At 37.1% G+C, this 72,089-nt stretch overlaps 2 protein-coding genes and 1 long non-coding RNA gene across 4 annotated transcripts; all 3 read right to left on the reverse strand.

Annotated features, from left to right (window-relative positions):
- Positions 1–475: 475 nt before the first annotated feature.
- On the reverse strand, positions 476–10,313 carry LOC145252735 (uncharacterized). The gene is made up of 2 exons (XR_013863663.1): positions 2,422–10,313; positions 476–2,375 (listed from the first exon to the last, which is right to left on the reverse strand). It is a non-coding gene; the product is annotated as an uncharacterized LOC145252735 (long non-coding RNA).
- Positions 10,314–17,225: 6,912 nt separating this feature from the next.
- Positions 17,226–32,046, reverse strand: LOC145252706 (uncharacterized). 2 transcript variants are annotated; one of them, XM_080112537.1, is made up of 2 exons: positions 31,851–32,046; positions 17,226–21,118 (listed from the first exon to the last, which is right to left on the reverse strand). In XM_080112537.1, exon 2 carries the CDS (start codon positions 20,487–20,489, stop codon positions 18,708–18,710), a length of 1,782 nt encoding a protein of 593 aa, XP_079968663.1. In that variant the 5' UTR covers positions 20,490–21,118; positions 31,851–32,046; the 3' UTR covers positions 17,226–18,707. The 2 variants fall into 2 exon arrangements, with proteins under 2 accessions (XP_079968663.1, XP_079968672.1); XM_080112546.1 differs by lacking the exon at positions 31,851–32,046 and adding an exon at positions 31,482–31,617.
- A 3,780-nt stretch (positions 32,047–35,826) lies between these two features.
- Positions 35,827–36,831, reverse strand: LOC145252557 (uncharacterized). Its single transcript, XM_080112117.1, has one exon. It carries the CDS (start codon positions 36,829–36,831, stop codon positions 35,827–35,829), a length of 1,005 nt encoding a protein of 334 aa, XP_079968243.1.
- Between the last annotated feature and the right edge of the window lie 35,258 nt (positions 36,832–72,089).

Raw genomic sequence — 72,089 nt, forward strand, 5'->3', positions numbered from 1 at the left:
GACTTCCACCGCTGCCGGAGGAGCCCTGAAAAAGGGATGAAAGTCAAAAATTGGAAGAACCCCAGATAACCGAATATGAACAACCTGTTCAGTAAATAAAAAAAAAAGAAACTTGTAGGTTACAAAAGCCAGAAAGACATACTGCTCCCACATTATGGCCCGAACACCTTAAATGACTAAACGCTACCTAATTCACACATAAATCAGAAGAAGACACAAAAGAGAATTGAATCCAACTTGGTGTACACCTAAACCGATAAGTACAACCTAATGAACATTCTCTTTTGTTGATTTCTCTTCACGCTGACTTTTCTCTCACACATTCACGAACTTTCTCTTCTGACACTAAACCGAACTCTCTCTACATACCTCCCACCAATAAATAAAGTGTAGGGGACTAGGATATATAAATACCCCAATCCCGTTACAAAATAATAATGAAACGAATGGAAATTGAAGGAAACAAAGACACAACTAATGGATAAGATAAATGTCGTTTATTTGCTGTTAAAAGAAATGAACATTTTAGTTATAACATGTCCGCGCGTGGGAAGAGAAATAAATGTTGTAGGAAAATTGAGAATGGCAGTCCAGCGTGTAGGCAAAGGAGAGGATATCAGAGTTGTCATCAGTTAGTAGTCAGCGACGCGAAGGTGTTCTTAGTGGCCAGTAGTAGGTGGAAAGAGAAAGGGTGAGAAAGCCTTTAGCTCGTGCTCCATACATAGTAGGAAGTGGGCGTGAGGTGCGCGTGCGCGCGCCGAAACGGCGCGCGGCTTGTTCGCCCAACCTCTCTAGTTGAGAGTTGGTTCCAAAGAGAAAGAAACAGCTTATCACCTTGTTTTTATACTCGTTTCCAGAGTGTATTTTGCGCATGTGTATTTCCTTAGAAAGCGGAAGTGACGTCGTCCATGTGCGTGATCGTGTTCGCGTGTGTGAGTACATGTGTGTACGTAAGTGTGTGTGTATATATACGTGAATGTGAGTGTATGTACGCGAACGTGAATAAGTGTACATGTGTGGACGTGGGCGCGTATGTTTGTGTGCGCGTATGTATATGACAGCTTGAAATATGAATGTGTTTTGTGTGAGACTTGAAAAAGGCTCGTACAAATACTCCCCTTCCTAGGAAAAAAAAAAATACATGCAGTGTATATATTTATGTATATATATATATATTTTTTTTTTTTTTGTGAGTAATGTTTTCGGCAGTTGATTTTTTTGTTCTGTTTTTTTTTTTTTTTTTTTTTTGCTGTTGGTGTGGTTGTTTGAAAAAAACGTCACAAAGGAACGGAATGTCAAAAACGGAGTTTGTTCGTAAAAAAAAAAGTATTTACTTACGCGTGGAAAATGCGTTTACTCTTTTTTTTTGCTGACATTTGTTGGTTTGGTTTCTGTTGTGTGTTGACATGTGCAAAGAGTTGCTTGGACAGAGAAGTGAATTGTTCCGTTTGGAAGGAAAATTTTTTTTTTGTGTTGACGGTGTCGTGTGTGTGTCCAGTTGACGGTAGCTTCGCATGGTTCTGCGGTAATGTGTGCATCGTTTGGACGGGCGCTAGTCGCGCGTTTGTTCTTGTTGAACGGGGTCTGGTTACTGTTGTCTTCGCAAGTGCGTTTGCGGTAATGTGTGTACATTGTCTGTACGGGCGTTTGTGTAGTCGTTCGGGGTTGCCGGTTGTCAACGAAACTTCCAAGTTTTGAGTTTATCCGCGTGCGTCGTGCATCTCAACTCGTATTGTTGATTCAACTTCTTCCTATGTGTTGATAGGGATGTCCTGTTTCTTTGTTGCTGCGTCTGCTGTGCGGGAGGGAATTGCATAGGCCTATGTGATTTTGCTCCTCGCGTTTGTTGCAGGGTAATGTCAGGAAACCGTGAAAATGTTTGTCAAGCTCGAATTTGTTTTGAAATTCGATATGAAAGTCGACAGCTCCGTGTTCGGTTTTTTTTTTTTTTTTTTTTTTTTTTTTGCAGAGTCTGACGAGGGTTCGTCATTGTAGTTGGTAGTAGCTATTCCTGTGGGTAGTGGTTTGGTTCGCTTGGTTTTCTTTGTTGAGAAGTTCGCTTTTTTCTTTATCAAATAAAACGCGCGTCTCCCTCAAAACAATTAATCTCAAAACGGTAGGGTCGCCATGCTTGTTCGTTCCCAGTCAGTCGGGCGCCAGTTTGTTGTGGACTTGTGGCATAGGAGGAAATGCGTGCTCCTCTCGCGTTCCGAGGGAAAATGAATTGTCTCGAGGAAGAAACGAACGACGTGTTAAATTGAATTAAACGAACAGGAATGTCTTTGGTGAAAGAAACAAGTAAAAGAAAGGGTACCACACGTGGTTAGTTTTGCGTGCGTCTTTCGCTGTAAGCTGGTGAGAAAGAAAGTTTATAGCTTGGCGTGCGTCTCTCGTTAAGTGGTGAAGAGGAAAAGTTTATACCTTGGCGTGCGTCTCTCGTTAAGTGGTGAAGAGGGAAAGTTTATCTTTGTAGAGAAAGAGTCTGTGTGTGTATGAGTGCTTCATTCAACCTCATCCATTTCATTTAAATAACGGGGTCACCAAATTTGTAGGGGACTAGGATATATAAATACCCCAATCCCGTTACAAAATAATAATGAAACGAATGGAAATTGAAGGAAACAAAGACACAACTAATGGATAAGATAAATGTCGTTTATTTGCTGTTAAAAGAAATGAACATTTTAGTTATAACATGTCCGCGCGTGGGAAGAGAAATAAATGTTGTAGGAAAATTGAGAATGGCAGTCCAGCGTGTAGGCAAAGGAGAGGATATCAGAGTTGTCATCAGTTAGTAGTCAGCGACGCGAAGGTGTTCTTAGTGGCCAGTAGTAGGTGGAAAGAGAAAGGGTGAGAAAGCCTTTAGCTCGTGCTCCATACATAGTAGGAAGTGGGCGTGAGGTGCGCGTGCGCGCGCCGAAACGGCGCGCGGCTTGTTTGCCCAACCTCTCTAGTTGAGAGTTGGTTCCAAAGAGAAAGAAACAGCTTATCACCTTGTTTTTATACTCGTTTCCAGAGTGTATTTTGCGCATGTGTATTTCCTTAGAAAGCGGAAGTGACGTCGTCCATGTGCGTGATCGTGTTCGCGTGTGTGAGTACATGTGTGTACGTAAGTGTGTGTGTATATATACGTGAATGTGAGTGTATGTACGCGAACGTGAATAAGTGTACATGTGTGGACGTGGGCGCGTATGTTTGTGTGCGCGTATGTATATGACAGCTTGAAATATGAATGTGTTTTGTGTGAGACTTGAAAAAGGCTCGTACAAAAGTTGCTTTTCTTACCCTTAAAATATAATGTCTGTTTTATTTATTTCTATGAAATCAGATAGTTACACGTTAAAAACACAAACCTGATAAACCCACTTTGATACCCATAGGTCCGTAATTTAGCTCACTTTTTCCAAAGAAAAATGTCCACGGAAAAGCCTAAATTTTGGCACTTAAAATTCTCATAATTTTTTAACTACTGGTGGTATTTGCACTATTCAAACGGTTTTAAGGATCTTTTACATATCTCTTTTCATGCAAGTTGATAAAATAACAATTATCTAAAAAGAAAAAAATCAATTTGTAATGCTATATATATTTTGTTTCAATTTTGGCAATCTATCCTCCATTTATGAAGCTAAGCTAACCTAATTAAAAAACAAAAATACAAAAAAATCTTTATGATGTACAACATGTTCCTGTCACAGAACAAAGATGTCATATTCCCAAAATCACATGATTAATTTATGTGATTTTTGGAATATGAAATCTTTGTTCTTATCTTTAACTAAGAAAAAATTTTGTTTTGTTTTTGTTTTTTTACATAGGCATCAGCACTTATCAAGGCCCAGAGACTACTTGAGGATAAAGGTTAAAGAGTGTACTGTAGTCAATTGGAAAATATAATAATCGTTAGTAGTGGAAATTCGGTAAATTTGTTAACTTAAGTGGAACCACTCATCAAGAACTTGTTTACGTTGGACTTGAAGACAACCATATTGTAGTCAGCTGGAAAGCAAGAAAATGGAAGACAGTTCCACAGGCGTGCAGTTCTAAGAAAGAAGCTTTGTTCATGATATCTACATTTAGATTTAGGCACAGATAAAGAGTGATGAGAATTACTGATAGTGTTTTCAGCTAGACAAGTGTTTCTTGTGAAAGTTTGGCGAGAGAGGACCATAGATTGGAGCTCAGTCGAGCACTTGTCATGAAAATAACGATAAAGTACAGACAAACTCGCAACATCTCTTCTGTGAGAAAGAGGTTGCAGAGAAGAGAAAAGGACATCTACTAGGCTACGGAATCTATTTTGAACTCTATCAAGGCAGGATAAGTATTTTCTAGCAGCATCTGCCCATATGTGACAACAGTACTCCATCCTTGGACATACCTGATTCTTATATAGATAGAGAATTGCATCATCAGTGAGATATCTACTGGATCGATAGAAGGATCCCACCATTTTTCCAGCGGCCTTGGCAACAGATTTGATGTATGTGTTCCATTTCAGATCAGGAGTAAAGGCCAGACCCAGAAGCTTGCCAAAACATGGAGCCTCCCCAAGAAAAGTCCATTCATTTCAATTGATGCCAGACAGGGATCAGAGTGTTGATGATGCAAAGATAGAAGCTTGGTTTTAGATGCATTAAAATTAACCAACCACCTCTTTCTCCATTGCACTAGGTGATCAAGATAAGAGGAGAGAGCATCAGAGAGAACTTGGTCGTTTATGACTTTTGAAGTGTTGCCATAGATGGTAGTGTCATCAGCATAAATGTCTACGAATGATGTAAGGATGTGATTTGGGAGATCGTTGATGCAGATCAGGAAGAGAGTTGGGCCCAGGATTCACTCCTGAGGGATTCCAGCATTAATACTGCGAGCTTCTGATTTCTGCTCATCAACCACTACTCTTATGAAACTATCAAAGAGAATAATAAAAAAGACATTTCCCGCTATACCATAGCTGGAGATTTTATTGAGTAGACCTTTATGCCATATCCTCTCAAAGGCCTTTGATATGTCAAGGGCAATGTTGAGAGATTTGCTAATCCTATGAGATGTAACTGAACACATCTGCTGTAGATCTAGCAGAACAGAAACCATATTGTATGTCACTGAGAAGGTTATTTTTGCTGAGGTGGTTGACTACTTCTCTATTTAACACAGATTCCACCAACTTGCTCATGACGCACAGGAAACTGATTGGTCTGTATTGAGAGACAGGTGACCGACCACCTTAATTGTTAAATAGAAGTCAAACTGATGAGGTATTCCAGGGTGTAGGAAGCAATTTTTCTTAAGATAACACTTATACAGCTTTGTAAGTAAAGGAGCTAGCTCTGGTTGAAGCTTTTTGAGCACTAAAATAGGGCTGGTTGCTTTACTAGAATAAAGGGTTTTGTGTCAGCACCAGTTGCTTTAATGGAATCAAGGTTTTTGATTAGCTTTCCAACATCAAGCACATATATTTGTATGTCGCATGGCGTGTTTTCAGACACAAGAGAAAATCTGGGTGGTTGATGGCTCTAATCGCATAGGGTAGAATTAGCTACAAAGTTTTAGGCAAAGAGTTTGGTTTTGTCTGATGCTGACGAGATTACCTCAGGTCCCTGGATGATGGTTGAGATAAAGCACACACTTCTATTCAGGACCCTGGTTGGTATTTGCCAAATTTTATGGGATCTAAGCCACTGCTCAGCTACTTTGGACTTTATGGACTGAGCATACAATTCTCTTGCATTCTTTATCACTCTTTTACAGTGGTTGCTGGAGTTTCTGAAGGCAGCTTTAGTCTTAGTGCATCTATTAAGTTGGAAGCAATGGAAATAGTGATGTCTGTGCGCAATGGCAACTGCAGGTTTTTCTGGAATGTTTTTGAGAATATGAAACGGTTTATACCGACAATTAACCATTCTTTACTCGTACAAAGACGCATCTGCTAGCATAACACATAGCTTCTCAATATCTTATTCCCTATTACAGACGGTTACATTACTGACATGTTTCCCAGATCAGCAAAATTAACATGCCTCTAGATCTATTTCTGACCACATTTCTCGATGATTGTATAACGAATACCTATAGCCCACTCAAGAATGCTGATCACGTGATAATGGAAGAAATCGCCCTAAAGGTAGAATAAGAAAGCTGACTGGCAAACCATCAGGGATCTCATCAGAGATGCTCCATGAGAAAATATCTTTTCTCTTTCTGTTGAAAAGTGCGCAAATGAGACCACTGAATGGTTCAAAACAGCTATTGAAGCACATGTTCCAACATGGAAATTCTATAGCAAACCCCACTCTGCCCAATGGTTTACTTCTACTTGTGCAGCTGCCATTGCTGCAGAATGCATACCGCAGATTTAACCAACATAAGTCCAGTACAAATAGACAAAGGTTTACAGAAGTGAGAATTGCAAGAAAGAAATAGCGACTACTAAGAAAGAATATACCAAAACCACCAGAAAACGCATCGAATCACAAAAATTAGGAACACGTGATTTCTGAAAAATTTACAAGTGTAGTAAATAATGGGCAATCAATAATTTTCCCACTATCCAACTATCATAAGGTTGTGTGCATGGCAACCGAGAAGGCTAACATGCTTGCCAGTCCGTTTGCCTCAAACTCTACATTGGACCCTACAAACCACTCCCTTCCTGACTTTCCTTTGCAAACAGCCACCACACGAGATGATCTGAAAATCACCTCTTTTCAGCTGCATCATATCATAAAATACTAGACACCTCAAAAGCATGTGTACTCAATGTCATCCTAGCTGTGTTATTAAAAAAATGCTACGCTGAGGTTGCTTCACTCCTCTTCAAATTTTACAACAAATGCCTTAACGAATCTTGTTTTCCTGGCTGCTGGAAAACTGCTTTTGTAGTACCAGTTCACAAGAATTCTGGCGTAAAAACTGACTCATTAAAGTATTGCTCCATTAGCCTTTTCCTGCTTTTCGCCAAAATATTCGAGTCCATAATTAATCAAGCTCTAGTCCACCATCTTACAGCTTCTAAACTTCTGACCAACCAACAATATGGATTAAGGCAAGCTTGTTCCACAGCAGATATCCTAACTGTAATCTCTAAACGTATCTACCATACACTGGACAAAGCAGGGGAGTGTAGAGCGGTTGCCCTAGATATATCTAAGGTCTTTGACAGGGTTTGTCACGATGGTCTTCTCAGGAAAATCAGATCATAGGGTATCACGAATACTTAACATTAAATCCTTCTTAAACAGGAAAAGAATCGAGGGTCGTACATGCAAACAATATGATATAAATGCGGGGGTACCTCAGGGGTTTATCCTTTGACCTTTATTATTTCTAATATTCATAAATGACCTCCATGATAAAATTGTCTCTGAGATGGATATATTTGCAGATGACACCAAGCTCTATAACAGGCATGAGAGGAAAACGAATGAACACATATCTAAGGCAATGGCAAAACATTAGGGGAAAACCTCAAATCTGATGTGGAATGAGGACAAAAATGGATGGTCACATTCAATGCTGGCAAGACTAAGCTTGTTTACTTCAATAATTACAAGAAACCTTCTCAACCATCAATAGCTATGGTTAAAGATACATTACCTAAAATTATTTCTTTCAAACTCCTCGGCTTAACGTTCACAGTGAATATTAGTTGGAACAGATACATTGAGAGCATTGCCAGGGCCGCTGCGAGGAAGGTGGGCTCTCTCTACCAAAAAGTTCCCCCTGAAAGTATCCTGTAGTTCTGCAAGGCTACCATTCGCCTATGTATGGAGTATTGTTGTCACATTTGGGCTGGTGCATCTGCTACAAGTCTTTCGCTGCTGAACAGGGTTCAAAAGATAGTCGCCAACTTGATAAGTCCTGAATAGCTCTCTAAGCTTTAGCCTCTGTCCCATCCACGAAATGTTGCATCCCTCTATCTTTCTACAAGTATTTTAATGGTTGATGCTCTGATGCACTACAACCCCTTGTACCCCCCCCGATGTAAATACCCCGGACAAACTTAATAAGCAGCAAAATCCAACACACATTAGAGATCCCTAAATGTAAGAAAACCTCCTGCTCTAATAGTTTCTTCGTAAGAACTGCTAGACTTTGGAATTCCCTTCCGGGTTCCTGCTTTCCCAACTGTACTGACATGCAAATGTTCAAGAGTAATGTGAAAAGACATCTTGCTGCTCAACTCCCTACATAGTTCCCCTGCAACTTATGACCTCGATAGTAGCCCCTACATCAAAGTAGCACTGTACCTTGTTTGGAGTGAAAATTGAATAAAAAAAAAACTTCCCTCAGGTCTGATACTATAGAGGACACATTCTTTTTAAACATGGAACGCGGAGGTAGCTCTGATATAAATGTAAGAAAGCTATCCTAGTCAGCCATAGATTATCGATATACGGTATGACGGACAGGTATGTCGGAGAACTTATATTTTGTTTTTATCTTAACTTTAACAATCGAGTGGTCGGAAGATCCTAGTGGGGACAGAACAGAAGATGAACATAGCTCATGACAAGTTGTGAGAAAAAGGTCTAGGAGACTTGCATACTGACCATCAGTGTCGAGCACACGGGTGAGTTTGTGAACAATCCAAGTTAGGTCATTAGCAATGGAGAAATCGTAAAAGAACCTCCCCTCATCATCTGTCTTGTTTGAGTGGGCTAACCATTCCACATTGTGAACATTGAAGTCTCCACAGATGTGAATGTTAGCCAAAAGATGAACTGACAGGATGTAGTCAATTTTTTCATTAGTTCATCTGGTGACAAACCAGCATTTGTGTTTGGGTTAGGAGTGATCCTGTATACAGACAAAAATTTTTCAAGACTCTTCTCATTAGTTTCCATGCCTTGGTGTTTCCTTAAAGCTCTTTTGAACGTATCAACAAATCTCTCTGCGAGGCCATTTGACCTTGGATGGTATATGTTAAATGTTCAATGGATAGGACCGTGCAGAATTCTTCAAACTCTTTACTGGTAAATTGGGTGCCGTTGTCACTGACAATAGTTTTAGTACTCCAAAACGACTGAAGAGATGTCTTAATGCATCTATAGTACTAGTCGATGTCGTATATTTACACTTAAGCACTTCCGGCCATTTTGTAAAGCTGTCGACAACCACTAAGAAGTAATGTCCATTCAGCGGAGCTGCATAGTCAATGTATAACCGCATTCATGATGCATCCGTCTTCGACCACGGTTGTATCTGTACAGGTGGTGCCGTTGCTGCTAGTTGACACTCTCAACACTTTCTTACTATTTTTTCGATGTCCCAGTCCATATTAGGCCAATATGTATATCCACACATCAAGGTCTTCATTCTGGACATGCCTGGATGACCGCTATGAAATTCTTTTAGCAGTCTCTTTTGCAGTGTGGTCGGTATGACGCCTCTGTCTGCATACAATAAAGTCTGTGAGCAAATCGAAAATGGTGAAATTTTTTAGTCTTTCTTTGACTTGTCATTTAGCTGCACCTGGTTTTTCGTTCTTACAATGAATTCATCTGTTTCTGCTGCCTTATTGATGTCGTCCAGAGTCACTGGTAACTCTTGAATCATGTTGCAGCAGTTCGGAGAGTTCTTTTTCCTCTCTTAATGCAGCTATCACTGTATCCTCTAAAGGTTCTGCACACTTTTGAATCAATCTGGATAGTCCATCCGCATGTCCGATATTTTTGGATGAAATGTACTGCATTATAAAATTAAATTACACAGAATTATGCTCCATCGTTGAAGTCTGTTTGCAGTGTGAGTGGGTATGCCTTTTTTAGATCCAAAAATACTCAACAAGGGCTTGTGATCAGTCTGCAATGTAAAAATCCTGCCATGAATAAATCTATGGAATTTTCTAATTGCGTAAATTATTGCTAGACTTTCTTTTTCAATTTGAGAATAGTTTCTCTCTGCAGGCAAAAGTGATCTGGAAGCTTTGTTGATCCGTCTTCCAGTCTATGGAGAAGTACTGCTCTTATACCATTACCACTCGCATCTGACGTCACAATTAATTCCTTCTGTGGATTGAAGTGTGCCAGTCCTAAATCAGATAGCAGGCATTTTTTAATCTCTTCAAATGCACTTTGGCACTCCTTTAACCAAATCCACTTTCGTCCTTTTTTTAATAATTCGTTCAGTGGTGCTCTCAACATGCATTTTGGGGATATAGATAGCATAATATTGTGCAAAACCCAAAATAGATTTAACTGGGCAACATTGCTAGGTGCTGACATCCTCTCTATGGCTTCTGTTCTCTGAGGATCCAGACTTCTGCCTTGGCTGTCAATGATTTGACCCAGATATTTTATCTGTGTTTAAAAAAGATCATATTTTTCAGCACTCAGTTTGAAACCAAATTCCTCAATTCTTTGGAAAACTGCTGATATGCTCCTTATGTTCCTGCACATTTCTATTCTTTATAAAAATGTTATCCACATCTCGTCTCCGTCGCCAATTTGATATGTCCTAAGGTAGCCTATTTTTCGGACATATCCAAGATAAAGTATTCCGTGAAAGGAATAAATAAATACACACTGTGGTTTGAATACTGAAAGAGAAGTTTATTTACGTATTTCTATAGAGACAAATATAGCATGTTAACATTCAGGGAGAACGTCTGTTTTTCTGCAAAGGTCCGGTGAAATGTGCGGACTCAGTTCCTTATGTAGAATGTTCCGGGTTGGTTACCTATCTCCACATAACAATTAAATACAAAAACAAACAAATAAACCTAATTAGAAATTACATTGTGTTCGGATACATAACAATAGACAAGTAAATATCTGAATCAATTTCCTTCTCTGCCACACAAATCCCAGCAATTGGAAATTGATCCTTTCTTCTGTAGTTTCTACAAAACTACACATTTTCCTTTTTCCGTGTGAGCACAAACGTATGGTTTGTGTGTGGGCAGTTTCATGATGGGGATCAGTAAAGTTATCCTCGTGAATAACTTTATGGTGTTCAAAACACCATGATCAAATTGTTCAAAGCTTTTGTATGCAGCCCAGCCACCGGAAATCATTCATATACCCGGGATATTCACTCCCTAATTACTGGGAACAACGTTTCCCGATTTTGACAGTGTACTACTTTTCTCGTCTATCTCACCTAGCATTATGGAATGGTTAATTAGATCTTATTCGCAGACCTCTAAAGAATTGTCAGAAATTTATCCGTTTTTAGATAAATTCGGTGAGAAATGAATAGCCTGCACAAAAATAAAAGGCTAAAATAAAAGGGGGAGTAAGCGAAGAAAGTTGAAAGTGGACGTATTTTATAATGAATAAAAGATTTTATTTCCAAAAGTTGCAAATTATTTACTTTACAGGTATCCCAAAACAAAAGATGCCAAGTAACAAAAAGAGCACAAAAAGAACAAATAACTACTATTAATATGAAAATTAAGAACGAGTACTTGTGACGTCACCGTCTTGAAGGAGCGATGTTTCTCCCTATTGGGGAGGTTGAAGAAACCCCCCTAAACTCTGAGGGAGGCCAGGTAAATATGCTGAGATTGTCTGTTGAACATTAATCGAATCCCGGACAGCGGCAGTGACCTATCAAAAGGTATGAGCGTTGTAGTTAAAAAGAAAACAGACATAAATTTTATTGTTTAAAAAACCCAATAACAGGAAACGTCAGAATAATGTAGAAACGAGATTTGTACTTGTTGGCTCGGAGAACACCTGTTCAGACTATGGCTTTCTGAATGACAGGATTTGATCCCTTTCGTGTGAAAAGATTTTATTTTTGGGCCCAGATTTTCAAACTATGGACGATTTGCTGAATGTCGCACACGCAAAATAGCTGGGGATTCCCCTTTTGACGTGTTGAATTTTGGTTGGTCTGGCAGATTACCCAACCCAACCCAACCCAACCCAATCCTGTTACCCTAATATTTAAGTAAACGCCCAAAATAGACTTCGTGGCTTAGTGGGGGATGCCCTTTTCTCTACCCTGCAACCTGTTTCCCACAGAAGAGACGTTGCGAGCCTATCCTTGTTTTATCGTTATTTTCATGGCAGGTGCTCGTCTGAACTCCAATCTCTGCCCTCCTCGCCAATCCTTCACGAAAAACACCCGTGGAGCTGAATCCACTGTGAAAAATTTCCCCCACTCTTTATCTGTGCCTAAATCAAAACGCAGATTCCATGAACAAAGCTTTTCTTAGAACTGCACGCCTGTGGAACTCTGTTCCGTCTGCCTGCTTCCCACCAGACTACAACTTGGATGTCTTCAAGTCCAACGTTAACAAATTCCTGATGAAGCGCCCTCTTAAGTAAACACTTCATTAAATCTCCACAATAACGTAATGTACTTGTAATAACCCTTATTCCTGAGTGGCTTCCGGGCCTTGATAAGTGGTGACCACCATGTAAAAAATAAAAAAGGTTGTTTTGAGGAGATTGAAGCCAATTCTCGAGAAAGAAAAACCGTTCCCAGAACGGCCGAGACCCCCCTCTTCTATCCTGACCACCATCCAGTGGACGAAGAATAAGATTTTTGTGAGACTTAAAGTGTTTTGGTGACCTGACGATGTACATATGTAAAAACCCTGTAACTTTTGTGAAATTAACTTTTTGTAACTAGAACCCTGAGTGTCTGTCTTTCCTTTCCGGCGTGCATGCAAAGCTTGTATTTTTTGCTTTTTAGCAGAAACCAACACAGACACGTAGAGAATTTTGTGAAGCCCTCCGAGTTGAAAAAAAAAAGCGATCACGAGCCACAGTTTCTGATGAAGTTAGAGGTCAGTTGCTGACTGGACCCTGGAGCATGGGAGGCTGGTACATACTTCCAAAAAATGCTCACACTAAATTTAATAAATTCTATGCCATGTACTCACAAATTCGAAGATAGACTGTACAGTCATTTGCCTTTTTTTATTGTCAGTTTGAAATTTTTCACATTACTCCAAATTTCTTTCCCTCAAAACCACGTGTATTTTTGCTGCACATATAAAAGTTGTAAGAAGCGTTTGCCTCATTGTAACCTGTGTTTCCTTCTTGACGTGTTCTTTCAGAAGGAAATGACTCAGGTATCCTAGTTCAAGACAAGCAATGAAGCACGCATACACTCTCCTTATTGGCAGAATTCGAAAAGAAATAGTTTTGCGCTAGATTCCCTGATGTCATTCCAAAGGAGCTAGCTTAGCTTTTTATTAAAAATTAATGGTAGTTTAGTACGAATATCGAAGGGTACGAAACAAAACTCAATAAAGGTACAAAATGCAGCAGATATGATGTTTGAACCAAAATAAAAACAATGCAAAAATATAAATGGAGTTACTGTCACAAGAAAACAGGGCATAATGCAGAAGTGTCCACCCCCTCCCCTTTAATTTTATTTTGAACATCTATAGGTCAGACACCTCCACCCCACCACATTGCTATCGAGACAAGTGGCAACCAAATGTCCACACGTTTTCCCGTGAAAGGAAGCAAGTTAGATACCCCATCGCCATTCCCCCTCCCACCAAGTCATTCAGCAAGACACATACCAAGGTCACGATGAGAAATCATCCAGACACCCCATCTCCACCTCAAACGAAACAACAGGATGAAAGAGAAAAAAGGGAAGAGGAGTAAAACAAACTTTTTAGCAGGAATCACGTGCTTACGTGCAGAACACAAAAAGGGGTTAGTGGAGAAAACGACCTGAAACTGATCACGTCCAAAAAAACGAACGTCATCAGTGAACATGGTTCGTATAATAAATCGGAAGCCCACTCAATATTAATCTCGTCCCTGGAGCCAAAAGGGAATTTTACCAAGAACTATGGATACACCTTGGTTCGGATATGTAGGAATGAAATGTCCCAATATCGGTAGTTGAGAAACAAGTGAGAAAGAAAATATAAGGGAAGAGAAGTGGATAAGTAAAATCTGAAAGACATTGAATTGCACGCCGGCGAAGATGGATTGTCTCACAGTACTGTTCAATATCGTCTCCCCCCTCCCATCATATTTCATCAGTCGACTCGCTGGACTGATTTGCATTTTTGTTTTTTTCTATTTTTTTTATTTTTAATAATTTCTACCGCCTTACATGACTCAACCATTTTTCCACTTGGAGAAAAAAAAAAAGAAAAGATAAAAAAGGGGATGAAAGAAAAGAGACCATGTTTATCTGAACAATCTTCTTCATTGTTACCCCTCCCCCTTTTGTTTTGACCCGTTGGACACTGTCTGTATGTTTTCTTTTACTATTATTTCCTTTCAATATTTTATCTTGATTATTAAACTTTTAACGTACAATAAACGACATGCATATAATATATATGACTATGTTGTTCTGTTATTCATTGCCTGGTATTTTGTCAACCATTAATCTTATGAGAATATTCCACGATGGAATTACTGTTCAGAATCTGGGTAGGGTGCCACTTGGTTATGATAATTTTACGGCTGGCCACGTACATCATTTTTTTTATTTTACAATGTGTTTCGGAGACAAATTCCCTTTTGAGATTTTTAAACCGGGATGTATTGTCACATTACATAATTATTGGTACAAAAAATTCCATTTTCTCCTAAAAAGAAATGGCAATTAACTTGCTGTTGGATGACACCTGTAAACTTTATAATACAATGTTTCAACACCACACGATGCACAGCCAGAACTTCTCCAGGAAACACAAAGGAGAACAAAAGAGCACAAAAATTCAAACCCGACTATTCTATACAAATTGTACATAAGATATATTAAATTATCCTTCAGGTTCATGGTTGTAACTGAAGAACACCCAACCAGATCCACAAATTTAAAAACTGATGAAAAGAAGCACTATAAAAACAGCGATTTGAAAGGTGGGTACTTCGCATAATTGGCTATGCACATAACAGGGGTGTAAAGGCTTACGAAGTTCACATAATTTACCATCTAATCTCCACATCCTTATAAATTTACAACACAGTTTTCAGACGGTGATGCGGTAGTTCTCAAGCCAAACTTGCCAACACTCAGAAACAGTCTTCAGAGTCTTGACATTTAGGTTTAGTAGTTGATTCCTCACAAAATATCTCTTTAGAGGTTTCAAATATCACAGGGTTGCATAAGGAATCACGCTCCACACCATCTACCAACCTCGAAAAATAAATCGAACTTGGGACGAGAACACAACAAAATTAACAGCATCCGTTTCCACAAGCAAACATTAAACATCCCCATGCAAGGAACGATCACCCAACAACTCAGTTATATAATCTACTGATGATACAGACAATTGTCTTAATAATTTATATGTGGAGTGAGGGTTATGAACAACACATAATATCAAAAGAAACTGGTGTAAGTCCAAAACACTTTGTTGATTGGTTTAGAACAAAACCCTATTGAATCTTAATACTGCATCTTAGAACATGGGAGTTCCAAAGATATTGAAATAGATAAAACAAAAGTTGCTCATAAGAATTACAACTGAGGAAAGTACAGATCAAGCCACTTGGTATTTGGGGCCACAGAATGGGAAAATGGTTGGTATAGTGTCATGGAAATGGTGGACAGAAAAGCGACAACATTGTTGCTGATAATACATCAGTAGATTCCACCAGGATTCCGAATTATTAGTGATGGGTGGCGCATGTATGCAGTTACATCTGAGATGGACCCTGGAGTTTACGCACACGATATTGTAGTACATGCACGACAGTTCATTTATTCTAGTGATGCTACTGTGAATACCCAGTTGATTGAAAATATGTGGATGAGGCCAAACAAAAATTGCATAGCTAGTTTGACACATCAAAAAATCTTTTCCCCTCATATCTGAGAGAATTAATGAGAGTAGGTCCTAATAAATTTAATGAAATGTTATGTTGCATAGTACTCATTAATTCTAACTTGTGAATAAAATATTTATTTTGAAATAATTACCCTACAATTTGTCTGTGATTTCATTTATATCATTTACCTCGTCTTATTTGTGAAGTTAAATAAAAGGAAATTGCAACTAATTTTTTAAATAAATGTTATTCTTAGAAAAACTAAAAAATTAAAAATAATTAAAATAATATTTTACACAAATTTTAATTTGAAGTATGCACGTGCACAAATCTCGTGATGACCCCACTTTAATAAAATATGTAGTCATCATTTTTTTTCTTTGCAATGTTTTCTTTGTTTTCTTCAAATTCTCGTGTAAGGTAAAAGATTTCTGTAAAAAGTTGTCTAAAAAAGAAGACACAAAAGTCGGTTTTCTTTCTTTCTTTTTGCATCAAAACTTAAAACATATTTCGTTTCATATATTCGGATTTAGCAATTTTAAGTTTCCAAGTGATGTCAGCATCAGGTGGCCATGTTTTCAACTCTAGCCAAGATTGCCTGGATAATTAATCTTGATGTTGAAGCACCGAAATATTCACACAGTTAAAATATATGGCTTTTCTATGTAGGCATTCAAGTTCTCTCCTTTGTTTAAAATTTACTTCAGTGTGATTCACAAACTTGACAAGAATATGATTTATTTTTATATTTTACTTCAGTCAATTTTAAGAGATCTAACGACTCTATCCTCGACTTAACACTTGATTTCATTACGATTTGAATTTATATGTGAGTGCTATTTTAATGATAACCGTTGTTCCCTTTATGCCTACTATCTGTATTTGTCTTCTAAGGATTGTTTCATTTCTTAAAATTCATTTATATTAGGCCAGTTTCTCTTATTACAACCAGTATATTTATTTCTCTTTGTTTCATTTTACTTCAGTCGAAGTTCATCGAAGTATTGGGACCCTCGTTCCTGTGGCTTATACTTGATCTCTATATGAGATACATAGATAATCAAATATTCTAGTAAACTATTCTGAATTTTTAAGATAGGGAAAAGCCGTAATAAGAATAGAGATGGAAAAAGTCAGGTATGGCTGATTATATCTGGGTAGAAAAGTCAAATCATCTAAGATTATAGGATGAAGTAAAAAAATTATAAATATATAAGAATGGATAAGATGCCTTAAAAAAGCAGCATATATGCTGGGCCTCAATCAATTACTAAGTAAATCTAGTATAGAATTTAACACAATAGGGGAACTTAATTTTACCTAATAGATAATATGTACAATAATAAGTATATATATATATATATATATATATATATATATATATATATATATAGTAATAATTCATAATAGTAATATGACTAGAAATAAAATAGGTTTAAGGCTCCTACAATTTGTAGTAGAACATTCCTCAAGAACCCACAATGCTTAGAGTACTCTGAAAACCAGTTGTTACAATGATAACAGGTAATTTCATTACGATTCAAATTTATATCCGAAAGCTATTTTAACAATAGAAGTTGTTCCCTTTAATGCTGCTACAATGTTTTGCTACAGCTTGGTCTTCCAGGAATTGTTTCCAATTATTTTTAAGAGTTTGGTCATTAGGCTGTAATCGCATAAAAATCGTTAATATTGATTGACTTCTTATAGACTTCCGGGAATGTACAGGTCCATGGGGGAAATTTGAACACACTTTATTGTCATACATTACTTTAATGTGTTCATAAAAGATTACGAACTTGACAAAATATGATTTATTTTTATATTTTACTTTAGTTTGTTTTGAGCGATCAAATGGCTCCATCCGGGACTTAACACTTGCTTTCATTTTGATTTGAATTTATATTCGATATTATGAATGACGAGCCATAAATTTGATAAGAATAAGGATTTTCACACTATTTAAAATATACTTTAGAACGTTTTCCTAGATCGAGAGACTCATATATATAAACAGAGAAAAATTGACAATACAAAAGTATATACTAGTGCATATAGATTTAATAATCATTAATTCAATAAGGGAAATACATGAATAGGGATGAGTATAAATGCTCTTTATACCCAAGTATTTTGAAGCAGAATGCATCTAAGTATAGGAGAGGAGGTATGATAGATAACAAATAAGACGAGAACCATTAGATATGTTTCCTTTGATGCTGCTATGATGTTTCACAAGAGATTGGTCTTCCATAGATTGTTTCCATGTATTTCTTAAGCTTTTTTTTCATTAGACTGCAATGGTATGAAAACTCAATTTTGATTAGTCATTTCTAAGGTGTAGATTTCTGGTAAATAAAAGCATTTTATTTTCATACCTTACTTTAATGTATTCGTAAATTATTCACAAACTTGACAAGAATTTGGTGTATTTTTATTTTACTTTACAAACACAGGTTTTTTTTACTTTACTTAAATTAGGTTTTAGCAATCAAGGTGCTACCTCCTGAAGCTTAACTTGATATAATTATGATTCAAATTGGCAACAAGATACATCTAAAGAAGGTTGGAGGTACAGCCTCTGAAATATTGTAAAACGAACCCACAAGAGTAGAACAGTAGTCCAAATAATTCAAATAATACAAATTCAATCCTCTTCACAAAAATTTAGAAACATAATCAAATTCTTAAGTTGTCTTCTTAAATTTGGACCATTTACATTCTATCATTACTAATCCTCGCGATGTTACTTTACCATCAACATGACAAATTCATTAACTATTATCCTCAAGTGGCTTCAAACCTTGATAAACAGTTGTTCTTTAACAAAGAATATAAAGATAAAACGAAAAAATGTGGCCTTTATGGTTGCTATAATGGTGAAATTGACTTTTGATATAATATACTTCTTTTTAGGCTGATTGGCTCCTTTTGAGTTTCTAGGACTGTGCATTAGATTAGAGTACTTCTTTTTATAATTTTTAGTGATTATTCTTTGGGAATATGTGTACGCAAATGTACACCTAATTCTGATTTTGTTATAAATGTTGATCCACAAAGTTCACAACAATGAGGTTTATCTCCTGTATGCCGTCGCATATGTACTGTCAACTTTGACTTATCTATAAACGCAGCCTCACATAATTCACAAGAATATGGTTTCTCTCCAGTGTGTATTCGCTTGTGTTTCTTTAAATGAGAAAGCTGGGTGAATCCGGAACCGCACACTTCACAAGAATAAGGTTTTTCTCCTGTGTGTGTTCGTATGTGGTCTTTCAGGTGATGCTTATTAGAAAAAGCATAACCACATACTTCACATGTATAGGGTTTTTCACCAGTGTGTGTTCGCATGTGTCGTTTTAAAAGGTAATTGCTTGTAAATGCAGAACTACATATGTCACAAGGAAAAGGTTTTTCTCCACTGTGTGTTCGAATGTGCTGTTTGCAGTAGAAATCGTCTGAAAATTTAGCACCACATACTTCACAACGAAAAGGTTTCTCTCCAGTGTGTGTTCGGCTGTGTCTTTGCAAGTGTGAGATCTGTGAAAAGGCTGATCCACAAACTTTACATTTATAAGGTTTTTCCCCAGTGTGAGTTCTCATATGTTGTTTTAAGTGTTGATTATTTGTAAAACAGGAGCCACACACTTCACAGGAATATGGCTTCTCTTGAGTGTGTGTAAACATGTGCCGCTTGCAATTAGCATCATCTGAAAATTGCGATCCACAGATTTGACAAGAATATGGTTTTTCTCCAGTGTGTGTTCGCACATGTCGTCTTAAAAGAAAATTATTTACAAACGAAGATTCACATAATTCGCATCGGTAACGTTTTTCTCCAGTATGAGTTCGAATATGTTGTTTCAAGTAATGACTATCAGTAAATGAAGATTCACATAATTCACAAGAATAAGGCTTTTCTCCACTATGTGTTTTCATATGTCGTTTAAAGGTTACATCGTAGGAAAACTTTGCTCCACATATGTTACAACAATATGGTTTCTCTCCAGTATGAGATCGATTATGTCTCTGTAAATGTGCAATTTGTGAAAATCCTGATCCGCAGACTTTACAAATATATGGCTTTTCGCCAGTATGTGTTCGTATGTGTTGTTTTAAGTGATGCTTATTTGTAAACGAAGACTCACACACCTCACAACAATATGGTTTTTCACCAGTGTGTGTTCTTAAATGTTGCTTAAAGCTAGAACTGTCTGCAAATGCAGAACTGCATTCATTACAAGCAAAAGGTTTTTCACCAGTGTGTGTTCGTATGTGTCGTATTAGATCAAAATCTCTCATAAACCTGGATCCACACACTTGACAATGAAATGGTTTTTCTCCAGAATGTTTAAACATGTGCTGCTTTAAGCTTGACTTCCGTGAAAATGCCGACCCACATTCTGAGCATGAATAAGGTTTCTCTCCAGTATGAATCCTTTTGTGTCGTTGTAATGCAGAAACCTGTGTAAACCCTGAGTCACAAACTTCACAAGAATATGGTTTCTCACCAGTGTGTGTTCGTATGTGTTCTTTTAGATGATGTTTAAATGTAAACGCAGAACCACACACTTCACAAGAATATGGTTTCTCTCCACTATGTGTTCGCATGTGTTGTTTTAGGTGATGACTATCTTTAAAAGAAGAACCACATACTTCACAGGAATATGCTTTCTCGCTTATCTCTACTGTTTTAACATTAGATGTGCTTGTACTTTCAAGCTTGCACATCTCAAAGGAACAAGGTTTCTTTTCAGCAAGTGTTTCCATGACGATTCTCAAATTATTTTATGAAATGGAAAATAGTTTTTTTTTTCAATTGTATAACTACTTCAAATCCAAACTGTAAAAACTGTACAATTGGTGTATTTTAATGTCATATTCAAAACTGTTCTAGAATAAGCTTCAGTAGCTGATAAGCTTGTGCAATATAGTAAAATGCATTTTTTACTTCATGAATAGGATAAAATATATATACACAATTGGTGTGCATCTATTTACAGTTTGACATTATATTCAAAACGCTCATAGAGTGAGCTAAAGTAGCTCATAAGTTTGTGGAATACGGGAAAATATATTTCTTAACTTCATAAAAATGCTGATCTAATTGTTTTTACTTTTAAGCTTACATAGCTCAAGAGAATAAGTCTTCTCTTCAGCAAGTGTGTTCATAGCTATTGTTCAATTACTTTATTTAAGTAGTAAACATGTTGAGACTGTATGTATTTTCACATCAGAGTGTGTTTCTGTGACTTTTCTTAAATTGTTGGTAAATCAAGATTCACGCACTTCACAGCAGTAACGTCTTTCTCTAGTATGATTCTTCACACTTCATGAAAATGCTAACTTATTCACTGCAGAAGATGACCAGTAGTCACCAAATGGAAGATCATGGAATACTGAAAGGAGGAAAACATGTTTTTCAGAATTTAGAGTAAAGAATCAGTTTCATATGTAACATACAATATACTTTATTTTAAGGGTATTCAAACTATGAGCACCATTTTAATTTAAGTGATATTAAATTAGCTAAGCATTCAAGTGTGATTAACGTAAATAAAAGGTTGTTCCACTCAAATCACGTAATCTACTGATGTCCAAGAATAAAGTACAATGTCAACAAACACTTATTGAATATGTACAAATAAATATTGTAACATAAAAACTTGTACTTTCAAGTGTGCATATCTTAACAGTCTTGTCAGCTTTCTCTTGTTAAAAATCAGTATATACCTTCAACATAATTGTCTAAAATAAAATTATAAGATATAAATAAAAGAACAATTTGTCACTCATATTAAATTTATGAATAATTAAAATGACGTTTTCTATTGGTTGAAATTAAAAACTGTCTTCTCTTGTATTAAATAAGATGTTTTAAAGTCAATATATATATATCTAAAAAATTATTTCAACAAAAAACAAACTCTTTCTAAAGGAAAGACAGCACTTTAAAAAGGAAGCGTTATTACCAAAGTTTTTGAATATGATGAACTTACTTTGAAACAACTATCTTTTGAAAGCGAAGACCAAAGCTAAGTGTTGATTTAATTGAACTTTATTTGAGTATCTGTATATATATATATATTTCACGCGGTTAATGGTAGGCGAATGGATTGGGTCTCTGCTAATCGAACCAGAGATGTCTCGTGTTGCGGGGTTCAAATCGTTCGACTGGTATTAATCGTGAAACTCTGCACTGAAGATTCCTGAAAGGATGAAACACTAGTGTCTGTAGGTATTTAATTATTATAGTAAAAAATAATTATGACAGCCCCTTTAAGAAATTCGTTTCTTATCGTTGAGCACTTTAAGTTGAATTAAAGCTGGTCAATTTAGCTCTCATGCATAGATCATCCTATAACGATTAGATCACTCTCTGACTGACGTAAATGAACATTTAAATTAAGATGTTTAAATTCAACGTTATTTCACGCAGTTAATGGTAGCCAAATGGATTGGGTCTCCGCTAATCGAGCCAGAGATGTCTCGTGTTGTGGGGTTCAAATCGTTCGACTGGTATTAATCGTGACACCCTGCACTGAAGATTCTCGAAAGGATGAAACACTGGTGTCTGTAGGTATTTAATTATTATAGTAAAAAAATAATTATATGTATAATTGCTTTAAATATGTGCAATAATTTGGCTTGGCTTACAGTTCCTTTTTCTTACGAAGGTGTTCTACAAAGTGCTTAAATTAAAGCTATTCTTACTTAAAATAATTTTCCTTACACTCTAGTCTCTGCTGTTTTATCATCAGAAGTGGTTGTACTTTCAATGTTTCTCTTTAGTGAGTATTTCTATGACTTCTTAAATTGCTGGGAAACGAAGATTGACACACTTCACAGCAGCAAGGTCCTTTTCTTGTATAAGTTTTCATACTTCATAAAAATGTAGATCTATTTAATGCAGATAAATATTGTAGAATACCAAAAAAACGAAAAGTTTTTTACATCAGAATTATCTGTAAATATAAATTGTCTACAGGCATGAATATTCTTTTATTTTGTTGTTTTTATTTAAATATTAGTAAATAAGGAACCATTTCGATTTAAAATTCTAATCTTATGAACACACATCGTTATTAACTATTTAGAGACATATTCTTGGGTCTTGTCTAAGTGTGAAAATACAAAAGAACAGATGCGACAACAATACTCTATGCATGGACGAATGATGACTATGTAAAGACATAGGACCCACTAAGGTGTGGGTTGTTTTGTTTAATCTATTTGCTTTGTTAATCATTAATAAGTGAGAAACTATTTCACATTAAGTTTTACATTTGTAATCTTACAAACATGTTTGAAATGTGCACATAAGCTTAAATGGCTAATTAAAGACAATGTATACAACGAAAGTTGGCGATTTTTTCAGAATATATAAACATTTAAAGCATAGTCTTAAGATTAAATGCATAATACTAAATAGATTGTAACTAGAAATGGTTTCTCATTTACTGTTATAGAACCGTTACCTACCCATTGATGGACTCTTCCAAATACTATATTAATCAAGAGTAAATCTTATCACAATTTAGAAAAAAAGATGGAACATATGCCAGCTTTGTTAAATTAGGATTATTGTGTTAATGTAAAAGAAAAATAATATCATTAAACACATTTACAATTCGAAATATAACATATATATGTAGCTTAATTGAGAGGCTCCTATATCTCTACATAGTCATCATTCGTCCATTTTATTTTTAATCATGCTGACATGGGCGTGTAATTCTGATAAAACAAAAATAAATTGATAATTTTTGATCTAATACAAGTTTGAAAGCTTTTTTTAACCAAAATTTCTATGCCTCTAAAAATGCACTGGCAACAACCATAAAATTTAACATCATTTAAGCAAAATAGTACAATTTCATAAATCTAAAAGTTTTAAAAATCACACCACATTTTTTTAGCATATATGATAGGTATGTGTAAAAGGAATAGCAGATTCACAAAATTTGTAAACATTTTGACCCTTTACTTCACTTAAAATTCACAAAAAATGCAGAGAATCAACCAATTTTAATGAACATTTCAGTATTTTGAACCCATTACTAGGGAAAACAATACAGATCCGAATACCCCTAATAATCAACTTTTAAAAGGTAAATCGCTTAAAAGCAATGCGCACCAGTACGCTAACACATGTTGACCATTAATTCTCTTAGACTGATAAATGTAAAATCATTTATATAAAAAGATGTGCATTTTCTCCTCATGTAGTTCCAAGATAGGGGATCGATTTATTGTATTAGAAATTGTGCACACATATAAGTATACTAATGAGTTTTACTGTTAATTTCAAAATTGTAAATGTAAGGTGACAAAACTTGATTTTGAATTAAAACTAATTTGAGAAGAAAATGAAAGGTAATTTGTCTGAACAAAACCTTTATAAATGTTGGGTGACAAAACTTGAAGATAACCATAAATATGTATATAAAATAGTCAGAAAAAGACAAATTTAGAGGGAAATCTTTTAAAAAGCCAAACTATTTAAAAAGGCTAAATTCGATAAATTTAGCCTATAAATGTCGAGTGGTTCCAAAATGGGTGATCGATTTACTAGAATGCTGCATTAGCAAATGAGCACACCGTACAAATATTTAAATATTGATTATTCATTTTATTTGATAATCTCCCCATTTGATAATAATCTACTGAAAAATTAAAAGAACACACAAATAGAAAAATATAGGGAGTACCACTCATACACGTGAACAGAAAAATTATTTTCACAACTAATATCATTTAATTAATCATTGTTGAGTCAATATTTTTACCAATATTAATATAATTGCAATAAAATATTTCATATAATTTTATTGATAATAGTTTCCAGAGTATTATTTAGTAATAAAGCGAAAAATAAAATTCTAACTTGTGTACATTAAAAAAAATATCCTTAATTAGAATATTTTTGAATGTACACAAGTAAGGACTTTATTTTAAGCATTTCCTTTTTATTACATATTATTTCTTAAAATTGTTGAAATTCTTACTGACAAGTAAAGGAGTAGGGATAAAACAACATTTAAAACCTGCAACAAAATGGGTCCATTACTTACAAGCAATCTTGCTTGTAAACTGGACAAACTGGTAACATAGACGAATTTAACATGTTTTCCATCTGAAAACTGAAGGATGCAACTGAGTAGTGGGTTTAACAGAAGGAGCTAGAAGGTGCAAGTCAGCGTCATTATGAGGTATTGAAAAGCAGGTGTAATGACGGAATCTGGATCAGGCATGAGGATTAGATCTTGGCTGGGAAAAATGATATGTTCTGAATCAGAAAAACTAGTATCAGGAAACACTAAATCATATAAGCTTTCTAAAAAAGGTTGGTTTAATGTGATCTAATGCGATTAAGTCACGTTTATCATTGTGGTCAATGACAAAGTATTTATCAGAGTGTTTCAACACTAGGTATGGTCCATTGTAGAGTGGCTGTAGAGGTCTGTGTATAGAGTCGATATGAATGAAAACCTACATGAATCAAGGTCAGGTGGATAGTACGGTTTGAAAGTTATAGAGTATGGTGAAGCATACATCACTCGAAACATTGCGGATTTCAGACAGTTTGCCTAACCGGAGGTGGTCATGGGTATGGATCTGTCAAATGTGAAAAATTCACAGGGAAGGCAAAGTTTTTTTATTCAATTGTATGAATTTATGGAGGGAACGTCGGGACCATCAATCTTGTAGAGGATATATATGTGTTCTTTGACTCCGCTATCAAAATGGGACAATAAAATACTGAGTTACAATGTATACAACAATATATTCATTTATGAACATTGGAAAAGGACATAAAGCGAGTGTGTGGGTGTACATATATGAGAAAGTAGGTTCTGGATATGTTCATTGTGGATGCATGTGTACCAGGTATTTAGATGTAGTCCTGATAAGTTTGATAATGTGTTAGAGAATTAATTGAATTGTTTATGACAGACCATTACCGTTCATGATGATATTAAGTCATCTTACCTCGAGTATGTATACATGTGTACTGGCAAAAGTTTTTGTGTGAATTTATGGAGCAAACATTAGTCTTTGCAGTTGTGTCCTTTAGTTTTTAGACAGAAAACATGTGTTGGATTCATCTACATTACCAGCTTGTTCTGTTTACAAGGAAAAATTGCTTGTAAGCAACAAGCTTATTTTGTAGCAGTTTTAAATGTTTTTTTCTCTCTACTCCCTTACTTGTTAGTTAGAATTCCAACAATTTTTAAAAAATATGTAATAAAAAGGAAATAGCTAAAACAATGTGAGCTGCATCTATTCATTGTTGTGTCAAGGTAAAAAAGGAGAACAGAAAGAAACAAGAGAAAATTAAAAGGTCAAAAGGAAATGGCCTAGATGTCATGTTACTATGAAAATGCCAAATCAACATTGATTTTTGTGTGCCACACTCATGTGGTTTATTTTGTGCCCATGTGTTTGAACCACAAGCGAAACACTGTTATAGTAGTCATGATAGTTCCTATAGTTTCAATTCTAAAAAACTTGCTAAGGTATCTATAAAAATTAAAACAAAGGTGACTGTATTTTCTTTTCCAAATGATAAAAAATATTTTACATTTAAACACATGCAATTAAAAGAGAGTATTTTTTGCTTGAAAAATACTGTTTTATTTTGTTATAACAAAGAATTGTTGAATTTACTAAGGGTGGGTCTCATAGGAGAAGAGAAAGAATTCTCCTATCTTTGGATGATGCTAGAACATTTTCTGCTACCTGAAACAGGGTGCCCGGATTTAATGCATATAGACAATCTAGTCTTGTCAAATCTTGCTGAACAAGAAGTTGAGTGTATAAGATGTACTGAATGCCTTATTGGGGAACCACAGAGTAAGGCTCAGTCGAGCACTTGTCACAAAATTATGATAGAACAGAGAGATACTTGCAATGACTCTGCTATGAGAAAAAGACAGCAGAGAGAAGAAAAAGTATGACCCACAAAATTTCAAAGTTGGTTTTGTAATCTGTTGAGGCAGGAAAGGAAGCTCTGAACCCCCCCCCACCAGAGGTGGCAACAGTTCTCCATTTTAATATGATTTCAAATGAAAGCCTGCTAGGTAAAACAACCCAGATCGAACTATCAAGATCAAAATCAACCTTGTAATGACTACAATTTCTTATTAAAATTGCTGAAAATCATTAAAATGACATGCATTTTGGAATATGACATCTTTGTTCCATAACAGGTATGTACATCATAAAGATTTTTCAGTAATTTAGTTTTTAAAATATGTTTAATCTTATTTATAAAATCCATTATGTCTATCTGCCTGTTTCCAGTCTTTAAAACTATATCTCCTCTGAGTAGGTATGTTGCAAGACCATGCAAGATGGCCAAATTATTGCATTTTTCATTGGTCTATACCCAGTTGAAATAGTTGGTAAGAGATCCAAATTGAAAAAAATGAGAAATTAGCAAAGTCAACTTAAACTGCTTTTCTATACATGCACAAACACACACACACATATATATATATATATATATATATATATATATATATATATATATATATATATATACACACACATTTGTACATTAATCTTAATTTATGTTTAGTTATTTCCTATCCAACTGACAATGCCTGATTCCATAATGTCTCAGATTGGAGTGCTATAAATTTTGGTTTCAGTTTCGATTCTTACTGATGGCACCTAAGTTATAGTTTTTTTACTTTTCAAATCATCACTATATATTGGGAACAGTATATGAAATAATTGATAGAGAATTAACTTTATGCTAATAAAATATGAAATCTGCACGAATTAAAATACCATATTTAACTACATTTCATGACAGAAATGATAGGCACCCCCTGCTAATTATAAATAAACACTAAAAATAAATTGGTTACACCAATTAAATTACAGAAATTTGTTAGGTAGACAATATCAGAGACATGTAATGCAAAAGAAAATCTGCAAACACATATATTAATATTCAAGCATGGCCAATGTAGATAAAAGGTCCTTACATTAAAGTTATGCAACTTGCTGACATCACAGAATAGAGTACAGTTAAGAGACAGACATCTACTATGAGGAGTATTTTGAAATAGATACATTTGAAAATTTATAATTAAATACACTTTTAAAAAATATTAGATTACTATAATACTTTCCTGGCAAAAATTAAGGTGTTTCTTCTTCATTAGACCAAAATTTGGAAGTAAAAAAACCAATTTCTACAAAAAACCTACTTAATATATATGTCAATTTTAACTAAAAACAATGTTATCTCCATAATTGCCATGTTATAATTACTTAAATATTACTGTATTATTACATAAAACAAGAATTTTCAAGCTTTATCAAAAAACAACCACTATATTTATAGGGCCATGTGACATAAAAAAAACAAGGAAAGTAACTGATAGCTTGGAATTAGCCTAAGATTTCAAATGTTTTCATAAAATAATTACCTCCCCTGTTACGATACGACCTTTTTTGTTTATCTTTAAAGCAAAACGTTCAATTTTTGCAAATTTTCTTTGAAAACTATTTCATTAATAATTTTCTACCCAATCGTTTTTTGTAATTCTTGGATACGTTCATTATTGCGACAGGACAATTAAGTAGATACTTATTTTTACTTGAAACTCGATATGTCTATTTTCAAATTTCCCTCTAATAACGAGGAAGTATCAAAAGTACTCTATATTTGCATGTGGCCATATGTAAAATAATTATATTAAATAAAATATTATTTATTGGTATTTTGTTAATTTTTTTCCACCTTAACACTCACTTTTAAATAGACGACTTTTAAAGGTTTCCGGATCTGTTGAAAATGAATATCATATGAAAATATGAATCTGGCAAGTAGTTTTCCAGATATTTTTGTTACAAAGTGATACATTTTCGTCATGATTTTCTTTTTATAAATTTTAGGCAAAGGTAGATAATGTGCATACTTGTAATGCAATTTGGATATTTCCAGCTGTTCCACTAGTATTTTCAAGTTAAATTCAACTTTTACTATATTTTTGTTGATTGAATTGTTAGGTGAAAGTACACAATAGTTACAAAACACCCCCTACTCCATATGGTTTGAGTGGGTTTCTGAATAATAGCGTTATTATTTTAGCACCATAACATAGATGCACAGGTACCAAAACATTTATTCTGTCAGGGTCCATCATCTATAGGACTTTTGGAAGGCATACAGCATTCTCAGCCAAAAATATATCGGCAACCACTAAAATTAATTAAGTAATACACTGGAAAAAAACAAGGTCTTAATATCTGGAAAACTAATCATTTGCCTCAGATTTAAATGTGATATTCGTTTTCAACGGACTCTAAAACCTATAAAAGTCGCCTTTTTAAACATCATTTTTAAGGTGAAAAGAAAAACTTTCTGAATTTATTTAAAATAGTCTTTCTGAGAGCCAGTTCGATAGCTTAAAATGTCAGATTTTTTTCAATAAGCCAGTTGAGCTGAAATCCACAGACTGCCGCCATTGCGCCCTTCCATTAAACCTTGTGTCTGCTGGTATGTCAATTCATGCATACTCACACTTACTAAGTGCAATACACACACACACACACACACACACACACACACACACAAACATTGCCGTCTGCCCATTTGAAACAACAATCACAAAAATATTCTTAATCTTACTCACTGAAATTACTTTTTAATATAAAAACAAAGAACACTGACTCTTATTAACAACTTTTAATGAAATATAATTTATTTAATTGAGCAGAGAAGTTTTTATTACGATTTTCTGACCCCTGTAATGCACAGCTCTTAAACTATCGAGTCTGACTTCTTCAATATCTCAACTAATGAATCCTCCCTTGTTTTTACAAGAACTCTAAAATATTCACAAACATTCTGTTTTCCTATTACTATAAACTTACATTTAAAATATGTTAGATTTGCATATCCCTCTATATTTACATGATAAACCAGAAAAACAGCAGCAGCTGCAACAGTCAATAATGGCGACGCTAAGACAAAGATGTCCATCGAGTTAATACAAATGAACTCAATAAATACACACATCAATTTTAAAGCCCATTCTCTCACATACACACATCAATAGAATAGCTCGCACATCACTTCAACCAAGAAAACCGCCAGATAAGGCTGCACAACAAAAGAGAAAACCAAAATGTAAAACACAAGCATTGAAGTAAACGCAACTTAGACAGCATATTAATGCAAATAAGTATTACACAAAACATTGCAACAATTCAACACCAACTAGGTTAAATATAAAACTTTTTCAGCTTTGAATCGATATAACACATGCATACATACACCAAACAGACGATTCCCTACAACACATTAAGACACAATAAACAAACACAATTAAAATAGCAAAATATAAGCTAATTATCAATTTTCCCTTTGTCTTTAACTACATCTGCGACACCATTATAAAAACAGTAGCCGTTGCGACAAAAAAGTCAGTTGCCCAGAGTCACAGCAAGTTGCCCAGCATGGGATAATTATCGGCTCTGTCGGATTCCCCCCCCCCCGACGTTAAACCCACTTTCATGCGCATCATCCATCAATTTCTCCACACGGAAACAACAACAAGTAGGCACCACCACTGCCGCCCTCGCCACCAACTACTGTGAACCACGTGGTGAACACCGCTCTATCAACAACAAGTAGGCGACGCTACTGCCGTCGCCACCATACACTTTATTTATAATATAACACTGGTGTCAGAAGCATGCGGCAAGGAGAACAAAGACTTAGACAATTTAATTATGAAAACGTTAATCCTCTCAACAAACAAGGAGAGACGCTAATGTGTGCCACGCTATCAACTCGTTCCATCAACAACAAGTAGGCACCACCGTTGCCACCAACTACTGTGAACCGCATTGTGAACACCATTCTATCAACAACTATACCCGCCGTACTGTGAACCCGCCCCATCAGCAGCCAGTACCCGCTGCCGTACTGTGAACCCGCCCCATCAGCAGCCAGTACCCGCTGCCGTACTGTGAAACTGCCCCATCTGCTATCAATACCCGCCGCCGCACTGTGAACTTTTTTCTATCAGTATTAATCTTAGCAAGAACGCCAAGGGTACAGCCCCGCGTGTTTCAAAGATTTTATCATGTAAATATGATCGAGATCTGGGGGGGGCATTGTTATATTTGCATATCCTTCTATATTTACATGATAAACCAGAAAAACAGCAGCAGCTGCGACAGTCAATAATGGCGACGCTAAGACAAAGATGTCCATCGAGTTAATACAAATGAACTTAATAAATACACACATCAATTTCAAAGCCCATTTTCTCACATACACACATCAATAGAATAGCTCACACCACTTCAACCAAGAAAACCGCCAGATAAGGCTGCACAACAAAAGAGAAAACCAAAATGTAAAACACAAGTATCAAAGTAAACGCAACTTAGACAGCATATTAATGCAAATAAGTATTACACAAAACATTGCAACAATTCAACACCAACTAGGTTACATTTAAAACTTTTTCAGCTTTAAATCAATATAACACATGCATACATACACCAAACAGACGATTCCCTACAACGCATTAAGACACGATAAACAAACACAATTAAAATAGCAAAATATAAGGTAAATATCAATTTGCGAAATTGACCTCACTAAATATTGTTAGAAATTTGACAATTATATCATGTCTCCTATCTGTATTTAATAACATTAAGTAATTAATAATCAAATAATTCTTTAACAATAATTTAATTAAAAAAAAAAATTACAATAATTACATCAATTTCAATAGCCAATCAAATTGCATTCTTACGAATATGTCCCAGTATTTTCCTCATATTTTGGTTTATCTAAACTGCGATATTATTATTATTATTAAATTAGACGTTTGTTGGCTTCTTTGCCAAATACCCGAGAACTGAAACAGAAAATAACTATCTGCGTAATAGTCGTCTACCGTCTAACTGTCACTATCGTTCTTTTTCCTGCAACGTCTCCGACGTTACATGGCATTAATGGAACGGCCTTCCATTTATGTTGACCAGGCTTGAATTAGTTAATATGCGTGTCTACAAAAAATAAAAAATAAAAAGAGCACACTTTTTTTAATCATTGTAAACGAAAGGGATACACAAATTGATACTTACTTTATTTTTAATCTGATTTCGTATGAAAATCTGTTAGGTGTAAAAAGGGTCAAATCAAATTCAAAATGGCAACTAGAAATCAGGTTCGCAGAAAACGAAAAATAACGAACAAAGAAAGCAAACGATTCCGTAAAAAAAATGTGCTGATTATTTCAATAATTAGAAATGAAATTAATAAGGCTAAATTCAAGCTATGTCCCCCCCCCGATGTTCACAAACGCTTTCTGCGAGTCTGTCAGCTGACTGGGCAGGGCAGGTTCTGAATAATCGTTTCTGTTTTAATTAATTACTAGCAAGCCACCCGGCGTTGCCCGGTCGTAAGATACGCTTTAATGCGATAATTTCATTCATGCAGATCATTTTTTATTATTATAGAGAGAGTTCTCTATAGATTATTATATTTACTCTAATATATGGTAGTAAAATTAAAACTGAAAATGTATATTCATATATGAGTTGGCTACTATAAGCTAGAATCCGATTCTAGCTTACAGGTACGGGCAAAAATAGGGGGACCTAGTTTTGAAAGCCGATTTATGATAATTTTTTTGTAAGTTTCCGACTACTTTTTGATTGCATTTGAAAGATTAGAGACTAAAGTTAATTTCCTAAAGGGGGAAAAATATTTGTACACGTGAAAAAAAAAGTTATGAAAATGTTTGAAAGAGTAGGATAACGCTGTAAATTATAAGAATTACCTCCCTTGTATTGAGTCGTACAGGTAGTGGTGGTTCCTCCAAGATGGCCGAATAAAGCAGTTAATCTTTTTAACCCGTGTCTTAATTGTATTCATTACAATTATATACGTAACGTCGTATTTCATGGTGGCAGCGGATACCAAACAACCCCCCCCCTAAAAAAAAAAATAAAAAAATAACGACGTCCAAAAGAAGAAGAAAAATGGCCGATCACAAAAAGTGAGTACACTATTTTCTACAAAAAACAAAAAACAAAACAACTTTTCCCTCTGTAATGAAAGAGTGACCAACGAGAACAGAATAAGGCAAAAAGAGGAGTAACTGCTCAAGTGGGCTTTATTGAACTAAATCCTCACATGAGGAGTCCATGAGAGAAGCGTGCGTACCACGAGGAGACTCTCGAAAAAGGAGGAATCAGGGTAAAGGGAGGGGGGCTGTACAGGAAGTAGGAAAAGGGAGATAATCAATGGATGCTGATGGGAGAGTTCATCTGATTTCACCACATTCTCCGCCGCTCAGGGAAAGTCCAGGTCAGTCAGCTTCTCAGGGACCAGGTCGCTGCAGTAGTCTATTTCGGCTGAAATAGGAAACAAAGAGAAAGATAAAAAGAGTTCAAGGTTGGTAATTTTCATCTAGGTACCGAGGTTTCCGACGAACTCTAGAGGAGCGTCACGGATTGGTTGCATCATATAGGATCGGAGAGGGCCTCAAATTATCGTCTTGGAAGGTTGATTGAGGACAAGGAGGAGCGAGATTCTCTACAATAGAGTTAGCGGTGTCAGTAGGGTTTACCATAGAAAGGTGTTCAGGTTCCTCGAGTGTCGAAGGGAGTATGTTGGGTTGGTCATTTGGCAGAGCACATGGTGGGTCAGCAATGGTGGAATCTAATTCCCGAAGTGGCTGGGAATGAATTGCTTCTTCTGCTAAGGGAGCAATATGACGAAGAGATGCAGAAGTTTCTCTTCCATTATTAAGCCGTACGTGGGCATAGTTTGGATTCACATCCAGGATCTCCACTGTTTCCACCGAGGGCTCATATTTACTACCGAGCACGTGTCGCTTCAGGAGAGCAGATTTAGATTTTGTCATCCATGTCGGTATAGATTCCCCTGTAGACGATTTTCTTGGGAAGGTACACATGCGTTCGTGAGGGGTATAATTAGTAGCAGTGGAGAGCAATGAACGTATACAATGGAGGGCCACGTCTAGAATTTTTTCCCAACTACTAACATGAAGATTATTTGACCGCAGTGCTAAGTTCACAGTTTGCCAGATAATTCCATTGTATCTTTCCACTTGACCATTACCTTGACGATTGAAGGCAGTAGTTCTGCTAGTGGCAATTCGCCGGGAATTTAGGAATTCCTTTAGTTCATCCAACATAAAGGCCGTGCCCCGGTCAGAGTGCACAAAAGATGGATTTCCAAAAACGGAGAATAGGTTGGCCAAATACTTCTTTACCGTAGCCGCCGAGACGTCTGCACAAGAGTAGGCGAATGGGAAATGAGAATATTCATCCACAACGGTCAGTATGTACCTGTTACGAGAGTTGGAAGGTAGAGGTCCTTTGAAATCCATACTTAGTCTCTCGAACGGTTTGCTCGCCTTTATGAGTGGTTGGAAGGACACTTTAATAAATCTTGGTTTTATCTCGGAACACACCTGGCAAAACCTAGTCATAGCCCTTATGTCTTCCACCGAGTAGGGCAAGTTCTTACTTCGAATGAAATGCAGCATTCGGGTCACTCCAGGGTGACATAAGCTCCTGTGTAGATCGAACAATTTGTTATTCATTTTTGCGGATGAACAAATTCGAGACAGTGCATCAGCGGCCGCGTTTTGTTTTCCGGGGCGATACACTATATCGTAGCTGAAGCAGGCAAGCTCTAACTTCCACCTAGTAATCTTCTCATTTTTTATTTTGCTTTTACCTTTAGGGTTTAGCATGAAGGAGACAGATTTTTGGTCGCTGATGAGCTTGAAATGCTTCCCGAGTAGCAAGTGTCGCCATTTTCTGATCGCTTCTACAATGGCATAGGCTTCTTTTTCCACAGCGGAATGCTTTTGTTCTGTAGGCGTTAGGGTTCTTGAAAAGAAAGCTGCAGGCCGACCGTTTTGGGTTAGTGAAGCAGCAATAGCATGTTCGAAAGCATCCGTTTCAATTTCAAGGGGGGAGTCCAAGTCTATACTAGTCAGCGAGGATTTGGCAATTTCTTTTTTTAGGTGGAAGAAAGCATCCGACTGTCTCTCAGAGAGGGGAAAACTAGTTACTCTAGTCAGGGGATGTAATTTCTCAGAAAAATTGGGTATCCACCTTGAATAGTGGGAGAACATTCCCATCGCTTGACGGAGGGAAGAGAGGTTTTTTGGTACTGGTAGGTCCATCAATCCTTTAAGTCTGTCAGGGTCGGGTTTTACTGACCCTTTACTTATGCTATACCCAAGCAAATTCATGTGGCCGAGTGAATAGTAGCATTTACTTGCATTCAAAGTTAAGCCATACTTTGCCACACTATCCAGGAATCCTTTCAGATTATTGTCATGGTCCGTCTGGTTTCGTCCACATATAGTGACATTATCAATATAAGCGTAAGTACCTAGAAGGTTTTCACGCTTTATCATGTCATCCATCGTTCGCTGGAAACTCGCCACACCATTGGTCACTCCGAAAGGGATTCGACGAAACTGATACGGGGACCCAGCAGCTTCAAAAGCTGTATATTTCCGCTCTTCGGGTTTTATCGCAACTTGATGATAAGCACTTGTCAGGTCTAATGTGCTAAATACTTGGTAGCTGGCAATCTCGTTCACCATGTCCTCTATCCACGGAAGGGGGTAAGCATCCAATAATGTAAAGCAGTTTATTGTCTGCGAATAGTCAACGACGAGTCTTTTCTTGTGATTTTCAGGCGATATTACTAGTGTTTGGGCTCGCCAAGGGGATTGCGAGGGTTCTATAATGCCTTCTTTCAGCATAAGTTTTACTTCTAACTGAATGAGTTTCAAGTCAGGTAGGCTATGTCTTCTGGATTTTATAGCTACCGGACGTCAGTCTGAAGTTAGATTCGCAAAAAGGAAGGGATAGCCAATATTGTTCATAGCAGTCAGTCCACACACAGAAAGGGGAGTAAGTGATCCCCCAAAAGGTATTTCTATTGAAGAAAGTCGACATAGAAAATCATGCCTGAGAATGACATCACAGCACAAGTCTGGCATAACAGAAAGCCTCACCTTATGGTATTCTCTATCTTTCAAACGGAGGGATACTATACAATGTCCTAAGGTACTGGATGGATGGGAACTGCTGCCATGAAGATTCGTTCAGTACTTGGTGAGATAGCGAGCCCCAGCTTCTTAACTTGGTCTGGGTGTATAAAGTTTTCAGTGCTTCCGGTGTCTATGAGTATTTTTACCGTTTTACCCCTTATTCTCCCACATAATGTCGATCGAGACAGGCTTTCCGAAAAATTATGAGTAGAGAGAGAAGCGATAATAGACTTACTGGGGTTGATAGCAGCGGCGGCGACGATGGCGGACGACTTGCAAACACGTGCGAAATGCCCTTTTTTGTTACAGTTCTTACAGACGGCGTTTTGCGCGGGACACTCAGATCTGTCGTGCTTCCCTCTTCCACAAAAGTAACAGCGTGCGACAGCGGCTACTATCCGTTCGGGTGTGGAGTGTACGGTGACGTTTGTTTCCTCGGCTCGGGTAGACGCGCTTACGGCATTCGTTCGAGAATAGGACGCTAATTGTTTCTGAACCGTTTCCATAACGAGTGCCTGGTTGTAAGCGGCTTTTAAGTCCAGCAACCCATTCTCTAAGAGTTTTTGTCGAAGATAGTTTGATAAAATTCCATTTATAAATGCGTCTCGAACGTATTCATCTCTCGCTTGCATCTCCGAGACGGTACAAAATTCACAATCCTTGGCAAGGGTTTTTAATGACTGTAAATATTGGTCGATGCTTTCGTCCGTTTGTTGACGGCATGTGGCCAAAAGATGCCTACAAAAGATGCTATTTTTAGGCTGTATAATAATGGTGTCCAGTATGTCCATCGCGGAATTAAAACAGTCCACGTCAGAAATATTTTTGAAGATAGTTGGAGAGACGAGATTAACGAGGAGGCTGAATTTAAGTCTGTCAGTCAGAGGAGTTTGTTGAGTTTCACCGGCAGCGTCGAGAAAGATGGCAAACGATTTTTTCCAATGTGTCCAGATATCTGCGGCGTCGGATTGGCTGGGATCTAGATGTAGCCGTTCGGGTTTTAAATATTTCTCCATAGTGAGGAGAGGATTTAGTTCAATAAATTGTAATGAAAAGAGAGACCAACGAGAACAGAATAAGGCAAAGAGTGGAGTAACTGCTCAAGTAGGCTTTATTGAACTAAATCCTCACATGAGGAGTCCATGAGAGAAGCCTGCGTACCACGAGGAGACTCTCGAAAAAGGAGGAATCAGGGTAAAGGGAGGGGGCCTGTACAGGAAGTAGTAAAGGGAGATAATCAACGGATGCTGATGGGAGAGTTCATCTGATTTCACCACACCCTCAAACAAAACAAAAAAAAAAAGCAAAAAAAACAAAAAAAAACGGAGCATGGTGGCAGCGGTTACCAAACAACCAAAAAAAATAAAATAAAAAAATAATGACGTCTAAAAGAAGAAGAAAAAAAAGGCCTATCACAAAAAGTGAGTACACTATTTTCTACAAGAAAAAAAAAAAAGGAGCATTCAACATGGCGTCTTCCAACATTGCACTGCCCGTCCTGGACTGGATGAACGAAAATAAACACAAGGCATATAACAAATGGGTCGACTTTATGTCCTCATACTTCATTATCAACAAAGTTGAAGGAAAATTGAAATACAATTACATCCTGCTGAGCACCGGACCAAAGGGTCGCGAACTATTAAAAAATGCCCAACTCACAAGCGAGCAAAAAGAAATATCCAAAAATATATTCATGGTGGTTGAAACTCATATGATTTAAAAACCATACAAATGGGTCGAGCGCTTGGAATTTTCGTCAATGCAGCAGAACGAAGACACGGTGGACGACTACCTAGTCATACTGAAAACCAAAGCCGACAGATGCGACTTCAGTAACAACAAAGACAAAAGAAAGCTGATAGCTAAACCAGAATTGACTCTCAAACCAGCCATAGAAAGCATCAGGGCGTACGAAGCCACCACAAAAGACAATTCGCGGTACAAAGATGCCAATGAAGGGAAACATGAAGAATACCACGAGGTATCTCTAAAAAACAAACCCAGCTGCTGCACGAGATGTGGAAAGATTCACAAAAAAAAGAAAGAAGAATATTATGCTTTCAACAAAACATGCAGGAGATGTAATGGGTTACACCACTTTCAACAGTACTGTTTAACGAACCTACAAGGTTGGAAGAACAAAAAAATACTCCCAAATCAAGACAGAAGAATAGCTCATACAGAGCCAGGAAACAAACTCTCCCAAATGGATTTAACCAGCAGCAAAGCTACAGAAAGAAAAAAATAAACTTAGTAACCAAAGAAGGCGACGAATCTGACCAAGACGACGATGACATATACTTATACACAGTAAATGCGGACAATGACAAACGCGAAGAAATTTTTGCCAATATAGACTGCGAAGATACAGAAAATAAAAGATATAAAATACGAATGAAAGTCGATACAGGGGCAAACAGAAATATCCTACCCGTCAGAATATATAATAAAATATACCCACAAAATGGCTACCGGAAACCGGACAAAATAAAAAATGGACTAAGGGAGATAACCCCTACAAACCCAAAACAAGAGTTAACTACCCTGTGGACCGTTAATGGGACAAAAATAACCCACTATGGTTCTATAATACTAAAAATAAGACACAAGGACTCAGCAACCATCAAAGCTAAATTTTTTATATGTGATAGTGACACCACAATACTGGGTCTAAGACTATACATACGATTTGGCCTAGTAACTGTCAACTGCAGTATTACTAAAGTGCACACTCTAAAACAAATGCAGAACATCGAAGACCTAGCAAAAGAATACCTGGATAGATTTCAAGGGATAGGGAAATTCCCAGGACTTCAAAAGATATATCTTGAAAATGCAATACCAGTGGTCCAACCACCCAGAAAATTCCCAGTTCACCTCAGGGAAGAACTTAAATAAGAACTAGAAAAAATGTAAGACTTCAGGGTAATTGAAAAAGTAAAGGAGCCAACGGACTGGGTGAATGCAATTGCATGCAGCCGAAAAAAAAAATGGTGCCCTATGTATATGCCTAGACCCAAAACCACTAAACAAATACATCAAAAGAACGCACCACAAAACCCCAACCCTGGAAGAAATCTCCCACAAACTAGCCAGTGCAAAGCATTTTACAAAACTAGATGCTAAACATGGATATTGGGCTATGCACCTAGATGAAGAATCGAGTCTGCTCACTTGTTTCAACACTCTGTTTGGCAGATATAAATATTTGAGATGTCCGTTTGGTTTCAAGATATCTCAGGACATATTCCAGCAAAAAATGGACCAGATACTAGAAAATTGCGGCGGAGCCATCGGAATATCGGATAACATATGCATATACGGGAAAACAGTGGAAGAGCACAATAGAAGACTCAGGAAGACAATGGATACAGCCCGCCTTCAATAACTACAAGAAACCTTCTCTACCACCAATAGCAATGGCCAAGAACACATTGCCTGAAAGTACTTCTTTTAAACTCCTCGGCCTAACGTTTACAGGGAATATGAACTAGAATAGATACATTGAGAGCATTGCCAAGGCTGCTGCAAGGAAGGTTGGCTCCCTCTACCGTGCTAGAAAACTACTTACGCCTGCCAGTATCCTATACCTCTATAAGGCAACCATTCGCCCATGTATGGAGTACTGTTGTCACATCTGGGCTGGTGCATCTGTTGCTTGTCTCTCGCTCCTGGACAGGGTTCAAAAGAGAGTCGCCAACCTGATAGGTCCTGAACTGTCATCTAGGCTTCAACCTCTGTCCCATCGACGAGATGTTGCATCCCTCTGCCTGTTCTACAAATACTTTAATGGTGAATGCTCTGACGAACTGCAAACACTTGTATCTCCCCGACGTAACTACCCCCGACAAACCCGACAAGCTACTAAGTCTCATCCCTTTACAGTGGAGATCCCTAGGTGCAAGAAAGCCTTTTACTCCAATAGTTTCTTCCCCAGAACTGCGGGTCTTTGGAACTCCCTTCCGGGATTCTGCTTTCCCAACTGCAATGATATGCAGAAGTTCAAGTGTAATGTTAACAAACATCTTTCTACTCTTCTCCCTTCATAATGACCCCGCTAATTAATTCCCTAATAGTAGCCCTCTGCTTCAAAGTGGAACTGTGCCTTGTTTGGGGTGAAAATTGAATTAAAAAAAAATAAAAAGGTATGGCCTCGTCTTCAACAAAGAAAAATGCAAAATAGGCCAAAAACAAATAAAATTCTATGGCCTCATTTGGGACGAAAACGGCTCACATCCAGACCCAGAAAAATGCGACAAAATTAAGGCAAAGCCTACACCCTCAAATCGCGAAGACCTACAACAATTTCTAGGTATGATACAATACCTAAGTCAGTTCATACTGGAACTCAGCTCTAAAACAACACTGCTGAGAACACTACTAAAAAAAGATGCGAAATTTCAGTGGAATGAAACACAGAGTAAAACCTTCCAAATGCTAAAAGATCAAATCAATGAAAAATTTTGCTTAGCTTATTTTGACCCTAATGCAGAAACAGTCATCCAAGTCGATTCAAGCATGCTAGGACTAGGAGCGGCACTCATAAACAACAACAAAGTCATTGCCTTTGCTTGCAAAAGATTAACCGAGACTGGATCACGCTATGCCAACATAGAAAGAGAGTTGCTAGCAGTCGTGTTTGGATGCGAAAGATTCCACACCTATATATATGGAAAAAAAAATACAGGTCGAATCCGATCATAAACCCTTAGAAAATATTCAAAACAAGAACATTTCACAAGCACCCCCACCCCCGACTACAAAGGATGCTACTAAGGTTGCAACCATATGACACGCAAATCAAATACAAGCCTGGAAAGGAAATGTGCATACCAGATTACTTATCAAGAACCCAACCTACTTCAGGCAAGGAAATCGAGCTGAACCTAACAATATACATCATAAACATGACAGCTCAGAAACAAATAGAATTGCAAAACGCAACCAAGGAAGACGAAGAACTAAGAGTCCTCAAACAGGTGATATTGAGTGGATAGCCAGATGACATAAAGAACACACTAAAAGTAATTAGAAACTACTGATCACTAAAAGATTGCTTATTGGTACAGGATGGAATGGTCACGAAGGGACAGTCCATAGTCATACCGAAAAGTATGCAACATACAATACTACAAAGAATTCACGATGCACACCAAGGCATCGAGAAATGTCAACTGAGGGCAAAAAACAGTGTATTCTGGAGAGGAATGCACAAGGATTTAGAAACACTAGTGAGGACGTGTGAGATCTGCAGAGAGCATCAGAGAAAAAACTCTAAGGAAACAATGATCATCAAGGAACACGCAACGTGACGTTTCAGATCGTTGCAGCTGACATTTTTTTAATTTAATGGTCAACAGTTCCTACTGATTGCCAATCAATATAGCAAAATTCCATTCGTTAAAACACTAAAAAACGTAACTAGCACCAGTTGTATCGAATACTTCAAAGCAATCTTTGCCGTTCATGGCATACCTGAAAAGCTATACACGGATAATGCCAGGTACTTTGTATCCAACGAATTCCATAACTTTGCCACCAAATGGGAATTCACTCGTACCACATCAAGCCCCAGGTACCCACAAATGGATTTATAGAACGCATGGTCCAAACTATAAAGAGAACATTTACGAAAGCCAAACAATCAAAATTGGATTGTCAAATGGCTCTTCTATACTTCAGAACAACCCCACCTGACAGCCATCTGCCATCCCCGGCAGAAATCCTATACAATAGAAAAGTAAGATCAAGACTCCCAACCCTGTTAAACACAGATACTCCAAAAGATAATGAGATCAGGGAACGATTGTGGGACAAAAACAAAAAACAACAACGACACTACAACAAGAGTGCAAAAGACCTCCTGGAATTAATTGTTGGTAGTAAAGTGTCTGTCATACAGGAAAATGACACCTGGCAACCGGCGACAGTGATCAAGAAATGCACCGAACAACCACGCAGCTACATCGTCAAAATGCACAGTGATGGAAGATTGCTGAGACGCAACAGACGACATCTACAAGAGCTACATAATCCCCGGAGATAAACCATGTGTAACACACCCACACAACAGAACAGTTGGGATAATATAACACCACCATCCCAACAGTACCCTGACACATTGGAGGCCAGAACTCCATCTAACATCAACGATGGATACATCCCATCAGACAACCCAAGTCAACCAATTGAATCGACCCAACAGCCAGAAATAACAACCGAGGGCCGACCCAAAAGAACACAGTGAGTCCCCCAGAAATACAAGGACTTTATACTATTCAAATAGACAATAAATGATATATATATTTGTACATATGTTTATATATATGATGTAATAAACACCTTTTCTCAATGCAGAGGATGTAGCAGTAGCACTAGGATAACTCTGTAAATTATAAGAGTTACCTCCCTTGTATTGAGTCGTAGACGTGGTAGTGGTTCCTCCAAGATGGCCGAATAAAGCAGTTACTCGTAACCTCGTGTCTTAAGTGTATTCATTTCATTACAATTATATCCGTAACATCGTATTTTAATGTTTTCACGGCGAGCTAACCAATTCAGCTAAATTTTGAAGTTAAATAAATTCATTGTAAAAATCCTTTAAAAGATAAATATTAGTTTTCTAGGTCTATTTCAAAGATAATTAGTCAAGAAAAGTCCTAAGATATTGAATTAATAAAAAACACACTTTGTTTATACAAAATACTGCTTAATTAGCCCTCAAAAAGCAAGTAATTAAGCCGTTCGGCAAAATGCAACCGATAACAGTTTGTAAACACAAATAGACGGAAGCCCAAAATTTCAGCCAATATATATGCTGTTTCAAAATGAAGTCATGATAGTAAAAGGAGGTAGGGGTGTCAGATTTCCTTTTTTTTTTCTTTCCCAGACGTGCATCCATACATTCCTATTCTGAACGTTTGTATCAATTTTTATCATTTTTAATTTAATTATTTTTTATGTTCCTGTTTTTAAATTAATTTTTCTTTTAATTATTGTTCGAGATTATATAAAAATTATGTTATACCAAAAGTTTCACGTTCTTGCGAGCAAGGAAATTTATTAAAATCTTGCATATAAAAATAATGCGAAATATGTAATTAAAAAAAGTAGAAATATTTTTGCTATTATAATTTTTTTGTGTGTGTGAAAATAATAAATTAACAATGCTTAATCCAATGGTAATATCGGTAGTTCGAGAAAATCATTTTTCTTCGAGTTATATCGAATTCATTAATACGGACTTTTTTCGTAATGTTCCTGTAAAAATTATTTCATTTTTTTATTGTTACAAATTACGATGCTTTATTTATAGAAAAAAGCAAAAATAAATTCTTGCGTTTTTTATTTACTACTGAAAGCCATAACTTTAGTAATGGTATTTTTTGTTTAAACAAAATAATAAATTTTCACTAAGATGTAAATAAAAATAATTCATTCATTATATTCCGTGATCATTATTTGATGAATACTGAAAATTTTATTAAAATTGGTTAATTCCCTGATTTTTGGTGAATTTTTAAGTAAAGGGATTAAGGCCAAAATTTTTATACATTTTCAGCATCAGCATTCATTTGCCCGTACCTATAGAAACAAAACTAAAACATCGCCACCCTCATTTCTTAGCCTCTCAGTTTACTTTAAACGAAAAAGGTAGGGGGAAGAGGCTGTAACCCTTATATATATATATATATATATATATATATATATATATATATATATATATATATATATATATATATATATATATATATATATATATATATATACATATATATATATATATGAGCAAACAGTTAATGAAGTGAGTAATCTTTTTACCTTAATGTTCTGAATTGCAGTGTTGTCATGTTTTCATGTTTGTTAATAAATTCTTGTCGTTTATACTTGTTGTACGTTTAGTAATTATTAAAGCTGGTCGGTAGTTTTGGGACTTGGAAGAACCTAAACCCGTACCAACATAGGGATCTCTACTGTGTGGGCGTGGGATTTAGCTGCCTGTTGGGTTTGCCGAGGGTGTCTACGTCGTGGGGGCACAAGTGTCAGCAGTTCGCCAGAGCATTCACCATTAAAATACTTGTAGAACAGGCAGAGGGATGCAACGTTTCATCGATGGGATAGAGGCTGAAGCTTAGATGCCAGTTCAGGGCTTATCAGATTGGCGACTCTCTTTTGAACCTTGACTAGGAGCGAGAGACTAGTAGCAGATGCACCAGCCCAAATGTGACAGCAATACTCCATACATGGGCGAATGGTGGCCTTATAGAGGTACAGGATACTTTCGGGTGTTAGCAGTTTTCTAGCACGGTAGAGAGAGCCTACCTTCTTCGCAGCAGTCCTGGCAATGCTTTCAATGTAATTGTTCCAACTCATGTTTCCTGTGAACATTAGGCCAAGCAGTTTGAAAGATGTACTCTCAGACAGGGGGTCACTGGTCATTGCTATTGGTGGCAGAGAAGGCTTCTTGTAATTATTGAAGGAGACAAGCTTAGTCTTAGCAGCATTGAATGTGACCATCCATTTATGTCCCCATTCCACTACAGATTGGAGGTCATCCTCTAGTGTTTTTGCCATTTCTTTAGATATGTGTTCATTTGTTTTCCTGTCATGCCTGTTATAAAGTGTGTTGTCATCAGCATATATACCCATCTCAGAGGCAATTTTGTCAGGGAGGTCATTAATGAATATTAGGAACAATAGAGGTCCAAGGATAGACCCCTGAGGCACTTCCGCATTTATATCATACTAGCAAAAGTACCCGTCGTTGACTGGGTTCAAAAACAGCCTACAGAAAATGGACTCTGATTTATATGTGATATAAAAAGTTTTAAAAAGTTGTGAAGCGAGCGACCGCTTCTCTGAAAAAAAAACCTTATGTAGACACACAGAAAAAGCGAACACACATACATACATACATACATACATACATACATACATACATACATACATACATTTTCGCTTTTATATTTATAGATTGTTTAGATGTACGACCGTCGATGACAACCTGGATTTTTCTCTTATCTAGGAAGGATTTAGTTATGTTAAGTATTCTACTAGTGATACCGTATGATCTAATTTTCCTGAGGAGACCATCATGCCATACCCTGTCAAAAGCCTTAGATATATCTAGAGCTACCGCTCTGCCCTCCACCACTTTGTCCAGTGAATGGTATATACGTTCAGAGATTACAGTGAGGATGTCAGCTGTGGAATGGGCTTGTCTAAATCCATATTGTTTGTCAGTCAGTAGTTTAGCATCTGTAAGATGATGGACTAGAGCATGGTTAATTATGGTCTCTAATATTTTGGCGAAAAGTGGGAGGAGGCTAATGGGGCGATAATTTGATGGGTCAGTTCTTTCGCCAGAATTCTTGAATACTGGTACCACAGAAGCAGTTTTCCAACAGCCCGAAAAGCAAGATTCATTAAGGCATTTGTTGTAAAGTTTGGAGAGAACTGGAGCTACTTCGGCTGAGCACGTTTTTAATAGCACAGCTGGGATGAGATCGGTCCACATGCTTTTGAATATCAAGTTTTTTATGATAGCATGCACCTGAGTAGGGGTGATTTTTAGATCGTCTAGCTTGGCGTCTGTCCGCAAAGGAAAGTCAGGCAGGGGATGGTTGGAAGGGTCCAGTGTGGAGTTTGAGGGAAACCGACTGGCAAGCATATTAGCCTTGTTGGTTGCTGAGCAAACACCCTCATGATTGTTGGATAGTGGGGGAATTGTTGATTGCCCATTATTTATTACACTGTTGTAGATTTTCCAGAAGTCACGAGTTCCTAATTTTTGTGCTTCGATGCGTTTTTAGTGGTTTCAGTAAATTCTCTCTTAGCTGTCGCTATTTCTTTCTTAACATTACTTCTAGCTTCTATATACTTCTGTCTGTTTGAACTGGACTTATGTCAGTTAAATCTGCGGTATGCATGCTGCCTTTGAGCAATGGCAGTTGCACAAGTAGAAGTAAACCATTGGGGGGAGTGGCGCTTGCTATAGAATTTCCGCATGGGAACATGTGCTTCAATTGCTGTTTTGAACCATTCAGTGGTCTCATTTGCGCACTGTTCAGCAGGAAGAGAAAAAAATTTCCCCATGGGGCATCTCTGATAGCTTCCCAGTAAGCCTTTTTATAATATCTCGTTGTTTTGAGCACTGGCTCTTCGGTCTAGAGTTTAGGGTGATTTTGACCATTATCACTGCATGATCAGCGTTCCCGAGTGGGCTGTCAGCATTCATATCTTATCGCAATAGAAATTAACCCATCGCATGGCGGTGCTGTTTGCCTCCTTAAGGTCTTGGTTTGAGCAATGAGGACCCAATCGGCAGTTTTCCCTAAGGTGGTGCATCCTTTGTACTTCTCCATATGAACATAAAGGGGAGGTGTCTAGGTCCCACTTGTGAAGATTGTCTTTTGTTTTGCCTACTTTGGCTCTGGCTCTATTTAGAGTCACACAGTTTTTTCTACCAAGGTTTGAATCTTGGGGGAGTGTTTCTTTTGGGTCGGGTAGGGCTTCATTTTTATTCCTGCTGTTATAGTCTCGCTATCGTTCCATCCTATAGGAGGCAGTTTGCCTGGAATCGATTTCCTTTATATTGATGAAGCTACTGCGAGATTTTAGTCTTTGTCTCACTGATTGGTGGCCAAACAGTGAGTTCCTGTGGTCATTAAGCTGTTTGTACCGTTCTATTCTGGTGATGACTTCTCGCCTGATATGAGGTGGTGGAATACCAGTTAGGCAGTATAGAGCTGGCAAGGGAGTTGGTCTTAGGGCACCAGTTATGGTCCGTGATGTCTTGTTCAGCTCTACATCAATTTTATGGGCATGGCATGATCTTGCCCATACTGGGGCACAATACTCCGCTGTGGAATGGCACAGTGCGAGAGCTGTTTGCCTCAGTGTTTTGGGGTCGGCACCCCAATTGCTGGTGGCAAGCTTACTGAGAAGGCTGTTTCATGATGACAGCTTGCCTTTCAATTTGGTAATGTGTTTTCTAAAAGAGAGTGTTCTGTCCAGAGTTACCCCCAGGTAGACCGGGAAAGGTTCATGTGTAAGCATGTTGTCATTCCACATGACTCTTAGTCTCCGATTTGCTTGGTGCTTATTAAGATGAAAGGCGCAAACCTGGGTCTTGTTTGGGTTTGCATTTAAGTACCACTTTTTGTAGTACCTAGAGAGAGTGGCTAGGGCATCAGAGAGTCTTTCTTCTATGATGTCAAAACTATTTGTCTGGGTGGCGGTGCATAGGTCATCGGCATATATATATCTTTGTATATGATGGATGGAATACTGTTGCCATATCTGGACAGGAGCTGCTAAAAACAGCCTATCCTGCCTTGACAGAGTACAAAATAGACTTTGTAGCTTAGTGGGGGATGCCCTTTTCTCTACCCTGCAACCTCTCTCCTACAGAAGAGACGTTGCGAGCCTATCCTTGTTTTATCGTTATTTCCATGGCAGATGCTCGTCTGAACTCCAATCTCGGGTTCCCCCTCGCCAATCTTTCACGAAAAACACCCGTCTAGCTGAATCCATTGTGAAAAATTTCCCCCACTCTATATCTGTGCCTAAATCAAAACGCAGATTCCATGAACAAAGCTTCTTTCTTAGAACTGCACGCCTGTGGAACTCTGTTCCGTCTGCCTGCTTCCTACCGGACTACAACTTGGATGTGTTCAAGTCCAATGTTAACAAATTCCTAATGAACCGCCCCCTTAAGTAAACACTTCATCAAATCTCCACACTAACGTAATGTACTTGCAATAACCCTTATCCCTGAGTGGCTTCCGGGCCTTGATAAGTGGTGATCACTGTGTAAAAAAAAATATATTAGGGTATTGTGGTTGGTAGTTAGTGTAGATATTGAATAGGGTTGGAGCCAAAACTGAACCTTGTGGGAGGCCATTGTTTTGGATAAACCATCTAATCTTTTTGCCATCCATCTCAACATGAAAACACCGATTACTAAGTAGACATTCAATTATGCTCACCAATGCTGAGTTTTGTATCATTTGGGCTACTTTTAGTATGAATGCCCTATGGTTGACAGTGTCATAGGCTGCTGTAAGGTCTACAAACACAGTGCCTGTTATTCTTTTGGTCTTAACTCCATCCTCAATGAATCGGGTCAGGTTTAAAATCTGGCTACAACATGACCGACCTGGTCTAAAGCCAGCTTGGTCAGCTGAGAGTTGTTCTTCCACTGTTTCCGTTATTCTGGCAAGTATCATGCGCTCATATAGTTTATGGAGAATGCACAGTAGGGAGATAGGTCGGTAGCTCTTAGGTGATGTGGGGTCTTTTCCAGGTTTTAGAATGGCTACTACTCTTGCCTTTTTTCCAGATTTTAGGGAGCTTGAGGGATGACGCCAGTAACTACTTTCTTATAGTTGTTCCAAAGTGTGTTACCATCTCTGTGGTTATTCCATCAAAGCCCAATGCCTTTTCATTTTTTAGTTAAGATATTGCTGCGGTTATTTCGGCTTCTGAGAATGGTCCTAGATGGGCATTGCTGTTTTGTATGACGTGGCTAAGTTCGGCTTTCATTCTCTTTTTCTGTCCTCTTTCTTTTTGTTGCGGTTTGCCATTCTGATGGGCTACTTGGTTAGGTGTCACGGCTGCAATTCGGAACTGAGGAGCTTTTTCTGAGTTTACCTTTTTTATTGTCATCCAGGTTTTTTTGCTATTGTGTGTCATATCGATGTTACTTATGACTTCTTGCCAGCGCTGTTTGTGTTGGCTACTGATGGAAGCAAGCAAATTCTCTCCGAGCTCTAACGTGTTTTCAGCAAATGGGTCTTCATTATAAGCTTGGATATATTCCTCATACTCTGCTTTATTTGGTTCCATGAGACCAAGGATCTACGTTTTCCTGCACCCTCTTGGTATGTTTTTCCTGGCTACTTTCCAAATCAGTGATTGAAAGTTGTTGTATTCACCTGGTAGTGGGGTGATGGTGTTGATGGCTTGTTCTAGGTCAGAGGTATAGCCTTCCCAGTTGGCCTTACGGAAATTGAACCGTGGCCTAATCTGAGGTTTCTGTGGCCTAATAATAGTTCTTATATCAATAAATATGGGTCGGTGTTGGGTTTTTGGCACTGGGCTTCCCACAGTTTTTTCTAGATTTCCATAGTGCTTTGATGAAATAAACCTAGATCAGGGTTATATCCCTGTCTCCAACGGGCACTTTGGAAGGATTTGGAATCCTTTGCATCGTGGAGAAGTTTAAGTTCATTTGCAGCAGTTTGTCAGCATTTGTTATACAATCATCGGGAACTGATGTCAGAAACAGAACTAGAAGTGATGTGCGTTGTTTTTGCTAGTCAGGGAAACGGGTTGGAAACGTAGCCATTTGTGATAGGGAGTGAGATATAGCAAAGCTATGTGTTGTGCTGTCCACTGTATAAGTAGAGAATCCAAGCCATTTTTTGAAGTGGACATTAAAGTCACCAAATACATGTACTTGTGCGCTAGTGTCGAGGGAGAGTGCTGTGTCTATGCTGTCAGAGACTTTGTTTATTATGGTGCAGTCCTGGGTCGAGGGAGAGCGGTAGAGAAAATAAAAGTAGCTAATGTTATGTTGTATGTTTAGTCTAAAGCACATAAAGGCTTGATCGTCCGATTCTAGGCTTGTTTATCTAGTCAAGGGGAGGGTGTTACGAATGTAGACGCCAAGTCCGTGCATATGTCTGTCAGAGTCCTTACAGCAGAGTGGGAGATAGCCAGGCATGTTAAAGTGGTTAGAGGGGATGGAGGAGTGTAGGTTAGTCTCACTTAGTGCTAAGATATCCGGGGTATTTGTTAGGAGAAATGCTTCAACATCAGCTAAATTAGTTCTAAGCCCACGGATGTTCGTGAATGCAAGCCTCAAGGGAGGAAGCAAGTTGGATTCGTTTGTCCCTAGGCCTGGTTTAATCTTATTTTTTATTGTACTGTCATCATGTTTTTAAAGAGTTTCAGTTGGGTAAAGGGGAGCTGAACAAGAGGTTATGCAGGGTATCAGACATGCAATACAAGTAGACCATCAGCTGATCTTTCTTCAACTAGGACTGTGGCCTCAGGAAAGCCCATCGGGGATGAGTGCAGGGTCCCTTTCCATGCGTGACATGGCACTACAAACATCCCGATATTATACAACTGTTGATGGAGCAGCCGCTCTAAGCGCTACCAAAGAGTTAGGGCACCTGTACTACCAGTCGGAAACAGCAGCCAGGAACTGTCAATCCAGTACCCTAAACCCATCAGAAGAAGGTCAACCCAATCTAATTGCACAGGCATGTGTGGTACTCAAGCACTCCCAAGTGCCCAGTTTTGAGGGGTGAGATGTGTTGGGAGTGGGGAAAATGGCGTTCATTGCCCTAGACAAGAAACAAGATCTACCACTAAGTGTTTTGTCGAACCACTGTGATAGTGTCCCTACGCCTGACTAATAGGCAAAGAAGGAGTATTGGAGCCGGGCGATAGACAGAGCCTATCTACTCCTTAAGCAGTTTAGGTTTGCATACCGGTAATTTGTTTGAGTCACCAGCTCTAGGAAGGTTGTCATCAAAGACTGGAGAGGCCTCCATCCCCTAAGGTTTACTTTCAGAGTTTTCCTTCTCCTAGACGGGTGATCTGAGAAGATCTACTGGGTCCATCAGCCCTGAGAGGATTTTCTCCACGCCTGGGTCCTAATCCAGGTATTTCTGTAACCCCGGTTGGTTAGTTAATGCTACAGGGTTAGTTTGTAGAGGTTATATATCTAATGAATAGTTACACTGCTCAAAGTGATTTAGGGACATTGCTATTTCATTGTTACTAAGGAGAAAAAACAAAAAACAAAAAAACTCATGCAGTGGAAGCAACTATGTGAGCAGGCTTGTTAGAAAGGCGTTAGTGTGGATTAAGACTTTTAACTTTTAGATTTTTCCATTCTTTAAAAATTTATATGTTAGCTTAGGTACAGGATAACGTTATAGTGTGAGTAGGTATTAGGAATTGAGCTAAGAATTTTGCCCAGTCACTGTTTATTTTAGATTCCAGGAGGGTTAAGATGTAGGTGTAGTACAGTACGGGTATAACTGAAGGTAAATTTTAAGTCATGGCGTATTCCGTATGTATAATTAAGTAAATAGATATTTGGGCAAGTTTTCAGTAGATGCGAATTGATAGAAGTTGTAGATGTTAGTGTGTTTCTAATATTGAAGTTAATTTCAGTTTTCATTTAAGAGTCATCGAGCGTTTTGCATAACAGGGAGTATTGGATTTGGTTTTGTATTGATCATTGCAAAACCATCTAGGAAGAGGCATTGTTATGTAATGAAGATCGCTTTGCATCTGAGTGCATACTTTGATTGGTAAGTACCAAACTGGATAAGAATGAACTCTAATGCATGTTTAAAATCCTTGTTTAAAAAAGTATTTTATTTAAAAAGTTCATGGAATATAAGTATAAATCTGGATAAATTCTTAATGAACAATGGAAGTACACACTGAATAGAATTTTTTTATAGGTAAGTGATTTTTTGGAATTTATATATGTTTTTTATAATCGAAGTAAGTAAAATTTTATTGATTTTCTTTAAATCTTTTTTAAAGACAACCGATTCAAAAAACAAATATTGCATAATTTGCTATTAAACCTGTTATTTTTTAGAATTTTGGTCTTTGCTCGTTTAATTGAGAAAAATAGGTTTTGTATTACATTTTTCAAGTAGTTATAAGCTTCGAAAGATAATAAGTTGATTTATTCAAGTTCATATACGGAATTTTTAATGGCAGCTTCTGATACACCTAGTGCATAGCTACCATCATGCAACACAAGTAGACCATCAGCCAATTTTTCATCCACAGTAATTGTCTCGGGAATGCCCATCAGAGATGAATGCAGAGACCTTGCACTACAAACATCCCGATATCATACAAGAGAGCAGTCGCTGTAAGTGCTACCAAAGAATAATGGATCCTGTACTGTCAGTCAGAAACAGCAGCCAGCAACTGTCAAACTGGTACCCTCAAACCTGTCAGACAAAAGTGGCCCTGGCCCAGTCTGATCATGTTAGCATACATAGTAACAAGATGCCCAGTTAAGAGGCATTGAATGAGGCAGGTGTGGGAGGTAGCATTCATAAGGCCAAGTACTGAGCATCTCTAATGAGTCCTTGTGATTGCACCTCTGCTCCTTACTAATAGGCAAAGAAGGAGTATGGAAGCCGGGCGGTAGGCAGAACCTACCTATTCATTTAAAAATGTTCTATAATAAAGCTCACAGTCCTGCTCTGCCTGCATTGTTTATAAATAAAACAGTTATTTAAACTTCTTTTTTGTTTGAAAATAAAACATTTATTTAAAAAGTTTATTTCATAAAGTTCTGTATTGCTTAAAAATAAAATACTTATTAACTTCAGTAATTGCTTTTTAACATTAGGTGAAAAAAATGAAACTTTTTATAAATCATATTAACGTCTTAATGGTAACCCTGGTATCGGCGTGACCCCTTGCAATTTCTCCTCCAGTCATGTAAGAGTTGTGGGAACATGATGAGAATTAGCAACGAACCGGATGTTAACGCATCCACCATGAGAGACAAAATGAAAAATCGTCTTTTGCACATGGATCCATGCATCGCTTCCACTTGGGAAGAAAAAAATAAGATAACCACAAAATAATTATCGGCCAATGGCAGAGCTTCGCGCCTAAAATAAACACCTCAAATATCACAGTCGCTGGGAGCCGGTTTGCCACTATAAAATGAGGGAACCAAAAAGAGAAAAGAGAAGATGTGCCCAGCTGCACCAGTGAACGCACGGGCAGATTCTCCCATCCGACCTAAAGAGATGAAGAAGAAAAAGAAATAAGGCACCAGTGAACTGAAGCCAACTACGCTCTCATGTTATGGCCAAATGCCTTCAATTTTAAACAATGCCTAATTCACACAAACCAAAGAAGAGAGGAGGAGAAAGAAGACGAAGACGCCAGGATGCTAGCGCTGATGAAAGCAGTCACTCGCTTTCCAGTTAAAAGCCAGGACACGCATCACCGACAGCAGGATGGCTGGCCTACCCTAACCCTCTCCATCGTCCAAAAGATAAGTTACATTTTACGAACATTCATTCCTCGTCAATTCATACATACCTACAAACATTTTATGAACATTCATTCCTTGTCAATTCATACATACCTAGAAACATTTTACGAACATTCATTCCTTGTCAATTCATACATACCTACAAACATTTTACGAACATTCATCTCCTTTGTTAAATCCCCTTTTTTAATAAAAACTCGATGCCATAAATGGTGACACCCGAACACGAGAGGAACACGCATTTCCTTCTATACCCTAGACCGCCAATAAATGGTGAACCCACCGACCACGATGAAATCGCACATTCCAAAAATAAATAAATAAATAATAATAATAATAATAAAGCTGAAGTTAAGAGAACCCATTTTTTTTGCTCAAATAATTTACGTGACTAAAATAAGAATTGACAAACACTTATACAAACACCAACCTTAAAAAAAAAACAAAAACGTTTCATTACATTAACAGGACGAACAACAATCTGCTAAGATATTAAACATTTTTGTCAACCACTGAACGCATAACCCACGAATTTTGCAATGGAGGATACTGTGTCAGCGGTCTCTGTAAAGATACCGGGATTTAAGCATGCTGCTGTGGACGGATGGTTCGCCATATGCGAGGCTCAATTCGAACTGAGGAACATATCCAACGAGACCACGAGATTCTATCATGTCTTCTCAAATCTTCCCCCGACTTGATTTCAAACCCTATCCACCAAAATCCTCACGGGCACTCTTGGAATAGCTCCGCTATTTCGGGTGGCGGTGTGTGGGAACATGATGAGAATTAGCAACGAACCGGATGTTAACGCATCCACCATGAGAGACAAAATGAAAAATCGTCTTTTGCACATGGCTCCATGCATCGCTTCCACTTGGGAAGAAAAAAATAAGATAACCACAAAATAATTATCGATTAATGGCAGAGCTTCTTCGCGCCTAAAATAAACACCTCAAATATCACAGTCGCTGGGAGCCAGTTTGCCACTATAAAATGAGGAAACCAAAAAGAGAAAAGAGAAGATGTGCCCAGCTGCACCAGTGAACGCACGGGCAGATTCTCCCATCCGACCTAAAGAGATGAAGAAGAAAAAGAAATAAGGCACCAGTGAACTGAAGCCAACTACGCTCTCATGTTATGGCCAAATGCCTTCAATTTTAAACAATGCCTAATTCACACAAACCAAAGAAGAGAGGAGGAGAAAGAAGACGAAGACGCCAGGATGCTAGCGCTGATGAAAGCAGTCACTCGCTTTCCAGTTAAAAGCCAGGACACGCATCACCGACAGCAGGATGGCTGGCCTACCCTAACCCTCTCCATCGTCCAAAAGATAAGTTACATTTTACGAACATTCATTCCTCGTCAATTCATATATACCTACAAACAGTTTACGAACATTCATTCCTTGTCAATTCATACATACCTACAAACATTTTACGAACATTCATCCCTTTTGTTAAATCACATTCCATCCTACGAACACTTTGCCTCTCCTAATACAAGTTGTTAGTAGTAAATGAAATCGGTTCTCAACCCTCCATATTCGTCTGTCTTTAATTATATGGAGTCAGAATCTATACATTTCCAACGTTATTCATTTCATGTATTCTTGGTTGTGGCCTCTATGGCATCCTTTCCCACCCCTAAGTCTTTATATAAAAACCCGAGGCCATAGAGTTACAGCCCCGTTTTTTCTGCCTTTTCTCGCTTAAAGTAAACCTGCTTATATATATAAATTCGCCTATCACCTTTTTTTAAAAGATGGAATCGTCAAAGACAAGATGCAAGAAAGCAAGCACGGAGTTTTATATAGTTTATGAAGATTATCCACCATGAAATAAATTCAAATAAAAAATATTTTTTAACAAATAAACTACTGTTACGATATATTTTTTTTGTTTTGTTTTGCTTTTATTATCATTTTGGTTATAGTCAACTAACGTTCCTGGAAGCTTTCTGCGAGGCTAATTCCAGAAGCGGTTAATTACACTCACTTTTTAATTATTAGAAAGAACTTTTCATAAAGAAAACATTTAAACACTATTTTTTATTGTGAAGTGATTTATTGAAATAAAAAAAAAAGCAAATTATTCTAAATTATAAAAATAAAAATGACAAATGAGGTTTTGTAAGACATAAATGTACTCATTGGGCGTTGAGTTCCATGGCGATCAGCATAAAAACAAGCGTCGTTCCCTTCTCTGGCGCATGCGCTGTAATATTTTTTTTATTTACTGACGTTGCCGTAGTAATTAACGATTTTGATAAAAAGTTTTACTGTTTATGAATATTAAAAGAAAAAAAGTTACTAAACATTTAATAATGTCTCACTTGTTTTTTAAATTTCTTTTGACAATTATGCTGACATTTGTTTTTAAATTTCTTTTAAATGACTTTTATTGACCTTTTTTTTAATAGCATTTGCTGATGGGTAAAAAACAAACAAAAAAAATGCACATATCACTGATAAAATCTGAGAAAGTCAATTGTGACTTTTCCAAATATGACCCTTTCGTTAGGCTTGCCGTTTGGGTTCTGTGCCTTTTTCCAGCGGAATCTTTTTGCTCCCCGGTATTTAATAAGTGCCATATCTCTGTTATATAATAACACGAGCGTATGGAAGCAAGGAGAACAAACGAAATAATTCAGTTCAAACCTTTATTGAGGGTCAAGGTGAATTGGTATACATGGTCTACTAGGCGCCAGGAAGGCCGGAATAGGGATCCAGGTGTTATGGTAGGTCGGAGTCCTCTGGTGGTAGGCCTCAGGGAACAAACAATGATAGGTGACCAAGCACTTTTTAATCAACTGCTGTCGCCGAGAGGGGAGCTGCTGAAGAGAGGTGGAGTCCTCTTGTGGTAGGCCTCAGGGAACAAACAGTGATAGGTGACCAAGCACTTTTGAATCAACTGCTGTCGCCGAGAGGGGAGCTGCCGCTGCTGCTGCTGGAAAGAGTTGAGGGGAACGGCTGTGGCTGCTGCTGCTGCAAAGAGTTGAGAGGATCGGCTGTGGCTGCTGCTGCTGCTGGAAAGAGCTGGGGGGAACGGCTGTGGCTGCTGGTGCTGGAAAGAGCTGAGGGGAACGGCTGTGGCTGCTGCTGCCGCTGCTGGAAAGGGCTGAAGAGAACTGGCGTGGCTGCTGCTGCTGCTGCTGATACCGTCAGCGAGGCGATCCGCTCTGGTTGGCAATCTGCCGGTCACTGACTTTTTTCTCTGACGGTCGGCTTATTTATACAGCGAGGCTATTTTTGCCTCGGAGCCGCTATGTCCCCTACTACGGGGACATAGCGGCTCCGAGGCAAAAATAGCCGTCGTATTTTTTATTTGTGTTAGTTTTCCGTAATTAACCACACATCAGGGATTCGCTTATTTGGAGGTATATTCAGTTGTATATATCCCATCAAAGCTGTAAACATTGCGAATCAGCTTATGTAGGAATTACGTTGCGACCGTACTCTGTGACCTAACTATTTATGTTTGAAGTGCATGTGAGAGGGGTTGTCAGGTATATTATTAATATTTCTACTTCTAATTTAGTGGATGCCGTTAATGTGTTTTCCACCCGGATGATTTGCGGGTTATGCTGTTGATGTGGGTGTGGGAGTGGATGTGTTTTGACACCCCAATGTGTGTTTAATACGGCTCTGAACATTTTGCCGACAAACAACATTTGTCTCCGCACCGCCATTGTTGTTCCATAGTTCCTCCTCGTCCCGTGCTTCGTTTATGTAACTGTGTGGGGATCTTGCGATATAACATCTCCCTGACATACACTAGTGCATTTGTTGAAGCAAGTATCTTTCGTTCCTTAAGGAACTGATTTTGAGTTCTGTAAGCATTTTGGAAAACACGGAAATAAACGCGTCTTGTGTTGTAATCTAAGTAAATGAAAAGGAACCAATTCCTTCCGGGCATGCGTACCCCTTCTTTACCCATTTAAATCCCACCGGGCATGTGTTACGATGCCCGGAAAACTCATCCCAGTAAAAACTCGTCTCCGGAAAACCCGTACCCGGAAAAGTTGTCTACGGAAAACTCATACCCGGAAAAATCCCCCCTTTTTGCTAGATAGGAAAACTGGTCCCCTATTGAATAAATATCGATTGAAAACACATTTTATTACCGTTCTTGAAGGATATATTATTTTTAAAAGAGACTATGCAGTGCACCCCCATAATATTTAAAAAAAAATTATTTTTAACTCTTCCTTAAAAAAAAAACTTGATTACGGAGTTAAGATACGAAAAACGAAAACCAAATATTTATTTTAAAAAAATACTCTCGTGTTAACACTTTTTGTGTCATTACGAAACAAAAATAAAGAAAACACGTATTATCAAAGAAAAGAAAGCAATTATTTTATTTAGAAAAATTAATTTAGTTTAAATAATTCTTGTGTTATTACAAAACAACAAAAAAGAAAACACGGTCTTATGTAATTTTGGTACCGCGCTGAAATAATAACATTAATATTTCGAAAGCCATTCTTAACATAGGGAGGAGAGGGTATCGTTTAAAAGTCATTTCGGAGGCACTTGTGCAATACTTAAAAATATAAAAATTTATTTTCTTTTGGAAGTGGGGGGAAGCTCGTTTTAAAACTATATCTACCTCATTATTTTCTTTAATTTTCGGACATTTTTTTGTTAAAAATTATTTACTAAGTAATGTCGGACCAAGTAAAGAATAGATACCCCGTAGCAGACGACGCCGCCTGGCGGTGCCAGGTGCACATTTTAACTAACACCGGTGATTCGACCTTGACATTGGCACAAGCACAAGGCGTCGGTTGTTTTTAAACACGTCAAATAGCAAACATGCGCGAATATTCACCAGCATTTTTTTTTTTTAATATTTAGAAAACCTTTGAAGATTTAAAAGAAAAAGTATATATTTACAAAACATTTTTTAAAAATAAGTAACAAAACGAACGTATTTAAATAAAAGATATTTAAATAAACGGGTGTCTCGTCTCTTTCTGTTTCGGATTTTTTGCGACCAAGATTGATTTTTATGTACCGTGTTTTGTGGGGGTGGGGTGGGGTTCTGTGTGCTTTTTTAAGACAAATCAATATTTATTCTTTAAAACATTAACTTCAGCGACAATTAATATATTTTCAAAATAATATTTAAAAATATTACATTTTTACGAATATTCGCGAGCAAGATTTTTTTAAAAATAAAAGATATTTCAATAAATGGGTGTCTTTCTGAGTGCGTTTTTAATATATTTACAGAACTTTTTAATAACTATTTTATTCTTTTTATCAAACAAAAATAGAACTTTTATAATGACATATATATTATGGACTGTTTCGAAATTTTAAAATTAAAGTTAGTTTTATTTAAACAAAAAAAAGACGAGGTTTTTGTTTTTTTTTTCATTTAAATTATAAACTTTATTTGAACTTTCAACAAACTTTTACAGACATAAAAATAGACTTTATAGATATTTTGTAATAATTTTTTAAAAATATATTTAACGAAAAGTTTTTTTTATCATTTCATTGTTGAATAAAATTTCAAAGTAATAAATGGTGAAAAAAAATATCTCGAAAAAAAAACACCTCGTCTTTTTTTTTGTTTTAAATAAAACTTTACTTTTAAAATTTCGATGTTTGAAAAACAGTCCATAATATATATTTCATTATAAAAGTTTTATTTTTGTTTGATAAAAAGAATAAAACAGTTAATAAATAAAAAACAAAAAAACAACAGTCCATTAAGTTAAAATAAAGACTGTTTGAATAAAACTTATAAAAAAAGGTTAATTCTATACGGTTTGGGCCATTTTTTTTTGTACGTTTTTAATACAATTCAATATTTATTTACAGTGCGATGTACAGTGATGATCATATTTATTGGCACGGTAAAATAAAAGTTAAATTTTGTCTAATAAATTCTAAAAAAGGGATTAAATTAAAGAAAATAACAAAGTATAGTATGTATTTTTAACTGGCCTTTCCGATGCAGCAATCGGATTTTAGAAAAAATAAATAACAAAGGAACAACAAACATAATTGCAAAAAACCCTTGTTCAAAATTATTGGCACGATTTATTTAATAATCAATTGTATAGCCTTTGGCCTTGATTACCTTCCTCAGTCGCTTTTCATAGTTTACAACCAAGTTGTTGCACTCTTCAGTAGTAATTTTAGCCCACTCTTCCTGACAATAATCCTCCAATTGAATAAGATTCTTAGGCTTCCTTTGCATTACCCTCAATTTTAATGTTCTCCATAAATTTTCAATTGGATTAAGGTCTGGGCTTTGTGATGGCCACTCCAAAACATTAATATGATTGTCCTCAAGCCATTTCTTAGTCAGTTTAGCCGAATGCTTTGGGTCATTATCTTGCATGAACCACCAACGACGACCAAGTGAGAGCTCTTTAGCAGAGTCTTTCAGGTTTTCATCCAATATTTTAACATAATCTTCCTTTTTTATGCTACCTGTGACCTTAACAAGTCGCCCTGGTCCAGAGGCAGCAAAGGATCCCCAAAACATCAAACTGCCTCCACCGTGCTTCACTGTGGGTATGGTGTTCTTAGGCAGGAAAGCTTCGCCAGATTTTCTGTAAATATAAGACACTTTATTATGGCCAAATAACTCTATTTTCGTTTCGTCAGTCCATAGAACACGTTTCCAGAATGCAACATCTTTATCAATATGACGTTTTGCAAAGGCTAGCCTTGCTTTCAGGTGCATAGGCTTCAATAAGGGAGTCTTTCTCGGACGACATGCTTTTAAACCAGCTCTCTTCAAAACTCTACCAACTGTATGTCGAGATACATTCACTCCAGAGGTGCTCTGTTCATCAACAATCTCCCCAACAGAGATCCTTGGGTTTTGTTTTACTTGTCGAACAATTTTCCGTTCATCTCTTGGGGAAAGAATCCTTTTTCTCCCTCTACCTTGCGATTTGAACTTGTTTATTATGGCTCTAACAGTGGATTTGGGAAGGTTTAGCTTCTTTGAAATCTTATCATAGCCCTCCCCATTGGTATGGCATGCTACAACAAGCTTCCTGACGTCTTCGCTGTGTTCCTTAGTTTTAACCATGGCGATTGAAAATTATAATTTAGTCACTTATAATAGTTTAAATAAATCGCTATCTAAAAATTATCTGAAAAAAATTATTCACTGAATTAGCGTTAAACAAGCATAATATGGCTATAAAAAAGTTCAGAAAGCACGTAAACCGGAAATTGATTGATATTATACTGATACTAAAAGAAAAACAAAGCCGTGCCAATAATTTTGAACAAGGGTTTTTTGCAATTATGTTTGTTGTTCCTTTGTTATTTATTTTTTCTAAAATCCGATTGCTGCATCGGAAAGGCCAGTTAAAAATACATAATATACTTTGTTATTTTCTTTAATTTAATCCCTTTTTTAGAATTTATTAGACAAAATTTAACTTTTATTTTACCGTGCCAATAAATATGATCATCACTGTATGTCGGTGGTCAGTGAAGGAGAAATCCTTTTAGGCCGAGGCAATTTTTTATGCATAATAAAATCACAAGTATAAACAATCGAGATAAAAAAAAAAAATTATTTTATTCACATATCTTTTTATAACTTTTATTTTTATAAAGATGAAATGTAGTATCACAAGATAGAAATCTTTTTATAATTTTTATTTTTATTAAAAAAATGCATTCAGAAAGACACCCATTTATTTAAATATCTTTTATTTAAAAAAAAATCTTGCTCGCGAATATTCGTAAAAATTTAATATTTCAAAATATTATTTTCAAAATATATTAATTGTCGCTGAAGTTAATATTTTAAAGAATAATTAAATAAATATTTAATTGTCTTAAAAACGCACACAGAACCCCACCCCCACAAAACACGGTACATGAAAATACATATTGGTCGCAACAATCCGAAACAGAAAGAGACACCCATTTATTAAAATATATTTTATTTAAATACGTTCGTTTTGTTACTTACTTGTTATTACTAAAAAAAAATGTTTTGTAAATATATACTTTTTCTTTTAAATCTTCAAAAGTTTTCTAAATATATTTAAAAAAAAAAAATTGCTGGCGAATATTCGAGCATGTTTGCTATTTGACGTGTTTAAAAACAACCGGCGCCTTGTGCCAATGTAAAGGTCGAATCACCGGTGTTAGTTGAAATGTGCGCCTGGCACCGCCAGGCGGCGTCGTCTGCTACGGGGTATCTATTCTTTACTTGGTCCGTAATGTCGAGTGCGACATTACTTGTTACTTCTTTTTAGCTAAACAAACTCTTTAAAATAAGTTTAAACACCAAAACTTTACAAAGCTTGGTAGAAAACAAAAACTTAGAAAAATCAATTTAATTTTTTTAAAACAATATACATGTAAAAATATTTTTGAAAATATTATGGGATGTGCATTATTACCTAAAAATATACAAATGTATTTTCTTTTGGAGGGCGCCCGTTTTAAAACTATATCTACCACTTTAATTTTCTATTTTTGAGCAATTATCGAGACTCCTAAAGTGTGATCCTCTTATGTTGGACATTTTTTGTTCATAAGTAACACTCGACATTACTTTTTTTTTTTTTTTTAACTACATAAACTCTTTAAAATAAGTTGTAACACCAAAAGCTAGGTAGAAAACGAAAACTTAGAAAAATTGATTTAAATTTTTTAAAACAACAGTAAACAAGTAAAAATATATATTTTTAAATATTATGGGATGTGTATTCTCTTTTAAAGACAATATCTTCTTCAATAACGGTCATAAAATGTGTTTTCAATCGATATTTATTCAATAAGGGGCCAGTTTTCCTACCTAGCGAAAGGGGACGAGTTTTCCGGAGACGAGTTTTCCTAAATTCTGTGTAACCCTTAACCGCATGCCGGAAAATTTAAATTTTTTCATTATTGTTGTAATGTTGTAATGAAAAAAAGAAAAGAAATAGAGTTTCATTCAACACACAAAACTAAAAACACATACTAATGATAAATGATTTATTTTATCCATTGAAATTTAAAAATAGTTTTTATATGCGCACGTAAAAATGTTTGTAAAAATGAGAAATTAATATTCATTAAAAAATATGGTATGTTTTTTTTTTTTGGTTAGCTCTACCTCCACAAATGTTAAGAACAACTTTTGGAATGAACACCCCCAACCTCCCCATGTTAAGAACAGCTTTCGGAATAAACAATTGGGGGGGGGAGATGAAAAATATTTGCAAAATTTAACTGATATTTGTTGTCAGCATACCCATATGCACATACTACTAAAAAAAAAAAGTTTGAATTGGTTATCGAGTCTTCAAAGACATCGCGGTCATCTTTTCTTGTTCCCCGCCGTTCAACATTACTCGTTTTTCGAACCGAAATTATCAGTAAATGGGGTCTGGAAGAAAGACGGAACCTGTTTCCTCCGTTTGACTATAGGTGGCGTTCAGTTACGGAAGCACAAAATGTATATAATTGCACCCTTGAAATAAAAATAAATGTTTTTGTTATATTTTAATTTTAAACATGTTTTTGTTTTCAAACATATTTAAGTTTAACTTTTTTCAAACATATTTACGTTTTTTTTTTTGCAAACATATTTAAGTTTTATTTTTCCAAACATTTACGTTTTGTTGCTTGTTTATTTTCAAATATTTACGTTTTTTTTTGTTTTTTTTAAATTTTTTTTTACGTTTCTAAGAGAACATCCTTTAAGGAATACTCAAGAAAACACATGTCACTTAGAGGTAAAATGTTATCAACAATTTCATCCATTATGTGGTTTGGCAAGGGTTAATTGGCGGCAAAGATCGTAATAGATTGCACATGTTTACAAAATAAAAAAATAAGAAAACTAGATTTGAAAAAAAAATAACAAAACAAAAAAAATATGTTTGCAAAAAAGAAAAAAAAAAGGAAAAACGTAAATGTGTTTGGAAAAACGAAAAAGAAACGTAAATGTTTCCAAAACAAACAACAAATAAATATGAAAAACGAAAATAAAAAACCTAAATGTTTGAAAATAAACAAGCAACAAAACGTAAAAATATTTGAAAAAAAAAAAACAACTTAAATATGTTTGCAAAAAAACCCAAAAAAAAACATGTTTAAAATTAAAATATAACAAAAACATTTATTTTTATTCCAAGGGTGCAATTATATACATTTTGTGCTTCCATAACTGGGTGGACAGACAGTAACGCCACCTATAGTTAAACAGAGGAAACGGACTCTCTCGTTATTCCAGATTACCGTACATGGTTTAGTTTTTTTTGTTGTTTTTGTTTTTTACCTATCCGCAAATGCTACTAAAAATAAAGTCTGTAAAGTGAGACATTATTAATAAATGTTTAGTAACTTTTTTCTTTTAATATTCATAAACAGTAAAACTTTTTTGTACAAAATAAATAAATAATGTGACAAATAATCGTTTAGTTACTACGGCAACGTCAGTAAATAAAAAAAATGTTACGTGGTGCGCATGCGTCAGGGAAGGGAGCGACGCTTATTTTTTATTGCTAGTCGCCATGGAACTCAACGCCCAAGGAGTACCGAAATAAAAACTCTTTTGAACTTTTAAGCGAATTTTGTTTTCTATTTTTTTTAACTTAAAAAAATAAAACTTTATTTGAATTTTTGGTGCTTATTCAGATTGGCACATATGCGATAAACAAAAGTGAAATAAAAACGCAAGTTCTTTTTTTATAAAAATAAAATTTTATCAACAAAAACGAATTTAATTTTTAAACGAACAAAGTCAATTTGGTATTTTTTTTTTTTTTTTTTTTTACATAAGTCCAACTCGCTGTTCACATTGGAAATGTCGACTTTATAGGTTTTTGGGTATGCTTACAACAAATAAACACTTCAACCTTTCCATGTTAAGAACGGCTTTCGGTATAGACATGTTTTGGGGCCGGTCGTCCAGAGACAATCGACCCAACAACTAACAAGGTAGACACGGACAAAAAGTAAACAGCAAAAAGGTAAAGAAGAATAACAGACACAGGTTGTTTGGTTAAAGACAAGGGTTCGGCTTTTATTTTTAAAGGAAACAAAAAAATCGTATGATCTGGATGCTGGTTGTCCAGAAGGTTGCACGTCACTGGAGAGTAAGGCCTGGATGTCTGGAAAAGGTACTCTAGACGTAGGGTGGTTCAGAGTTGCTTGCTGGGTCTGGAACGATTGGCTGGACATCAGAGCGATCCGGAACGGACGGTAGACACCTAAGAACGCACGGGTCAGTGCTAAGGAATGGATGACACTGAGAGCATAGGGGTCAGTGTTAAGGAACGAACGACACTGAGAATGTGGGGTCAGTGTTAAGGAACGGATGATACTAAGAGCGTAGGGGTCAGTGTTAAGGAACGGACAACACTGAGAACGTAGGGATCAGTGTTAAGGAACGGATGACACTGAGAACGTAGGGTCAGGGTTAGTGTTAAGGAATGGACGACACTGAGAACATAGAGGTCAGTGTAAAGGAACAGACGGTCAGTAGGGAGCCAGTTGCAGGCAAGGTTGCAGGCCGAAAAGGCGAGGTGAAAGCGAGGTTGCAGGCCGGAGGAGCGAGGGCCAAGCGAGGTCGCAGGCCAGAGAAGCGAAGTGCAAGCAAGGTCGCAGGCAAGGTTGCAGGCTGGAGGAGCGAGGTTGCAAACCAGAGGAGTGAGGTCCAGGCAAGGTTGCCAGAAAGCTGCAGGAGGAGCTGGAAGGCAACAAGGGCTGGAAGGCTGTGGGAATGAGCAGGAAGTTTTGGAGACTGGGAGTGAAGTTCGCTGCTGGTGGGTCTCAGGAGGCAAGCAATAGTGAATTGCATTAGTAGAAAAAACTTATTAGCCCTGGTAAGGGCTAGTTTGTTAGGCCTGATAAGGGATGTTTGAACTGCTGCTGAGACGGCTGCTGGGAATTCTTCGGCTCGTGGGTTAAGTCGATGTGACTGGTAGTGTCAACGTCGCCATTTTGGGAGTCTCCTCCAACTCTCCTGGCCGAATCTGGCACCTGACCGAAACTGCCCTGGTTGGGTTGAGGCTGGCTGTATTTATTTGGCCAGCGTGATGTTAGTGATGTCGCTCCCAATAAGACAAACAAACGACTCTAATTAATTCCAGAACGAAATTTATGCAATCAAAAGAAGCTTGGAAGTTTGTTGATTCCATTTAAATTAATTTTGTCTAAAAGTAAAAAGTAAACTGCCTGATTTATTGGCGTTTTTAATATATTTGAATTCCGACATGCATACAGAAGAAAGGGAAGGTGAATCTATTCACTGAACCTGGATATCTTCATCCATTTAGCTCGCGTTAGCCTATCGCGTCCTTTGTTTAAAGAAAGGGAAGGTGAAGAGAAACGAAACCGTAACGAGGCCCTTTCCCTGGATGATTGATAGTTATCAATTGATGATAGATTTGTGTCTCGGCAGGTTTGGTTAAGGATGATTGGTGAGTGTAAGCGGGTCTGCACAATTGTTCGTCAGTCTGCAAGTGCGTCTACAGAGTGTGTGGTGCAGTTGAAAGTGCTGTGTGAGTGCAAGTGAGTCTTCATCTTCTTAGTTTGCAAGTGCGTCTGCAGAGTTAAAGTGATGAGATCGAAAGTGATGAGTGATGTGCAAGTGGGTCTGCACGTTCTTAGTCTGCAAGTGCGTCTGCAGAGTCCAAGTGAAGTATGGTTGAAGTCAGTTGCATATGGGACATCAGGCACATAAGCTCCAGCCCTCACCACCATCAATCGAATGACAGGCTGAAGCAGCGGTGAAGCTGATGAAAGTAATTATTAAAAACATCGACAAAACAAGGAACAGATTTTTGGAAAGTCATACTTGAATGGTGCAACACAATCACACCTGGCATGCACAGTTCACCAGCACACAGGTTCTTTTCAAGGCGCACACACTCCATACTACCTGGCAAAACCACAGACTAAACAACACAAGTGAAAGTACTTACACAGCATCCACTCATACATAAAAGATAAGTAGCAAAAATATACTATGACAGACACACTAAGCCACTGTCAGGCCTCACTATAGGACAGCCTGTTAGAGTGAAATGTCACCAACAGATCCCTAATAGTGATTGGAAACCTATAGCCCCTTTAAGCATAGATATGTTAAATTCACATTCCCCATTGATGGAACCTATACACACTAGTATGTTTAAGACTTGGGGGCACCCATCACACATGTATACAAATGCTATTCTTTAACACTCCCATCCCCCTATATCTCAACACAGACCCAAATTCACACCCTTATTGGGTTTTATTTACATATAACCAAATCTTATTTTTCATAACATCTGACGGAACTTCCTAATTTTAACTTCCTATGATGAAGAAGATCTGATATCATCATTACAAACTTTGCTTTTGTATAAGCTATATCGCTTGAACTCTGATGACGCGTATTCAGGTCCATTGTCGCTGATCGCTATTGTCGGAATTTTCTTTTTTTTTTAAGGACCTCGCCATTAATAGCGCAAAGGGTGGGGGTGTCAGCATTTTAACCAACCTGTAAAATTCACTTAACCCCTCCTCATCTTGACCGCGTCTAGCAATCGTTGAACTGAAGGACCTTTCAGCTGGCGAAGGTGTGCATGCGCATGTCTGTCTGTCTGTCTGTCTCTCTCTCTCCCTCTCTCTCTCTCTCTCTCTCTCTCTCTCTGTTAATGCCTTTCCTTTTTTCTTGGGAGCCATCAGCATTGCTTAACGCTGATTGGTTGGACAATCTCAATCAACTTTGTGAGACCCTTTTCAAATTAATTCCAAAGAAGACATCGGACAGTGAAGTCCTGTTTTTTTGGAAATCCGTCGGGCCCAGCAAGCGACGTAAAACACTCAACTGTCCTTAAGTGTGGAAGGCCTTTATTGAGAGGTTGAAATTGGAGTTAAAAAAAAACACACCATTTATTGAAGACGTTAACCCTTTCAGAGAAAGGAGACCAACGAAAGAAGAAGTGACCGAGCTTGTCACTAATTATTCCAAGCTGTGGACGGGAGACTCGTAAACAGTGATTTATTTCTTTGTCCCCCTTTCAAACGGATGAAGAAATAGCAAGACAACACTTTTCAGAGAAAAGGAAAATTATTTCAAAAAGAAAGAGAAACCAACCCTTTAAAAGACAGGGAAAACAAAAAGAAAGAAATAAAAGATAACCCCCCTTTCAGAGAGCTTTATTTTTAAACCTTTTAAAGGTTTTGTTTGTTTAAAAAAAAGAGACAGGAAAGAAGAGAGGAAAAGAAAAGAACTTTGAAAGAACATTGCAACCTGCATGTTTTTCTTTTCAGAAAAAAAAAAGGAGAAAATGACTTTTTGTTGAAAGACTGGATTTGAAAAAAGAATATTTTCTATTTTTTATGTGCTTTTATTTCAGCCTTTCTGTCAAGATTTGTTTTTTGTATTTGTTTTTAATTTTTTATTTCATGTTACTTACAGGTCTTTAAAACCTGAGCTTAGGAAACTATAAGCAACCGTAACTATTTTCTTTAAATAAATTCGGATCATTTTAAATTCATTTCGGATGTGTATTTCTTTTGCTCATTTCTCTTTGCTTGTTTAATTTTTCCCTCCCCCCCTTTTAATTTGGTACCTTAAAAGACGGATTTTGGTGACAACCCCCAAATCCCGACACTATTTGTGGAATAGAAAATTTTGCGAAAGTGTTTTTTATTTTTTTTTTTTTGATCACTGTGCGTGATTTACAGTCATCAAGTTTGTGGATATCAAAGTATCTCGTTGTGTAGTCTATTATTACTACATCTGCTTTATTGTATAAATAAAAAATGTTTGTCGCAACTTTCGTCCATGGTGTTACTTGTATTTTATGGTGCATTAGAGGTTCTTCAGTGGGTTTTATTATTCCCATTTTTGTCATTTTCTCAAGTTCCTTTTTTAATTTTGGTTTCATGCCAAATGGGATATTTCTTGAGGTATTTATAACGTTTTTTTTTATCTGGGTTTATAGTTATGTGGTGAGTGACTGGTAATTTTCCGATGTCACCAAAGCAATCTTTGTGTCTTCCTATTATAGGAATTTTTGTACTATTGTATGCAGTTAGTGTTATCATTGTTTTTGTTAATTTAGGTTTAGGTTGTATTGTGTTGTAAATCTTTAGGGGAAGGTGGGGTAAGTTGAGCATAGGGGTAAGCCACCCCTTTTCAGCCACAACTGACTAAGCCAATCCAAGTTTGTATGCAATCTATAAACAACTGATCACGTGACTTTAACTTCCACCATTTTGTTTTGTTGAACCAAGATCAGAGGTTGATGCAGTAAAAGAAAATCTGATTTCGTGCCAAAAAAGTAACATAAAGCGTTTCAGAGCTGAGTGCATGTTTCTTGTGTGTAGTAATAGTTTGATTAGATACAATATGTTGTAGTTGTTTGTTCAATTACTTGCCTTTAATAATTAAAATGAGAATTATCGGATTTATTGTGTTAACTTCATTTTTCTTTTTTGTGTGTTTCACAGAAAAAAAAGCCCACCAGACATGTGCAACTACGTGCGAAAGACAAATCGTGGACAAACTCCTACAGACGTTATGGAACGGGCTGCTGCCGCTATTACTGGAGGGCAGAGTGTGAGGAGTGCTGCAAAGGGCTTTAACATTGATCGAATGACACTCAAGCGGTACATGGACAAACAAGACAGTCAACCAGCAGGGACTGCTTACACACCTGTTTCTTTATGGCAATTGGTTTTTAGTCCTGAAATGGAAAGGGATTTGGCTGACCACATGAAACAATTGTAAGACATGTTTCATAGTTTGTCATTGAGAAGATGTCGCACACTGGCATATGAGTTTGCTAAAAAAAACTGTCTCAATGTGCCACCAAATTAAGATCATGAGAAAAAAGCAGGACATGATTGGTGGTTAGGCTTCAAGAAGCGATAGAACCTGGCAATTAGAGTGACAGATGCAACATCTTTTGGGTGTGCCACAGCCTTACACCGCCCAGTTGTTGATAAATTTTTCAACAACTCGAGTCAGATAATGGACAAGTACAAGTTCTCACCAAGTGACATTTACAACGCTAATGAGACTGGGTGCACCACCGTTCAAAACCCTGGAGCGGTTGTCACAGAAAAAGGAAAAAAAAACAACGTGGGGAATTGGTAACGGTGGTGTACACTGAGTGCAATTGGATCAGTAGTGCCTCTTCTGTTTATCTTTCCCAGAGTCCACTACACAGATCACTTCATCAGAGGTGGACCAACACAGTGCATAGGGATGGCAACGCAGAGTGGCTGGATGAATGAAGAGGCGCGTGTGAAATATTTAAATCACATCATCAAACACACCAGATGCTCACCAAAAAAGAAAATCCTCTTAATCCTCGACAATCACGCCACACACATTTCTTTGAATGTTGTGAACACAGCAGGATCTCATGGCATTGTCTTACTGACCATTCCACCATACACTTCTCATCGTCTCCAGCCACTTGACCGGTCAGTGTATGGACCCTTCAAAACGTCATACAACAGAGCCATGGATGGATGACTACGATCCAATCCAGGGAAAACAGTAACAATATATGAAATCCCAGCTCTAGTGAAACAAGCCCAGATGATTGTCATGACACTATTGAACATTGCTGTTGGATTCCAAGCCTCGGGCATTCATCCATTTAACCGGGACATCTTTAGTGAAATTGACTTTTCCCCTTCTCTTTCAACTGACCGTGAGCAAAATGTGGCTGCAGAAAGCCTTGAGGCAAATTCTAATGTGGAAGATGCAGAACCATCAGGTGAGGTTCCTGGAGCAGTCTTGCCCGTGTCCAGTGATGATGTCCAGCCACAAAAAACAGCAAGCAGATTATCTTATGCAACCATCCGCATCGGGGTCTTTTGTTTTATCTAGCTCACATGATGGCATGCATCGTCCATACATTTCACCATCTGCAATTCAGCCATTTCCGGAAGCAGCACCAATAAAGGCAAGAAGAGGTGGTCGCAAAAAGGGCAGCTCAAAGATCTTGACTGACAACCCTGAATGACAGGAGCTGATAGCCCTTTCTGAAAATAGAAAGAGGAGCCTATTAACAAAAACAAAGCAGTGTTTGTTCAATGCTGGTGGGAAAAAGTCATGTCCCCCGAGATCTAAAACTCCATGTTCAAGTGACACTGATGATTCAGATTTTGAATTTGATGATGTGTCATCAGATAGTGATGGTGATATTGATCTGGATAGCATAATAATCGAAGGTGACTTTGTGGTTGTCAAATGTGCTCGTAAATTATGAACTATGAACTACATTCCTCGGGTTGACACTCTCAACGGGGAGGACTTTGAGTTTGAAGGTGTTTTCTTTCAAAAAGTTGCTGGGAAGGTTAGAACGAATAAACCTGTGTTTGTTCCAAATCAAAAGGATGAAGCGGGTTTCAATGCAGAAGATGTTGTTTACAAGCTGCCACAGCCAAATAGTGTTGGCAGTTCTGTCCGTTGTTCTGGCCAGCTCGTGTTCAGTTGTGACTTGTCACAGTGGCAACTTCATTAACTTACTTTCAGATACATGTTTCAAATTTTGTGCTGGTTCATTCGTTGTAATTAACATTTCTACTTCATGATTATAATTTGTTTTATAACCACAGCAACAATTTCGGGCTTGTTCTTTCTCCATTTGCAACACATTTTTGCGTGGCACAACTTACCCCTGTGTGGCACAACTTACCCCAGAGGTTGGATCAAATTGCCCCATGGTCGGGGCAACTTGAGCCATTTGATATGCACTTTTGTAAAACTCATGGTCGGTTTAAGTGTACTAGCAGAAGACTGTAACTTGTTTCACAATGTTCTCAAATAAAAGAATTGGAAATAATACACTCATCTTTGCAAAATAATTCGTCGTTTGGCTTCTGAACAGCCGAAATGGAAAATTGGCTTAACTTACCCTGCCTTCCTCTACTAATAAACCACAACAACGAGCCGGAAGTGATTTACCACACTCTTCAAATAATAACTACAGTAACGACAAAATAAAAAACTGTAGATTCTGTTCATTCTCACATTTCCATGTAAACTGCCCTGCATATGGTCGAATCAGCAATAAATGCAAGAGACAAAATCATTTTGCGAGTAGATGTCCTGCTAAAAGAGTAGTACAGAAAGTGCACCAGGAACACAATGAGGTATCTTCTACAGACGAAGATAATTGTGAAAATTATGTGGATAGCATCTCTGCCAAATTCTCATCCAAGAAGAAAAAAATAACAAAAATCCACAAAGTTAATGCCTTAGCTGAAGATTGGAACATTAATTTACAAATCAATGGGACGAACATACAATTTAAAATGGAATCCGGCAGTCAAGTTAACATTCTTCCAATAAAAGATTACTACAGATTATCGGTTCGTCCAAAATTTCATTCAACCAACATAACACTTTCTGTCTATAACGACACAGCAATACCAGTTCAAGATAAGTGTGTTGCTCAAGTAATAAGAAATAATGTCAAGTATCATGTAATGTTTGTCATAGCAGATACATGTCATGTTTGTCATAGCAGATATATATTCATCTCCAATACTAGGACTAAACACCTGTACTAGTTTCACCCTAATAAAAAAAGGTATGCAAAATTAACACAAATAACAGTGATTTTCTCTCTGAATTTAAGGAATGCTTTGGAGAACTTGGAACTCTGCCTGGTGTTCATCACATCACAATAGACCCAGAAATTAAACCTGTCATAAACCCTCCACGGAATATTCCATTTGTACTAAAGAAAAAATGAAAAAAGAAACTTGTTTCATTAAACCTGTATCAGAACCAACAGAATGGGTATCATCACTGGTGGTAGTAGAAAAACCCAATGGTTTCCTTCGTGTATGCTTTGACCCACGGAAGCTTAACAAGGCTATAAAAAGAGAGCATTATAGGTTATCAATAGCATCAGACATAATACAGGAAATGGCAGGTGCGAAATTTTTCACTAAGCTTGATGCATCTAATGCATTCTGGCAGATTAAAGTTGATGAGGAAAGTTCCAAACGTCTCACTTTCAAGTCACCTTGTGGACGCTACAGATTCACACGTCTACCATATGGCATACACAGTGCCAGTGAAATATGTCATGCAAAAATAGCAGCTATCATAGAACATGTTGAAGGATGCAGAAACTCACAGGATGATATCATTTGGGCAGACACGCCAGAACTCTTACAAAAGAGAACTACTGAAGTTCTGAATGCTATAAGGAAATCCGGCATGAAACTAAATCAATCAAATTGTCAGT

The sequence above is a fragment of the Euprymna scolopes genome, chromosome 3 (genome assembly GCF_053919585.1).
Source record: "Euprymna scolopes isolate OS-2025 chromosome 3, ASM5391958v1, whole genome shotgun sequence".
Lineage (NCBI taxonomy): Eukaryota > Metazoa > Mollusca > Cephalopoda > Sepiida > Sepiolidae > Euprymna > Euprymna scolopes.

Bases quoted from the DNA above. Each gene is read 5' to 3' on its own strand.
- LOC145252706 (XM_080112537.1), bottom strand. From the start codon at position 20,489: ATGGAAACACTTGCTGAAAAGAAACCTTGTTCCTTTGAGATGTGCAAG.
- LOC145252557 (XM_080112117.1), bottom strand. From the start codon at position 36,831: ATGGAGAAATATTTAAAACCCGAACGGCTACATCTAGATCCCAGCCAA.